The sequence below is a fragment of the Mangifera indica genome, chromosome 16 (genome assembly GCF_011075055.1).
Source record: "Mangifera indica cultivar Alphonso chromosome 16, CATAS_Mindica_2.1, whole genome shotgun sequence".
Taxonomy (NCBI): domain Eukaryota; kingdom Viridiplantae; phylum Streptophyta; class Magnoliopsida; order Sapindales; family Anacardiaceae; genus Mangifera; species Mangifera indica.
The window spans coordinates 10,894,456-10,966,544 of NC_058152.1; the positions used below are offsets into that span (position 1 = coordinate 10,894,456).

General features: G+C 30.2%; 5 protein-coding genes across 5 annotated transcripts; 4 read left to right on the forward strand and 1 right to left on the reverse strand.

Annotated features, from left to right (window-relative positions):
- Positions 1–453: 453 nt before the first annotated feature.
- LOC123199716 (alkane hydroxylase MAH1-like) lies at positions 454–2,233 on the forward strand. The gene is made up of 2 exons (XM_044614765.1): positions 454–1,021; positions 1,230–2,233. Exons 1-2 carry the CDS (start codon positions 489–491, stop codon positions 2,227–2,229), a joined length of 1,533 nt encoding a protein of 510 aa, XP_044470700.1. The 5' UTR covers positions 454–488; the 3' UTR covers positions 2,230–2,233.
- A 23,564-nt stretch (positions 2,234–25,797) lies between these two features.
- Positions 25,798–27,601, forward strand: LOC123199732 (alkane hydroxylase MAH1-like). Its single transcript, XM_044614784.1, has 2 exons — positions 25,798–26,344; positions 26,534–27,601. The coding sequence occupies exons 1-2, from the start codon at positions 25,812–25,814 to the stop codon at positions 27,531–27,533; spliced, it is 1,533 nt and encodes a 510-aa protein (XP_044470719.1). The 5' UTR covers positions 25,798–25,811; the 3' UTR covers positions 27,534–27,601.
- A 10,032-nt stretch (positions 27,602–37,633) lies between these two features.
- LOC123198943 (alkane hydroxylase MAH1-like) lies at positions 37,634–38,407 on the forward strand. Its single transcript, XM_044613748.1, has 3 exons — positions 37,634–37,702; positions 37,800–38,065; positions 38,227–38,407. Exons 1-3 carry the CDS (start codon positions 37,634–37,636, stop codon positions 38,405–38,407), a joined length of 516 nt encoding a protein of 171 aa, XP_044469683.1.
- A 14,314-nt stretch (positions 38,408–52,721) lies between these two features.
- On the forward strand, positions 52,722–54,170 carry LOC123198944 (alkane hydroxylase MAH1-like). The gene has a single exon (XM_044613750.1). It carries the CDS (start codon positions 52,722–52,724, stop codon positions 54,168–54,170), a length of 1,449 nt encoding a protein of 482 aa, XP_044469685.1.
- Positions 54,171–62,153: 7,983 nt separating this feature from the next.
- LOC123198945 (alkane hydroxylase MAH1-like) lies at positions 62,154–62,963 on the reverse strand. The gene has a single exon (XM_044613751.1). The coding sequence runs from the start codon at positions 62,961–62,963 to the stop codon at positions 62,154–62,156; it is 810 nt and encodes a 269-aa protein (XP_044469686.1).
- Positions 62,964–72,089: the final 9,126 nt, after the last annotated feature.

Consider the following 72,089-nt stretch of genomic DNA (forward strand, 5'->3'; position numbering starts at 1 on the left):
TCGAATGAAATTGGTTTATCAATTTGACATTTGTCATACATAAGGTGATTTAGTTAAACTTGGATTTGACTTCCAAATCAAGGTTTAACTTTTCCAAGATAGCCCATAGATCCATCTAGATTTTAACATAATCTAGATTATGTTTTACATTGAATATGATCAATGCTATTGTACACATTTTTGAACGTATAATTGAATATTATAGATAAAATATTATCATATGTTTGAGTGTTATTTTATCTTTAGTTAAAAAATTATATCCAATCACATTATGACATATCATCCGTATTCTCGAAATTATGTGCATATAATTTTATTGATTGAATATTAATGTTAGACCTTTTATCTGATTGTTTGTTGAGTGGGCACACATCATTTTAAATTAACCTTTATGTGAAACTTTGTCTTTGTTTTTCTATTTAAGTACTTGTTTGCATTAGCTCTCTCATTTTACTACAATTATCTCTACTACATTTCTTCACAAAACCATGATGGCACCGTTATTAGCCTACCTTCAATACACAATCTTGGCAATTTCCTTTGTTCTTCTTCTCCATCACTACACCAAAAAGAAGAAGTTCTTGTGGAACTTGCCGCTAGTTGGAATGTTACCAGAATTTCTGTTCAACATTGACCAGATTCATGAGAAAACCACTCAAATTCTAGAACAAAACAAGGGTACATTTCTCGTTAAAGGGGCCTGGCTGGGTCAAATGGACACATTGGTCACCTGTGATCCTGCAATTGTGAACTGTGTAATGAAGGAAAATTTTTCGAGCTATCACAAGGGCGTTGAGTGGAGGAAACGGTTTGAATTCTTTGGAAATCATAGTATGTTCAACACTGATTTCGACGAATGGAAGCTCCATCGAAATACCTTTCGAACCTTTATCAGTCACCAACAGAGCCAGCAAACCGTTGAAAAAACCATTGGGAGAATCTTGGATAATGGACTCATCCCAGTTCTTGAGCATGCCTCTAAACAATGTGAAGTGATAGACCTGCAGGAATTGTCCCAAAGGTATGTTCAATAAGATATATTTTTATATTATTCAATCTGATTTTAATTTAATCTAATTCTGATTGATATGATTATGATTTGTTGTATATTATGTTTCTTATTTCATAATATTATAATTTTATGTTAGATTACATTATAATATTATATATTATATAATATTTCTCGATAAAATTAATTTATTTCACAACTCAATTCACAATTCTACAAGGTATACCTTCGATTTTGCTTCCTCGATGGCCACCGGGCGTAACCCTAATTCTCTTTGCATCGGATTACCGAAAAATCCAGTTCCTCAAGCCCTAGACAGTGCATGGGAGGCCATAATCTTACGGTTTCTCCTACCAGAGAGATTGTGGAAGTTGGCGAAATGGTCAGGGTTTGGGAAAGAACGAAAAATGAGTGAAGGAAGGGAGGCCGTCGATCGGTTTTGTACCGAGCAGATATCAATTAATAAAATGAAATTACGTGAAGGAAAAACAAAAACCAGCTTTGAAAATGAAAAGGGTTTCAATTTTTTGAACTTATATTTGACAGGAAATGAAGAGAATTCCCCAAAAGCTTCTGATGAAGTTATGAGAGATAACATGCTGAATCTGATTTTTGCAACTGGTGAAACAACTAGTACAGCTCTCACTTGGTTCTTCTGGATGCTTGAGAAAAACCCTTTTGTTGAGAAGAAAATTAGGGAGGAAATAAGAACGAATTTGCCACTGAAGGCAGATGGGAAGAATAGAATTTTCCAACTAGAGGAGTTGAATAAGTTGATCTATCTTCATGCGGCTCTTTGTGAAGCCCTAAGGCTGTTCCCTCCGGCGCATATACAAATCCGAACCCCACTTAAATCAGAAACTTTACCAGGTGGGCATCGTGTTGATGATAAGGTCAACATTCTAATCTTCGCGTATGGAATGGCGAGAATGCCATCAGTTTGGGGGGACGACTGTCGTGAATACAAGCCAGAGAGATGGATCACAGAGGATGGAGGGATTAAACATGAGCCACCACATAAATTCTTCTCATTCAATGCTGGGCCAAGAATTTGTCTCGGCAAGGAGATTGCTTTTAATTTAATGAAGGCCATTGCAGCAACATTCATCCATAACTACACTTTTCAAGTACTGGAAAACCACCGTGTAACCCCTGCATTGAGTGTTATGTTTCGCATGAAGTTTGGGTTATTGGCTAAGATTAATAAGATCTGGGCTTGATTTAGAGCATTCCTATCTACACCCAGTTTTATGTATATAGTTGGGTATTCAATCGATATGTCATAATGTGATTGAATGTTGCTTAATTTATTATTAATTTAAAATTACTTAATTAATCAATCACATAATGATATATCTTCTAAATATCAAATTAAATACTGAAACGTGGGTATATATAGTTTTATTGTTTGATTTATGTTAGTATTATACTATGATAAGTTCTGTTGTTTTATTGGTTTAACATATAGATTATCGATGTTTCTGGTTGTTTTATGTTGTAATCTTATGTATGTTTGTTCAATGTTAATAATATGATTATGTACTGTCCATATAATACTATAGAAATTTATAATATAAATTAAATACACAATATTATATAATTTTGCTTGCTTGATGTTTAGATTAGATGATATTTTATGATACATGATACATTTTTTTGATATGATATGATACAAATGAAAATAATATATATCTTAAAGTATATCAAATTAATACGATATATTGAATGTATTATACAATACAATATGTATATATACATACACACATAGATTGAAACAATTTTTTTTTACAAAGTGATGACAGAGAGGTATATATTAGAAAATTTAAAATTTTATGAGAATATTCATGATGTTTTCTAAAATGATGACTTGATGTTTAAACTTTTTTTATTATTTTGTTGTTATTATTTTAAAAATATATATTTTACTATACAGTATGGTACATAATACTTGATACAATAAGTTAGTATTCTATACACGATTTGATGCGTGATTTAACTACTATATGTATGCATGATACAAATTAATGTAATGTCATATGGAAATTAAAGTACAACTTGATGATTTTAGCGAACCAACTCTCCATCTAGCCAGTCATATATAATTCTGTTTATATAAACTGATTGCAATGCTTTGATTTTATTTATATTTCCCTTTAAATTTCATTTTCAAAGCTCAAGTTCATGAAACTCGAGTGTTTTCAAATGATAAAACATACAGCAGTACATCTATACAAGTTCAGCTACAAGACTTGTTTTAGCCACTACATCTAACCAAAGTATTAGTGCTCTAATTATAAAGAAAAGGAAGGGTACTTGGGACAAGTCCTCTCATATTTAGATGAATAAAACTATTATATTTATAATGAGTATCAATTTGGGTAATCTGTCATCTAACTGTATCTAAAAAAGTTAAAAAGATTTATCCTCCAATTTTTTTAATATATGCTAAAGTTATTCTTTATTGATATAGAATACATGAAAATCACATATAGATCTCGTTGGATAATGAAGATAAAAATAATAAAGAAAAAATCATGGACCTTGATCATTGTCCTTAAAGATTTTGTACTACATAATATTTTAAAATTGGTTAGAGTTTTGACATATGTTAAGGGTTTAAGTGATTAAGTTTGAAACTGATAAGGATATATTGGTGAATTGATATTTATATTAAGTGTTAATGGCAGTTTCATAATTTTAATAAAAAGACAAAATAATTATTTTCAAAAAAACCAAATAGAATTTACTAATGGAAATAGATGGGCGGTGAAAATTTAACTTTTTAAAACTTAAAAGGTAGATATTGTCATTTAAACCTTGGGTGGGAAATAGTTCTTTACCCCTTTTTTATGAAAATAAATACACTTATAGTCACAAACACACACGTATATTGGATTATCTATATATTTTCGGTAATAAAAACAGATGGATTTAGAATTGACAATGTTCAACTTGATATGATACAAAAAATATTTGGTTAGGGTTGACTTTTATAATATGAAATTTATTTCGAATTAACCTGACACGACTTGAAATTAAATCGAGTAGTATTAGTATTTACATGAAAGTTACTCGATACAATTCGAATTGACTCAAATGTTTTACAGAAAGGTTACTTTAATAGAATTTATTAAAGATAAATTATAGGAATGTTGAAAAATAATATCAACAACAGTTGAAATATTTATATATTGCATATAGTTATATATTTATATAATTATAATTACTCATATTATTGTTTTTTTATTTAAATATTTTATTTTATTATTAAGTAATAAAAATTTGATTTAATTAGTCAAATTATATATGTGTTTTAAAGGTCTTACTCATATTATAATTATAAGTTGTATATTTATTATAAGAATTTGAAATCTTTATAGGTTACATATAATTGTATTTTTGTATAATTATAATTACTCATATTATTTTTTAATTTTTATTTAAATATTTTATTTTATTATTAAGTAGTAAGAATTTGATTTGGTTAGTAAGATTATTCATGTATTTTAAAACTCTGAGTATATAAATTTTTATACCATTTTTCAATAAGACAAAATATTGTATAGTGTGTTTTATTAAATCATAGATTGGGATAATTTGGCAAAAAATTTATAACAATAAAAACATTTTGATGAGTCAAAGCAATAGATAATTTTAGATCAATTTGGTTCAGATCGGATCAATCGAATATTAAATGGTTGGGTTACAGTTAAAAATTTTTGACACAATTCTAATTCTGGTAAGATTAGAGTTGAAGGTTTTTGACACAAAACATGAATTGACACAACACGAACACGATTTGATGACATGAACTGTCAAGTCTAGATGGATGAAATAAAAAATAAAGCTATGTACACTCAATTTTGAGTACTCATTTAGATAGCTAAATAATGTATAATCAAGTTATTAAATGATTTTAAATTAATGATAAAGTAATACTCATTCATATGATTATGCATGAGTTAGATATCTAACTGACTACTCAAAACTGAATATATATAACATTACTTTTGTGATAAAAACGATATACAAATTTGCCCTAGTCAAATATATATGTTGGAGTTGTCACATTGATGAACATCTATGTGAAATCTCTTAGAAGTTAGAATTATTGAACTGGTATTGCAAGTTAATTATTCTATCTATAAAAGTTTGCTACATGAGTTTGATTGGTTAGTTTAGATTATGTTGGGAACCACGGTCTCTGACTTATCTTTCAAACAACACACCCGACAAACAACAATTAAGTGTAAAAAGTAAAAAGAATACTATAATTTTTGTATGGTTCAAATAAGACCCTTTTTCATCTATATCAATGAGACCAAATCTGATTCAAATCAAATCACTAAACAAATATTCAACTTTCAGTTACTAAGTTGATTTCGACAAATCCTAACTGTCGGTTGCTATGCTTAGATCTAAATTACACCGAGTATCCCACTTGAATTGTTCAAGCTCTTCTTGAACTGTAAGCTGAAACCCTTTCGATTGTTGGTATCAAAACAATCCCTTCGAGTACAGGCCAAAAGACCGTGTCCCACTATGTATAGCAACGAGCAAACTTACAAGAGAAAGAGAAAAAAGCAAAGAATAGAGAGCAGTATGAGCTGCCAAAGATAATGGAAATAACAAAGGATCTGAGCTTAAGAAGCAACTAGAAATTCAGTGCCAAATGGAGTCATTGAATAAAGAGAGCTTAAATGCCTAGCAAGATTAAATCAGTTCAATACACCCGTAAGAAATCTTAACAATGCACAGACAACTAAAACTAAATTTCTGTAAAATTTACTTTGAACACTTACAAGCTCAAAGTAAAATTTATTAGATATAAATGAGACAATGACCTCAAAGTCATCTTTAAGTGGTCCTTCAGTAAAATGTCTACATCTTGATTAAAACTCATCTCTTTTAGGGCAAATTAAATTCAGTGTCCATGGTTAACTTGAAAATGGAAAATTAGAACATATCAACGTGGTATTTGTGAGAATTAAAAGAGGAGATGAATTGGTTTCCAAAAATATGCTAATGTATGGTCTTGTAGAAAGCTGATCTAACCTCAAATTAGTGGTGCCACAAAGCTTGATATGCCTCAAATGTGTCATCATGCCTCAAGTGTTGACTTGAGACTGGATCTCTAGAGGTGTATTGAGACTGTTTTAGATACAAATTGAGGTTGATCTCCTACAACCAACTCATGAGGTTGGCGGCTCCATCTCTAGAGGTGTACTGAGGTTGATCCTCAAGTGACTCTATGATGTCTTAGAGAAGCTCTATGATGATTTCAAGGCTTCTAGCGGCACTACAACTACAAGGTTAGTGTTGATGACAACTATGATCATGCATGGGTATGAAGTTGATATGGTTTAGATGAAGAACATTATTAAGAGGTTATTTTTTTATGTTAGATATTTGAAAGTTTAGTAGATTTTTTATTATGTTTTAAAAGAAGTAGGGTTTTTAGTATTTCATCCTACATTCAATAAATGACTGGTCCATTGATCTTGGTTATGAAATTAATTTTGTGGCAAAAGCTCATAAAAACATTTAACGTTGTGTCGCTGTCACATAACTTTATTCTGCATAGAATTAATTGTTAAAAGCTGTCTGTCCAGAATTTTTTCCATGGATTCAATAAGAACTCTTATTAAGGCAGGTTTTAGATGTCAAGATCTAAAACCTTTCCTTAATAAGAGTTAACTCAACTTCTAACCAATTTTTTAAAATTTGGAGTTGATTTGGATCCTAATCAAGTTTTAAATTGTTTCATTTCTTTATAGGAAAGCGAATTATATTGGGTTGCAATTCAATTGTTGGATTATGATGTCATAAAATTTTGCAAGTGCAAGTCCCAATTGCAAGGTATGCACTGAATCACAAAACCATATTCATTTTTGTGTTGAATTCATTCAAATTAACATATATATAAAATTTTAATTATATTATCGAGGCTACGTTAGTGTCACCAGTTTGATTGACGAAGATCTAGATCAAGTCTTTGATTGGAGTAACACTTGATTTGGTTTTAAAGCATTTAGAGCTAGTAATTTTTAACACAACCCATTATATGACACGACAAAAAGAAATTAGGTTAGAGTTAAATTTTTTTGACATAAAATTTATTTCGGGTCAACCCTACATGACTTGAAATTAAATTATGTAGTGTTAGAGTTCATACGACAGTAACTGGACACAACCTAACCCGATTCGCATATTTTAGAGAAATTTTACTTTAATTAAATTTGTTAAAAATAAATTATAGAAATGTTGAAAGACAATATCGATAATAGTTGAAATTTTTACTGATTGCTTATAGTTGTATCTTTATATAATTATAATTACTTGTATTATTTTGAGCAATACTATACGTACCAACTTTTCTGTACACAAACATATGTACACATAATGTGTCATCATGTGATTAAGTGTCATTTTATCTTCAATTCAAAATCACTCAATCATTTGATGATACACATCAAATGTGTATCTACTTGTGTACACAAAGTGGGTACACATAGTTTTATTGTATTATTTTTTATTTTTACTTAAATATTTTATTTTATTCTATTATTAAATAGTAAAAATATGATTTGATTAGTCAGATTATTGATGTATTTTAAAGGTCTTCTAATGTAATTTTTGATAATTTACAAATAAGAAAAAATGTTATATTATGTGCTTTATTAATAATAAGTTGGGGTAATTTGGTGATGAAATTATAATGATAAAAATATTTTGATAAGTGAAAATAATAGATAAATTTGGGTCAATTTAAGTGGGTTGGGTCAACTCAAATATTTAAATGTTAGGTTAAGGTTAAAAAATTTTGATATGAGTTTAATTCGATCAAGTTAGAGTTGACAGTCTCTGATATGAAACCCAAACTGATACGACGTAAATACAACTAGTGACATGAACTGTTAGGTTTAAAATCATTACTTTAGATCACAAAAGTTGTCGATATTATCTTTTATGAGATTTTTTTTTTCAGGTAAGATACCGAATTATAAATTAAAAAAATTGGGTAGATTCATGATACTAAACGATCTAATTAGGATCAATTAGATTATGTACATAATTTTTTTTTTTATTATTGAGTGTTACTTTATCTTTAAATTTTTTTGATATGTATTATCATATGATTGAATATTTTTTATTTTTAATTTAAAATTATTTAATCACATTATGATACACATTAAATATACACTTATTTGTGTAATTAAACTAGACACATATAATTTTATTGTTGGCTAAAAGACTTGTTCCTACAAAGGTTTAGTTCATTCCCAAACTTTCACTTGCTCAGTTTTGAAAACTCAAATACCTATCCTTCATCAAACTTCTGTTAAATTTTACTATTAATATGACGGGCAAAAATTTCATTTAATGATTTTATTTAAAGAAAAAAAATTTATCCACTTTTCCATCTTAGTTTTAAAAACTAACAATTTTTCTCTTAACTTAGTTTTAAAAGGTTATATTTTACTCTTATCATCTAGGGTTTCCATATTTAAGGGTTACAGTTGTCTCCTTAAAGTTCACAACATTGTGCTTACACTTCAAAAAATGTATTTTCTCTTTTGGGCAATCTTTTTTCTTGACCATTCACTCTGACACATTGTCAAGCTCACCATCGATATCCTCTCTCTCCTCGGTGGTTTTTAATGCAGAATAACCTAAAATCTAGCTAAAATAGTTGAATGACGTTGCACAAATTTGTGCATCAGCCAATACATAGATTAGCTAGGCGACGTCACACGGATTTGTAAACAGTAGTATGGCCATGAATGAATGTAAAATCAGCAAATAGTTTTTTAGCAGTGAAAGATTCAGAAGAGATGCAATGCATCACTAAACTAACAGTTTGATTGCTAGAGTTAAATCCCATTCAATTTAATATGTGTTGAACAAAGTATTATTATCTAACAATTCATAAATATATTAATCAAGCATCGACTTATGAAGTGCAAGTGAGTGACTGACTAATGTTGCTACGGATAATCTCTAGGGGAGCCTTTGTTCGGGTATTTAATAATTACTCTGATAATTTATTTTTTAATATTACTTTGTTTCGTTTGTTAAGTAACAAAAAATTGTAATAATATTCTATTACCAATGGTGATGTGATTTATAAAATAAAGGGTAATTTGATTACTAATGTAATCTTGATTTTATTATAATTTTATTTTTATTTATTAATTTTTATGACAAAATACATTTATTTTCAATTAATATAATAAGTAATATAAAAAATATTTTAAAATAATTATACCTAAAGAGATTTAAGTAAAATAATATCATAATATTATTTTGTTATATCTAACAAAAACACAATAATTATTTATACTTACTAATTTTTATCAAACATAGTAATAATTTATATACAGTAATTTTTTAGTTAATTTATCTTTATGATAATATTTCATATTTAGTAATAAAACATTATTTGAACCAAACACATCTTATTACTGTTCCAACAATTGATTTAGCACATATGGCCTTCCGGAGTAGTCACTAGAATTGGAAAAATAAATCCTTGGGGGGAAAATATAACTTTTAAAACTTTAAGGTGGGGAAAAATTGTTAGTTTTTTAAATTAAGGGAATAAAATGTGATATAATTATATTTATTTTAATATTATAGTAAAATAACAATTTTACCTTTATAACTAACAGAAAAATTTAAACGAAGTTGGATGATAGGTGAGTCTTTAGGTTTTTGAAACCCTTTGGGTGAGAGTTTGAAAATAGACTAAACCTTAGGTGGGAATAAGTCATTTGGTCAAAAATAATTAATCATATCATCTAATCACAAAATGTCATCTTATATTGTATGCAAAAGTTTGTATAATTTGTTTGTATAAATAGTTTTATTGCTAATAGCAATCTCGTTCTATTGAATCATGACTCTTTTAACTATATAATTTACACAATATATTAATTGTGTAAATGTATTTTTGATTCATTAGTCCAAAGACCTATACAATGCCACCTTATATATACCCTTTTCATCGAAGAACATAATTGTAGGGAGAATGAAAAGGTAGATACTAACTTTTCGAGGTTTAAAAGTTGACTCCCCTTTATTCAAGTCTAGGGTTGCAAACTCTTATCTTTTGTCCATTTGCAGTCGCCCTAACCTTTTGAAAAATTTCAATTTCACCCCCTTTTCAGCTTCAGTTTCCAAATTGCCTCTAACATCATTCTCCCTCTGTCTTTAACATCTGTCTTTGTCGAGACAAAGCCGTCAACAACCCATCCTTTATCTCTAGTGATTTCTCTCCCATCTGGCACACTTTCGACATGATGTTTCCCCTTCCAATTGTTATCGTGTGTCTCTTTCTCTTTTGGGTTTTATCATGCTCTCATTCGTGATTGAGTACCTCTGGTCTGTTCTCATCGCCAGATTTGTGTTGATGTGAATTCGATCGAAATTGAGTGAGATAAAATTTATGTATTTTATATATTGATATATGATTGAATATATACATGAGTCATATGAATGTACACGAAAGTAAATCAAAGACAATTGGAAAGTTAATCATATACAATTACAAAACTAATAATAAGAAAATATTATGAAATATTCTAAATATATTTTAACATACGCCTCAAAATCAAGTGGGCAAAGACTTTGCTAACTTGAGTTTATGATATAAGTCATGAAAATGCCCTAGATGATGACCTTTGGTAAAGACATTTGTTACTTGATCAACCAAAACTACTGAGACAAGATGAAGGGCGTCATTGACCAATTGGTGGCGAACAGAGTGACAATCAATCTCAATGTATTTAATGCACTTATGAAAAACATCATTGTAGACAATTTGAATGACACTTTAATTATCATAGCATATGCTTGTAGCTTTGGATTAAAAAACTCTCATATCTTGTAATAGCTATCAAAGCCAAAGAAGTTTGAAAGTAGTGTCTGCAAGTGTTCTATGCTCTATTTCTGTACTTAAATGAGAAACGACTATTTTCTTCTTACTACACTAAGAAATGAGAAAATCTCCTAGAAACAAGCAATAACACATGGTGGAACGTCTATATGATAGATCTCTTGCCCAATCAGTATCAGAATATGCACATAATATAAGTGAGGACTCGATAGAAAGGTAAAGACCATGAAACAAGGTATTTTTGATATATTAAAGATATGAAGCATTGCCACAAAGTGAGTAATACAAGGAGCAGTCGTGAATTAACTAATAATATGAATAACATATGTTATATCTGGTCGAGTAAAAGTTAAGTAGATAAGACTTCCAACCAGCTGTTTATAAAGAGTTGCATCATCAAGAGTGACCCCCTCTGTTGGAGAAAACTTGACATTGGCTTTAAGTGGAGTGTTGATAGTTTTATTATCTAACAAATTAGCACAAGATAAAAAATCAATAACATACTTCGCTTGAGACAAGTAATAACCAATACCATTAAAAGAAACTTCTAGCCTAAAGAAATAACTCCAATAACAAAGATCCTTCATTTCAAACTGTAAGTTGAGAAACTATTTTAACTCTTTAATAACCTGTATATCATCACTAGTAATAATCATATCATCGACATATAACAATAACAAAGTACATTCCTTTCAAATTTGTGGATTTAAAAAACATTATTATAAGAGCTAAGAGAGAATCCCAATTGGCGGATGGTAGAACTTAATTTGGCAAACCATATGCTTGGAGCTTGCTTCAGTCCATATAAGACTTTGCAAAGATGGCAAACCTTGCTAGATGGATGCTTATATCTAGGTGGAGGTTTCATATAGACTTCCTCAAAAAAGATCTCCATTAAAAAAGGCATTCATTGCATTCATTTAAAAAAGTTGTCATTTTCTAATAGTTGCAACAACTTTGAGATTGCGAATAGAGTGATATGAGCCACTGGAGCGAATGTTTTCTCATAATCAAAACCATATTCTTGAGAAAAACCCTTTGTCACTAATCAAGCTTTATAGTGTTTTACTAAGCCATCAACATAGGTTTTAATTTTGTAAACCTATTTATATCCTACCAGAGATTTACTAGGTAATAAGTCAACAAAATCCTAAGTATGAGTCTTTGTTAAGACATTTAATTATTCTTGCATTGCTTATTGCCAAATAGGGTTTACACTAGCTTTTGTATAAGAGGAAGGTTCATGCAAAGAAACAATACTAAAGTAACAGTGATAATCATGTAGATAAGAGGGTGTTTGACATACTTTAGTGGGTTTATCAATATTATGAGATGAGGAAGAACTTGGTGGAGGCTCACAATCTATAGACAAGCTAGATGCTTTGAGATTGGTGGTAGTGTGATCATCTGTATGTCTTGCATCAAAAGGGTTAGGGAAGGTAGAATAGTTTCATTTTTATCGTTAAAAGAGGATGCATCAGGAAATAACTCAATAGATGGATTGGTGAAAAAAGGTGAGTTGGTCTCAAATAAATTAAACTTTGATAGAGTAGAGAATATTTTATGTTTCCAAAAAGTAAAATGTTGAGATATACAAAGACATTTAGAAATAAAACCCCAACAACGATAACTTTTATGTTCAATGTCATAACCCAGAAAACAACATAACCTAGAGTAGAGCTTGCGTTTTACATGATCATTCATATGATTGTAGAAAAACAAAACAACCAGATCCAAAAGACTAAGAATATTGTAATCAAGAGTTTTATCATATAACTATTCATAAGGACTTTGGTTATTAGTGAGCGACACTATAACAAATATTCAATTTAGAGATGATTTTAATTTTGTCCTAGAATGCTACTTTTAGGGATGAAAATTTAATTTCATCCCAAAACATTCTTGTAGGGACAAAATTTTAACTTTGTTTTAGAACGATTATTTTGGGAGACAAAATTTTAATTTCGTTCCCTTGAACTTAGGATTTATTTTTAGAGATAATTCCCAAAATGAAAATTTTTGGGACGAAATTTTAATTTCGTTTTAGAATGTTATTTTTAAATATAAAATTTTAATTTCGTCCTAAAATAAATATTTTAGATGACAAAATTTTAATTTCATCCCCTAAAACTTAGGATTTATTTTTAGGGATGAAATTTGACTTTTGTCCCAGAATATTACTTTTTGGGATGAAATTTGAATTTCATTCCCTTAATTTTAGGATTCATTTTTAGTGACAATTTCAATTTCATCTCAAAATGATAATTTTATAGACGAAATTTTAATTTCGTCCTAGAATATTACTTTTAAGGAAGAAATTTTAATTTCATTCTAGAATCATAATTTTAGTAAACAAAGTTATAATTTTGTTCCTTAAAACTTAACATTCTTTTTTAAGGACAAAATTTGACTTTCGTCCCATAATGTTACTTAAAATTTCGTACCCTCAAACTTAATATTCATTTTTTGAGGTAATTTTAGTTTCATTTTAGAATGATGATTTTAAAGACAAAATTTTAGTTTCATCTTCTAAAACTTAGGATTCATTTTTAGGGCTCTAAAATGATAATTTTAGGGATAAAATTATAATTTCATCCCAAAATGTTACTTTATGGAAGAAATTTTAATTTTGTGCCAAAATAATTATTTTAGAGGACAAATTTCAATTTCTGCCCTAAGACTTAAGATTTGTTTTTAGAGACAAAGTTTGACTTTCGTCTTAGAATCATACTTTTAGGGATGAAACCTAAAACTTATGATTCATTTTTAGAGTCTCATAATAATAATCTTAGGGAGTAGAACGTTACTTTGGAAGAAATTTTAATTTTTTCCTAAAATAGTTGCTTTTAAAGATATTTTTAATTTTATCCCAGATGATATAATCACAAAATGATAATTTTAAGGAAAATTTTATTTTCATTTAAAATGATAATTTTGGAGGATCAAATTTTAATTTTGTCCAAAAAAATTTAAGATATATTTAAGAAACATTTTTAATTTTGTTTTAAAATAATAATGAATTCTTTTTAAAGATAAAGCCAGTCATTATTTAGTAGACATTAATTATTTTTCTGAATTATGGAACTTGTAAAATAAAATAACTCTTAGGAAACACTAAGGGGCTGTTTGGGTCTAAGGATTTAAAGATTATCTTGATAATCTATCTTTTATTACTTACATTACCTTATTTGGTTTGTTAATAACAAAAAATTACGATAATTTTCTATTACTAAAGTTGATGTGGTAGGTAATATAGATAGTAATCTGATTATCACTTTCACCTTAGATATTAAAAAATTATTAAGGTAATTTTGATTTTATTTATTAATTTTTTGAGACAAAAATAATTTTATTTTTAATTAATATAAAAAATATTTAAAAATAATTATATTCAAGATATTTAAGTAAAATAATTTATTAGTATTCTTTTATTATGTTTAACTAAACACAATAATTATTTATACTTATCAAATTTTATCAAATATAATAATATTTGTACACAATAATCTTAACTAATCTATCTTTAAGATAATCTCTCTCATCTTTCATTGGAATGCTTTGCATCTTCTACTCATTCTTTTCTCTACAGCTTGCTTTGCTTAGGTTCTGCTCTCTCTTCATTTGCTCTCCCTGTCTGCACTCCTTCAGTGTAAGTGTCGCGTCTTCGATATTTTGTTTCAACATTTTATGTTTTGTTTTATATATATCTGTCCATTAATAGTTGAAGTTCTTGATTATGGATCTTCCAAAATGTTGTTTGAGTTACTCAATTTAAAGAAGATTATTAATTGTTGATGAAAGTAAGCTTTAATTGTGAATTATTATGATCGTGCGTGAGTGCGTAGACATGCAAGAAAAGATTTCTCTCCAATCTGCTATACATAATTAATTCCTCCTATTGTTTGTTGGACCTGTTGGTACTGTTTGGATGAAAGCGTATTTTTTTTTTTTTCAAGTTATAGTAACTGCGAAAGTAGAAATTAAATTAGATTTTAATTAGGTTAATTGAAAATACGATTAATCTGCATTCTGAGAGGTGAAGGAAGCATACTAACTGTTTGGATTTTGTGGTGTGATCCTGGTAGCTTGTAAGGGGAAAAGACTTAACTGTTTGCTTAGTTTTGAACTTTGATTCTACAATGTGATACAAAACATGAATAAAACATTTAATGAGCAATTGATAATTTATATAGCAACAAAACCGTGATTATATATGTATAACCTTACACTTTCCAGTTTTGGACTGCTTTTTGCTTCAGTGTTTAGAATTGTTCATGGAATGATAGCAAAATAGAAGAAAATTTTCTTAGATGAGCACCATATACATATACAAGATGAATTAGTGTAAAAAGGGAAAGAAGTAAGAGAAAATCAAACTGAGCAGAGTAGCAATCTCATTTTTTATTCATTTCTTTGTCTCTATGTCCTCTTTCCTCATCCCTCTAGTTTTTTTCTTCATTTGTTGTTTGCTAACTTAGCACGGTGTGGTTTTATCTTTGTCACTTAATAGGTATTAATCATGGATAAAAGTTAGTTAAAAGGAAAAAGAATGGTCTAGAAGATACGTGGAAAGGAGTAAGATCTTTTATGAAATTTGTGGAAAATAATTTAGGTAGGGAATGTGATATTAGATGTCCATGCATAGATTGCTTGAATTTGTACATCCAAAGACAAAATGTTGTTTACGATCATCTACTTATTTGAGGGATAGATACCAATTACATTAGATAGATTTATCATGGCGAGCGCTTTAATTTTGATATAGGATATAGTTTTCATTCTAATAGTTGTGATATTGAAGAGGATTACCATGAAACATCTAATGATGATTAAGAGGATGATAGGATCCATGAAATGTTAAATGACTTTGAAATGTTAAGAGATAATTGTATTGGAAGTGGTTCTTGTGGCAATGTTCACAGTGAGGCATCAGGGCATTCATCTAAAAGTTTTGATAACTAAGACAGAAGTCTGCTTTTGAGACGAAGCAGTGAAGATCTGTCCTCGTCCATGAATTTTAATTCTTTAGTTTGGCTATGCCAAAACGTAGAGACACATGCTGTTGTACAAAATAAAATTTTAACATTATCTGTGTTTGATTTTAAAAAATAGTTAGTGAATGAGTTTATTATTGTCATCACTTGTAGATGTTAGGATGTTGTGTTTGGAAACATAATGTTTCTTTGTGCTTTTCTTCTTGCATCAAGATTTTGCCTAAACATGTCAGCTGGAGTTTCCAGGTAAAAATTTGGATAATTTTTTATCTGTATCTTTGCATTTGGATACTTCTCAGGTCAGCAATAGGAACCTGTTCCTGCATCATTGGTAGCATTCTTGATGTGTATAGTCATTAGTATCATTATAACTTAGCAATTGTTTTCCAATAATTCACTGGTTCAAAGACCTTCTTGCAATCCTTATTTCCAGTTGCTCCAAGATTTTTCTTGTTGCAATGATGGTATGTTTTCTAAATAGAATTAAGGTATGAATAATAGCTCATTTGTAGTCAGTATATTTAATGGCTCCTCTGTTCATGTCTTCTGCAGTCTTTTTACTTTCTAATATCCAAGTTAGAGTCTGCTTTTTGCAAATATGGAAATTCCCATCTTCTGTGATATTCATCATTGATTTGCTCGTTTTATCTTCCAATATAATCTCTTTAAAAGGTTTGAAACATAGTCCTTTTTCAGTTCATAGAAGTTGTCACTAATAGCTTATGCATGTATGTCCCTTTGCTACATCATGTCCCTTTGTTGTAAATTTCAGAGTATCCCTAATATAACTTGTATGTACTGGTGGGGGTTGGGGATGCATGAAATTTCTAAAGATAATGTTAAGGGTCGAGATTTGGCATTTTTTTCGTAAAATGGTATTTGCATTATTATGTGAACTCTTTTGAAACTAGAAAATTAATCATGGGGAATTGCAGTGCTTCACCAAGTAGGCAGCCATCCGGTAACATTTGTAATAGCAAATAAATTAAGTTTGATGGGGTAGAAGATGATACTTGTCTGAGGAGGGTATGGAAAGAATAAGTGAACAAATAAGCTGCATATTTAGTTAAGATTATCCTACATAGCTTATGAGTTTGAGATGTTGATTTTTGTAATTTGGTTTGGAGTGGGGCTTTCCCTTCACTTAAATGTATACGTGTGCCGACTAAGTGGAAGGACATGAAGCTCGAGGATTTAAAGTTTGCAGTGGATAATGTAAGTGTACTCATTCTTCATTATTTTTTAATAGGAAACTATAATTTTATTTTCATTATTATTTTCTTTTATTTGATCATTATTTATGATTGAAATTCTTGTCTTAAATTTATCACATAAACAAGAGCAAATATTTGTATACCTAATTTACCACATAATCAACGATATAAAAGATTATCTCTAATTTATCATTTAATCAAGGAAAAAAAAAAAGTTCTCAATTTATTACATAATCAACAGACAAAAAATTGTCTCCAATTTAAAGGTGACAAAATAAACAGGTTATCTGTATTAAAATGGGTACAAATTTTAGATATTTAGATTCACACCTGTGGGTAATGAATTTTTGTAGGGGGCAGGTATGCTTGTAGGTCACTCGTTATTTTTTTTTTATTCATCTTCTTGTTTCTCTTCAATATCAAACTTATAACACACTTAACAAAAATATCAAATATTTTCCGTTCTTTTGATATGAAATGAATTCCAATTCACCTAATTATGTTCTTTTTGGGACAAAATAGTGTTATTTGGGATGAAATTTAATTTGTTTATGGATAAAAAATTTCATCCCAAAATGTGTATCCTAATATAATGAAACACGATTTTGTTCTCAATAACTAATTATTAAGGACGATTTCTTTTTCATGGATATTACTTTTTGATAATGCATCTTTTTTGACAATTTGATATTTTGTTATGAATGATTTTTAGGGACAAATTTTTTGCTTTCTAGGACACAAATTTTCATCACTTTGTATGAAATTTGTTATAGTGTGAAGTGGGAAGATGGTAAATTTTTAGACAATAGTGAGAGTTGCTTGTCCCCAAAACCGATTAGGACATGACGTAGAGATTAAGAGAGTACGAATAATATAAAAAATGTGTCTGTGTTTGCGTTTTACATGACCATTTTGCTACGAAGTACTAGGATAAGACCTATGAATAATAGTGTCATAGCGGGAAAGTAGAGTAAAAAGTTTGACATCTTTATATTCCATTGCATTATCTATTCGAAGAGTTTTAACGACACAAAAAATTGAGTTTTGATAAGAGCAACAAAATTTGCATAGATTTCAGGTAGTTGAAAAGGATTTTTTATAAAATATATCCAAGTAAATTAAAACAAATCATCAACAAAAATCATAGAGTAGCTAGCACTCTTTACAGTAGTTATGGGAGAAGGTCCTCAAATATCAAAATGCGTAAGGGTAAAAATAGTAGAAGAAGTAGAATTGTTATTAATGAAGGGTAAAACATGATGCTTACCAAGTTCATAAGAAGCATAATCAAAATAATTATTTTTAACGTTTCCTAAAATGTTATTAGAACATAAAAATTTTAATTGAGAAAGAGAAACATGAGCAAGACAAAAATGCCATAAGAAGTAAGACACAATAACAACATATTTTGACACATTGGCTATAATTTGATAGGGTAATTGAAAAGATGTTAGTTCAAGCAGGTGACCAACTTTACACCCAGTCCTAAAGATCTGTCCTGTTTGCAAATTTTGCATAGAACAACCATGACAAGAAAAGTGTATGTCAAGGCCTAGATCATATAGTTGTCCAACAAAAATAAGATTTAGTTAGAATTTAGGGATAAGAAATGCATTAGTTAATGGTAAATTAGAAGTGAGATATCACCAATATGATTAACAGATAAACTAGAGTTATTAACAATACGAATAACAAGAGAATTAGACACAAAATTTGCTAATTTTAAAAGGCGAGAATTAGCAATCATATAACAGTACGAATAACAAGAGAATTAGACACAAAATTTGCTAATTTTAAAAGGAGAGAATTAGCAATCACATGGTTACAACACACAAAGTCAAAATACCAAGAGAAAGATGTACTTGGAGTGACAAATAAGATAGAGGAAGTGAAGGTATCCTTGATAGATTGAGCTAAGGCTTGTTTTAGAGTGTCGAGGTTTACCTAACTAAAAAGCTTGTTTATGGCGAAAAAATGGTTAGAAGATGAACCCTCAATGGTAGCAACAGTGGTGTTGGAAGTAGAAACCTTACTAGACTTAGACTTGGTTTGATTATTCTGTCCAATGCCTTACTTAGACATTGGACATTTAGAGATAATGTGTCTTGGTTTGTGACAGTACCAACATGTCATTTTACGGTATGATAAAGAAGCAAGAGTAGCCAATGTAGTTTTAGTGGACATAATAGATTGATGAGACTTTAGAATGGCAAGTCAAGTCTCTTCAGCACATAACTTTGTAACTATTGTGTCAAGGTTGAGAAAGGTATCCGTATGAAACAGAGAGGACTGAAATGATTCAAACTCATCATTTAGTATCATGGTAATTTGATAAACTCAAAGCATTCATATCTTATCTTTTAATTGGTTGGGGTATATTGCCAGTAACATAGTGTCATAATTTTTGCTTCTTGAGAAAACAAACATCTCTTGAACCCAAATAACATAGTTCATACCATTAAGAATGGTACTAATAAGGGGGGAGATATTTTATTTCTCCATTAAGCCAAAGAAAAAAAAATGTAAGCACACTTTATATAAACCAACAAACTTAACACACCAATTCACCCAGCCTAGTTAAATAATAACCCATGATATAAACTCCAACCAAGGATCAGTTTAACCAAACAACCAAACAACACCCAAAGATCAAACTCACAGGTTATCAAAAACTGGAAAACTTGTTTTAAAGTTGAGTTGTCAGAGATCCTAGGTTAGGAAATGAAATCGCCGGAGAGATAGATCAACAAATATTTGAGAGGTCTCATCTGTGGTAGGAAAAAACCTTAAAACTGGAGATTTGTTAGGTATATTTTGTCTCCGAAAAGGAGTGCTTCATGGTGAAAAAGAGTGTTGCACCGTCAAAAGGTGAGAAGTAGTCACTAATGCACCTTTGGATGTCTAGAATGAAGGGAACACCCTAAACAACCAAACAACTCGAGAAAACACCAATAATGTTGGAAAAAGGGAGAACGGTTGTTGGAAACTAAGGGAAGCAGTGAGAACGGCGCCATAAATGAGATACCCAAAGAAAAGAAACCCATAACCTTCTTCAAAAACTGAGCTAGCATTACCGAGAATTAAATAACATAAAATTTGTGTATTTTGTATATTGATATATGATTGAATGAGTCATAGTACACGAAAGTAAATCATATACAGTTGGAAAACTAATAAAAGGAAAATTTTATAAAATATTTAGAATATATTTAGAGCATATTCATTATATATTTAAAAAAAAACAAAATGTGAACATAAAAATTCATAATTTGCTGAACACTTACAAACTCAGAATAAAATTTATTAGGCATAAATGAGACAATGACCATATAATCATTTTTATGTGGTCCTTCACTAAAATGTCAATGTCGTAATTAAAATTCATTTTAGGGCACATGGAAAAGCATAGCATATTGACATTTAGATATTGATACAAAAAATCAACTATATAAATAAAATATGAGCACATCAAAACAATATGTGAACACAAAAATTCATAATTTACAAAACATTTACAAGTTTAAAATAAAATTTATTAAAATATAAATAAAACAATTATCTCGTAATCATTTTTAAGTGGTCTTTTACTAAAATGTCTATATCTTAATTAAAATTCATCTCTCTTAGGGCAAAATCAAGTTCAATATACAATGGTTAATCTAAAAATGGAAAACTAGAACATATCGAATTGTAGTACGTGATAAATGAAGAGAAGATGAGTTGGTCTTCAAGAATATGCTTATGTATATCATCTTAGAGAAAACTGATCTAACCTCTATTTAATGGTGCCGCGAGGCTTGATGTATCTCACACGTGTCATCATGCCTTGAGTGATGACATGAAATCAGATCTTTAGAGGCGTATTGAGACTATTCTAGATTCAAATTGAATTTGGCCTTCAATAACCAACTCATGAGGTTGGTGGCTCCATCTCTAGGGGTGTATTGAGGTTGACCCTCAAGTGGCTACATGATGTTTCAGAGAACCTCCATTATGACTTCGATCTTGTAGCGTAGACAATGATGATCATGCATGGGTATGAAGTTGAAATGGTTTAAATGAAGATCATTACTGAAATGTTATTTTTTTTAGTTAGATTTTTATTAATAATTTTTAATGAAATATGAATTAGGGTACTACTTTTTACGCCAGCTAGCGTATTTGAAAGTTTATTAGACTTTTTTAGTTACGTTTTAAATGAATTGGGGTTTTTGAAATAAGCCAAGGCTAGGTCCAGCCGGGTCTATAAGTCATAGTATTTCATGCTTGATTCAATAACGTAGTGGTTCATTAATTTAGTTATTATTAAAATTATAGTTTATTAGACTTTTTTTAGTCACGTTTTAAATGAATAGGGGTTTTTGAAATAAGCCAAGGCTAGGTCCAGCCGGGTCTATAAGTCATGGTAATTTCATGCTAGATTCAATAACGTAGTGGTTCATTAATTTAGTTATTAAAAAAATTATAGTTTATTAGATTTTTTTAGTTACGTTTTAAATGAATTGGGGTTTTTGATATAAGCCAAGGCTAGGTCCAGCCGCTGCGTAGGTCTATAAGCCATAGTATTTCATGTTAGATTCAATAACGTAGTGGTTCATTAATTTAGTTATTAATAAAATTATAGGTATAGATTTTTAATATATAATTTAAATATGTAAATAATATATTATTATTATATAATTAGATAAATTAAAATTAAAATAAAATAATATTTAAATATGTAATAATATATTATTTAAATATTTAAAATATAAATTAAAAAATATATATAATATTACCCATCGAGATATTTATGAAATTAATTCAGTGTTGGTTAGAAGCTCGTAAAACGATTTAACGTTGTGTCCCAGTCGTACAACTTCATCCTGCATAGAATTAATTGTTAAATGCTGCCTGTTCAGAATTTTTTTCCAAATGGTAACTCTTATAAAGGCTGCAGGTAACAATGTTTCAAGATCTAAAGTCTTTCCTTGATAAGAGTTAACTCGACATCTAGTGAATATTTTAAAAATTTTTAGATGATAATGGGATAAGTATAGATTGAGTGGTTTAATCTCAGTCTGTGTCTTTTGCAGGAGAAACTTTTATTTTATTTATAATTCAAATCTATTCAAATCTCCTTATGACATATTAACGTTTGTAATCTTATTTATATCCATTGTTATATCACAACAATTTGTATCTTAATATAATATGTACAAAATTGGCTTCATCAACTATTATACAGCACTGTATAAATACATATTACTACCTTTGCATTTTTACCTTTAATAAGTCTGTATCTAATTTTAAATATTCAATTAGATATTTAAATAATATATTATTATATGATTAAATAAGTTTAAATTAAAAATAAAGTAATAATCAATTATTTAAATGATACATTATTAGATATCTATTTGAGTTCTCAAAATTGGGTATATAAAATAATACTCTTTTACTTTAAGCTTAGCAGTATGAGTTTACAAATTTAAGCTTTTGTATAATAGAAATGCATGATTATGAAATTGAGTGAATCCTATATAGGTAACTAATTTTAAGTACATAATTGAGTATTAAAATAATATAATATTATATAATTGAGTATTTATTTATCTTTAATTTAAATTTTATATAATAATATATCAGTGAAAAATCTAATTTGATATTCAAAATTAGATATACATAATTTTAAATATTATCAAAAGGTAACTATTCTAATGAACGATGTTTGTATCGGAGAAGGACATCTAAGTAGCTTATTTTTCCTAATATGGTGAAAATATTGAAACAATGAATTCTGATACAATGAATTATGAACATCTTATTTAATCTCATCTGAGGTATCAGTTGCTCCTCATCAATTCTTCATGTGACATGCCATAGTTCTTGCCCTCTTTCAATATCAAATATTTAAGTGACATGCAAATTGATTGCCTCGTGAACAGTGACACCACTCTGAGAAAATCTGGCCCTGTAATGGCTCATCGGGGAGATCTAACTTAGTAACTTGTTCTTTATAAATAATCAAACTGATTGAGCTTAAAATTATATGTACAAATAAATTAAACAAATTTATTTGTACAAATTAATATAATAATTTATGATTAAATAATATTATTTGATACTTTTTCTCTTCCTTTAAAATCACTTAATAAAAAACTATTATATCAATTTATCTAAATAAATTTATATAATTTATTTATACATATAATATTACTTATGAATTTAGTTTTCATCTAATAAGATTAGCCTTTAGCTTTTAAGTGGGAAGATAACTTGACAAGGTTTTGGAGTTGAAAGATCAAAAATTTGATTTTTTTCCTTTTAATTGAATGAAACTGAAGAAACATTTGAGTTGAATGAACATGTGGTAAAGTTTAGATCAAATAAAGATCTTAATTTTCTATGGTAGGTGTTTATACTTTGAATTTCCATTAGGGTATATTCGAGCTGAAAGTTCAAGCTCAATTAGGTTATTATAAACTTAAACTAAGATTTGAAGAATTATAAATTGGATTATAAATTGAATTAATATTATTGACAAAATATTGTATATTTTATAGTATTACAATATATTTTGAAGGAGGAATTATATTTTTACGAGGAATCATAGTCTTATCAAATAGGAAAAATAATAAATAACTAAATTGAAATCTTAGTCCTATGAAATAGTAAATATAATAAATAACTAAACTAAAATTTTAATCCTATTAAATAGTAAATATAATAAATATAAAGATAATTTTGATTTTATTATAATTATATTATTATATATTATTTTTATAAGAAAAATAACTTTATTTTAAATTAATATAAAAATTCTAAAATAATTTTATTGAAAGATATTTAAATAAAATAATATTTTAATATTATTATATTATCTTTAATTAAATATAATAATTATTTATATTTATTAATTGTTATCAAATATAATAATAATTTATACTTACTAATCTTTTAAAAAATTTATTTTTAAAATAAATTTTTATTTTTAATAATAAAACATTATTTAAATCAAACACACTATTAAAATAAATTTTTATTCAAAATAAACGCTATAACAACTCAAAAATAAATATAAATGCCAATAAGAGTTTAATCATAAGATGTCTAGGACTATTTCGATATTAAGTAACATAAGAAAATGAAGGAAGAAAAATCTTTACCTCTCTTTTTTTTTTTCATCGATCAAATGAATTTTATATCATTTTTAAAATTATATATGAGCACCAATTTTGAACACTCTATTATTATCTAAGTAATGTATCATTATATTATTGAGTATTATTATATTCTTAATTTAAAATTATTTAATATATATTATTTAAATATTCACTTAAATATTCAAAGCTGAATGAATAGAATTTAATTATAAAATTATTGCTACTACTATCTAGTAGTAGAAAATTTCCCAATAACATTATGAGATAGGTAAAATCATTAAGGATCCTAAGATGTACAATCTATACTCTACTCTTTTAAAGCTCTTTAACCATATGTGTAAAAAGTAAAATTACATGATTAAGTATTTTTTATTTTTAAACATACACAAAATTTTATTGATTCGTAAATGTACTACTCACATGGAAGCAAATTGTAAACATACTATTATGATTGAAATTATATTTATGATATTTTATTATTTTTTATCTCTACTAATAAAATAAAATGATTTAGTTGAAGTCATTAATATATGTTATGATGTAAAAAAATAAAATTATGTATATAGATAATATGTCTAATTTTATATAAAAATAATAATATATTATTTTATAATTAAATATTATTTTATTTTAATTTAATATTATTTAATTATATAAAAATAAATTATTATTTATATATAAAATTATAAATATGGTTAATAATATTTTTCATTAAAATACTGTACCCAAAAAAACAGATAAAGGCCACACAGATCAATAAATTACATTTATTAAACTGCTGCTAAGGTTGTTGGGGGAATAAAGAGGCCGATAGCATACAAAACCGGCTGTCAATATCTACGGCAGATGATGCCAACCATGTCCGCTTCATAAAAATAATATTTTTCATGGTGAACTTTTATATGTTAGATCTTTTTCAGAGACTATTTATTAATTTGAAAAATAAATATTAATCTTTATGAATTTGGTTTTTCTTTATAAAGATTATCATTGACATAAATGAATAATATTATATGTATTTAATTTTAAGTATTTAATTAAATATTTATTATCATATAAATAAATATTATATTATATTTAATTTAAAATTACTCAATCACATGATAACATATTATTTAAATATCTAATTAGATATTCAAAGCTGATATATAATTCGATTGTATTATATTTTTTAGGCTAAAAGACTTATTTCCACTTGATGATTGATCTAATTTTAGAGTTTTATCTGTTAACTTTCAAAAACCTAAAATCTCACCCATAAGTTAATTTCTATTAAAATTAATATTACAATAAAACTATATTCATACACTTTTGACTTTTGAGTACATAAATAATGTATTATTATATAATTAAGTGATTTTGAATTAAAGATAAAATAATAATTAATCATATACTCTATTATTTAATTATGTACTAAAAAAATGTGTACATAATTAATCTTTATCCGAAAGTTTGTTTGAAACTTTGATAATGTTTTTCTATTTAAGCACTTGTTTGCATCGGCTCTCTCATTTTACTACAATTATCTCTACTACATTTCTTCACAAAACCATGATGGCACCGTTATTAGCCTACCTTCAATACACAATCTTAGCAATTTCCTTTGTTCTTCTTCTCCATCACTACACCAAAAAGAAGTTGTTCTTATGGAACTTGCCGCTCCTCGGAATCTTACCAGAATTTCTGCTCAACATTAACCAGATTCATGAGAAAAGCACTCAAATTCTTGAACAAAACAAGGGTACATTTCTCCTTAAAGGGGCCTGGCTGGGTCAAATGGACATATTGGTCACCTGTGATCCTGCAATTGTGAACTGTGTAATGAAGGAAAATTTTTCAAGCTATCACAAGGGCGTTGAGTGGAGGAAACGGTTTGAATTCTTCGGAAATCATAGTATGTTCAACACTGATTTCGACGAATGGAAGCTCCATCGAAATACTTTTCGAAGCTTTGTCAGTCACCAACAGAGCCAGCAAACCGTTGAAAAAACCATTGGGAGAATCTTGGAGAATGGACTCATCCCAGTTCTTGAGCATGCCTCTAAACAATGTCAAGTGATAGACTTGCAGGACTTGTTCCAAAGGTATGTTAAATAAAATATATTTTGAACTCGTTCGATTTAATTCTAATTTGATCTGGTTCTGATTAACATAATTATGATTTATTGTATATTATTTTTCTTATTTTATAAGATTATGATTTTATTTTAGATTACATAACATTTCTTTAATAATATAAATTGACTTCACAACTCAATTCACAATTTTACAAGATATGCCTTCGATTTTGCTTCCTCGATGGCCACCGGGCGTAACCCTAATTCTCTTTGCGTTGGATTACCGAAAAATCCAGTTCCTCAAGCCCTAGACGATGCATGGGAGGCCATATATTTACGATTTTTCCTACCAGAGAGATTGTGGAAGTTGGCGAAATGGTTAGGGTTTGGGAAAGAACGAAAAATGAGTGAAGGAAGGGAGGCCGTCGATCGGTTTTGTGCCGAGCAGATATTGATTAATAAAATGAAATTAAGTGAAGGAAAAACAAAAACCAGCTTGGAAAATGAAGAGGATTTCAATTTTTTGAACTTATATTTGACAGGAAATGAAGAGAATTCCCCAAAAGTTTCTGATGAAGTTATGAGAGATAACATGCTAAATCTGATTTTTGCAACTGCTGACACAAGTAGTACAGGTCTCACTTGGTTCTTCTGGATGCTTGAGAAAAACCCTTCTGTTAAGAAGAAAATTAGGGCGGAAATAAGAACAAATTTGCCACAGAAGGGAGGTTGGAAGAATAGAATTTTCCGACTAGGGGAGTTGAATAAGTTGATCTATCTTCATGCGGCTCTTTGTGAAGCCCTAAGGCTGTTCCCTCCGGCGCCTATACAAATCCGAACCCCACTTAAATCGGAAACTTTACCAGGTGGGCATCGTGTTAATGATAAGATCAACATTCTAATATTCGCGTATGGAATTGCCAGAATGCCATCAGTTTGGGGGGACGACTGTCGTGAATACAAGCCAGAGAGATGGATCACAGAGGATGGAAGGATTAAACATGAGCCACCAAATAAATTCTTCTCATTCAATGCTGGGCCAAGGATTTGTCTCGGCAGGGAGATTGCTTTTAATTTAATGAAGGCCATTGCAGCAACATTCATCCATAACTACAATTTTCAAGTACTGGAACACCACCAAGTAACCCCTACTTTGAGTGTTATTTTTCGCATGAAGTTTGGGTTGTTGGTTAAGATTAGTAAGAACTCTACTTGATTTAGAGCATTGCTATCTGCAATCAGTTTTAAGTATTTAATTCGGTATCCAGTTGATGTATTATTATATAGTTAGATTTTATTCAATTTATCCTTAATTAAAAATTACTTAATCACGTAATGATATATTATTTAGATACCGAATTAAATACTCAAAACTGGATATATATGTTTTTATTTTTTGCTTTATGTTAGTATTATACTATGATAAGTTTTGTTGGTTTAACATATAGATTATTGATGTATCGGGTTTTTTTTATGTTTTGATTTTATGTATGCCTGTTCAATGTTATGTAAAACACATATAATGTTTTAGAAATTTATAATATAAATTAAATATACAATGTTTTATAATTTTGCTAACTTGACGTTTAGATTAGATGATGTCTTATGATGTATCATATGTTTCTTTAATATGATATGATATAAATAAAAATTTATATATATATATATATATATATATATATATATATATATTACTGATACAGATCAAAATATATTTTTGAGAAAACGATGACATAATAGGGGTGTATATAAGATATTTTAAAATTTTAGGGGGTAAATAAAAAAATGTATCTTAAATATGATATGATACACGATACAAAATACAAAAAGTTAAGTTTTTTTATATATAATATAATACGCAATTCGACTACTATGTATATATATAAGAATGCACGAAAATGCATTGTACAGGGAGGTTCCATGTTTCCAAAATGGCCCAAAACCGGTATGAAACTTTTTATGTCTGTTTCGGTTATTTTGCAAAAATACGAAACGTGTTTCTTGGCATATCCCTAAGAATAGGAGACATCCCAAAGCAATATGCTTCTTCCTTGTTCCTAGTTTCATTCAATTTCTAGTAACCTAACATCTCTCCATCCCAATCGCACGTCTCGGCTCCTCTCTATCTCTGACTCCGGTGTGGCTTCTCAACTCCTCACCGTCTTTGGCGTCTCAACTTCCTTTCTGGTGGCTCAAAGTCTCAGGCGAATCTGGTACCTTATTCTTTAATCTTCATATTTTTCTTCAATCTTCATATTAGTCTTCAATATTCAATTTGACGATTAAACTATAGAGACATGAGTCAGTCTTTGGCAAAAAGAGTTTCTCAAGTAGTTATTAAAGGAACATGTGATGCGTCTTATTGTCAGAATTTTGAAGATCAGAAGAAGGATAGAAGAACAAGAGAAAAGCCTAGAGAGAAGTTTGAAATATGCAGAGGGAAAAAAGAAAGAAGAGACTGACCAGTAAAATATTTATTCAGAAATTAGTGTTTTCTGGTTTAGATTTTATTATATTAGTGTTGGATTGTAAATGCTTCCTGGAAGAATTGGAAAAAGTGTCTAATTGTTGTGTTTATTTTTTAAAATACAGAATATTGTATTTTCTTATAAAAATTTGGTATTTATAAATAATTCTAATATTTTTAATATTTATATGTTTCTCTGTATTTTTATCTCCTATATTTTTTAAAAAATATATTTCAGTGTTTCCGTTTTAATGTATCTTTGTTTCCACGTTTTCATTTCCATGCTTTTATACATAATACAAATTAATGTAATGTCATATAGAAATTAAAGTAGAACTTGATGATGCTAGCGAACCAAGTCTCGCTCTAGCCAGTGATCATTTATAATTATGTTGATATAAACTGTTTGCAACGCTTTGATTTTATTTATATTTCCCTTTAAATTTTCAATTTCAAAGCTCAAGTTCATGAAATTCGAGAGTGTTTTTAAACAATAAAACTATGTCTATATATTTTTAGTATACAAATAATGTGTCATCATATGATTGGATAATTTTGAATTAAAGATAAAATAACACTAAATCATATAATAACATATCATTTTTATACTCAAATTATATATAAAAAATATGAATATATAATATTATTTATTTTCAAATAATAAAACATATAGCAAGTAAATGTATACAAATTCAGCTAGAAGAGTTGTTATAGCTACTACATCTAACCAAAGTATTAGTGCTCTAATTATGAAGAAAAAGGAAGAGTACTCGAGACAGATCCTCTCATATAAAATTGTTACATTTATAATAAATATTAATTTGGATATAATAATGATGTTTCACCAAACTGTTCCAAAAAAGTTAGAAGGATTCATCCTCCATTTTGTATACATGCTAAAGTTATTCTTTATTAATATAGAATAAATGTGAATCACAAATAGATCTTGTTGGATAATGGAGACCAAAATAGTAAAGAAAAAAATTTGAACAGTGATAACTGTTCTTAAAGATTTTTTATCTTGTAAGAATAGCCACAACAGTGGGCTATGTCAGGTCAGGCTTAGTCGACTTTGACATAACCCACCATGCTTGCGGATTGTGTTAGGCCTAAGGTTCATATAGTCACAGGCTTTTATGTTAGGTTGACCTGCAAAACTATATAAGCCCATGACATGACTTATGCTACAATGGGCCATCCGTGCAGGGCCTCAATGGATTGGTTCGCAAGCTTTTGGTGAGTCGACCTGTTAATATTATATATATATATATATATATATATATATATATATATATATATATATATATATATATATATTAGTTTTTTCAAATTTTTTATTTTTTTGTTTTTTGTTTTGGATTTCTCATATGAATTTTTAGTTTTCCTCGTAAGAATAATGACAAATAATTAATAAATTTAGAATTTCCACGTCATATTTTGGTTTTCCTATAAAATTAATAATAAATTATATTATTTTTAATTTTCCATATTAGATTACTCATGTAAATTATTTGGATTCCTGATGTGATAATAATAGATAATAAATAATAAAATTTTAAAATAATTAATAAATTTTTTAAAAATTGTGCATAATATTGTGTCGGGTTGGCTTCAACACAACCTATCGTGCCTATAGGCCGTACTAGGCCTAAGGCCCACACAATCACGGGCCATCATGTTGGGCCAACTCACAAAAATGTATAGGCCCACAATATGACCCATGCTACAACGGGCCATGTCATGGCAAACCCTTAACAGGCTGACTGCAAGCTTTTAGCAGGTTGGCTCTTTAATTATATATGTTTTTTAAATTTTGATTTTTTGTTATATCTTTTAAATTTCTCATACTAATCTTTTAGGTTTTCTTATAAGAATAATAACAAATAATTAATAAATTTAGATTCCCCACATTACTATTTAGTTTTCCTATAAAATTAATAATAATTTTATTATTATTTTTTAAGTTTCCATAACATTAATGAATACTTTTGAATTCCCCATGTAGCTTATTTGGATTCCTTATGTAATAATAAATAAATAATAAATTTTTAAAAAAATTGTGCATAGCGTCATGTCAGGTTGGCTCACATGCCGAACTTCACAGCCCACAACATGGTCTGAATGGCTTGCGACCATCCCACAGGCTGCTACAATGTGTGTCGGGCCTCCGCAAGTTGTGCCAAAACAAAGGGGGCTTGGGTTGGCTTAACCCTTGACGTGCCTATGTAAGAGAGAATAATCCTTTAAGATTCAACAAGTTCTTTTGAAAATATTCCAAAAACAGTGGATCAATTTGAACTTAACTTGATTTATTAAAACAAGCTCAATCTTTGACTCAAAATCATCTCATTCGATTTAAGGTTAAATTCAACCCCAAGATGTTCGAATCAAATGTAACCCTAAATGCAATCATTTTAATTTTTTTTATTGATATAGATAATATGATACAACTGTATTAGTTAAAACTTTGTTAATGACCATTAAGATAATTAATCAAATGTTACCCACATTTATAGATTATTTTACTCCATACCTTAGGTATCGTTAAAATTAATTAATGTGCAATAATATTTATTAAAGTGGTATTACCAGTACAAATTATATAAATATATAAACTATATATGAGATTTCTCATCTCCAACTAGTGCCCCTAATTAAAAATTTTGTGCAAGATAGAGCATAATAATGACATTGAGGATTTGATAACAAATCTTGATATTCATTATGATGTAAGATTTATAAGTATAAAAACAAATAGAGCAAAAAGAATTTTGTGTAGTTTGGCCCGATCGTTGAAAACCTACATACACGATGTGTTATTAATAATCTTTAATACAATAAGATATAACCTGAGAAGGATATTGCTTTGAATAAGGTTCTTTAAGGTAGTTGGATTTCTACTTTCAAGGGTTCTCTACTCTAATTTTTACTTTTCTCATACTATGTCACTTTACTTACTTTCCCCTCCTCTATCTCAATGCTTTATATTTATAAGATATAGAAAAAAAAAAAAGTTACATTCAAATAATCAAATCTGAATATTTTTAATTCAAATATAATTCTTATTATCCATTCCGGTTCTAACTTGATCAAAACTATATAATTAAATAAATAACAAAATTCTGATTTAATAAGTAGAAGACAGCGTTTCTTGTAGGTACAAAGAAGAATAAGATAATCATCTAATCGGGGTTGAGTAAATGTTTCATTTTTGCTATTTCTGAGTATAAAACTTATTCACGTTGCAAGATGATTGATGGGTAGGAAATGTGCTTGGCTGCTGCTATTGTTGCCAATCGCTTTGCATGTAGGAAAATATTGTACAACATAAACTATACAGTAGAACTTATCTATTGTCATATCATTCAGTTTTATTAATTGAATTGATTTTCATATACATACCAACTATTCACTCTTTGCCTGTTAAAATATTGATGCAGATTAAGGACACATAAACTAATCTTCAAGTTACATGGCCACATGTCAAGTGAAGAGATAGCCAAAAGTTAAGCCAATAGAGTTGCGAACTGCCTAGGAGGAATTACTTCTTTAATCGTTAGCAACCGCCCAGCAACAATATAAATAGGCTTGCTTGTTTCACTTGTTCTTCATCCATCAATAAAAAAATTCCTTCTATAAAAAATTTTCACTTATAAATGTGGGAGTGCTCGAAGAGTAATCAAGCTTTCGTGCTCTATTTGAGTTAATAGAAATTTCCATTTCTATAAACTCGCTAATTAAAATTTTTTATGCTATTTATTTTCCTAACAGTGGTATCAAAACCCAGTTTAGGACAGTGAGTGGTTTTGTGTGATTATGTGCACGTTTAAGAGTTCTATTTAAGAAGGTTAGTTTTTAAGGAGACTTTGTCCCTAGCAGTCTTTCTTGGGAACTTTCTTTGTGCATATTAAATTACACATATGCTTACTACTTTTGCAGGTTCGGTCACTCTTAGGTATCTATTTTTATGATTGATATGAGTCATTCATCTGTCCTAGTCCCAATGCTAATATTCATTGGTGACAAATATGATTATTGGTGCATCAAGATGAGGGCATTTTTTCAATCCCAAAATTTATGGGATATAGTCAAATTTGGGTTCAGTCTTCCAGAAGAGACATCCATCTATTCAAAAGATTAACTAAAGGTGTTAGAGGACAACTAGATGAAGGATTCAAGGGCTCTCTTCATTCTGCAACAAGCACTATCAAATGATCTATTCCTTAGAATCAGTGGAGCTTCAAGTGCCAAAAAAGCTTGGGGATGTCTTGCAAGAAGAGTTTCATGGTAGTGAGAAGATACGCTCTTCTAAATTACAAACTCTTAAAACAGATTTTGAAAATATTAGGATGAATGAGTTTGAAAGTGAGAATGTTTACTATTCTAGATTGAAAGAATTAGTGAATCAATTGACATTCTATGGAGAAAATATTTTTGATGGTAAAATTGTAGAGAAAATTTTGATAAGTGTCATTGAAAAATATGATTCTATAGTAAATGTAACTGAAAAGTCAAAAGATATATCTAAATTATCAGTAACAAAATTGATAGGTTCATTAGAGAGTGCTTTTCAGTCAAAGTTTAACATACACTCTCAAAAGTCAAAACTTAGATGGAAGGAAACAAGTCAAAATTCTTCAAGAAAAGATAGTTCTAACAATACAGATAATAAAAAATATCCATCTTGTGGAATTTGTAAAAGAATGAGTCATTTGGAGAAAGATTGTTAGTTTCCTAATAAGCTGAAATGTCTGAATTATCAAAAATTTGGACATGAAGAAAAGGATTGTCACTTTAGAGTAAAGCATCAAGCAAACTACTTTAAAGATAAAGACGAAGACGAAGTGCTTTTCTATGCTGATCCATTAGTATCTAAAGCAAAGAAAGATAAAAAGGCTTATTGATAATGGTTGTAGTAATCACAAGACTAGAGATAACAATATTTTCTGTGATATTGTTGCATCAATCAAATCACAAGTCAAATTGGGCGATGAAGCATTGGTGGAAGCAAAAGGGAAAGGCACAATTGTCATAGAAATAAAGAAAGGCACAAGATTCATCCATAATGTCCTTCTAGTTCCCAACTTAAAGCATAAGCTACTCATTATGGGTCAGATGATTCAAAATGACGACTCCTTCCACTTTGAAGGATATACTTGTTCCATCTATGACAAAAATAATAAAAGTTTGGTTATTGCAGTTGTAAAGATAGAGTAACAAAACTTTCTAATCTAATAAAGGTATGCACATGAAATAGCTATGATGGCACAACATGATAACTCATGGTTGTGGCATCGGAGGTTCGGTCATTTCCATTTGCATAGATTGAAGATTCTCCATTAGAAAAATATGATGATGAATTTGCTTGATATTCAAGAAAATGATGATATATGTGAAAGATGCTTACTTGGAAAACAACAACGTCAACCATTTCCATATGGAAAGGCATGGAGAGCTAACAACTTATTAGAGTTAGTACATATAGATGTATGCGATCCAATGAGAACTCCCACAGATAATGGAAGCAGGTATTTCATTTTGTTCATTAATGATTACTTTATAATGACATGAGTCTACTGTGAAAGATCATAGGTTTTTAAAGTATTTAAGAAATTCAAAAACCATGCTGAGAAACAAAACAGTCACTACATAAAGACACTAAGGAGTGATCATGGCAAAGAATGCACCTTTAGAAAATTTGACAAGTTTTGTAAGGATAAAGAAGTTGAGCATCAACTGATTGTAGGATATGCTCTAGAATAGAATGATGTATTCGAGAGGAACAATACAGTGATGGAGATGGCTAAAGCAATGCTTAAAAAGAAAGGTCTTCCTAACTCATTTTGGGTTAAAGCTGTATACAACGTAGTCTATTTGTTAAAAGATGTCTCACAAAAGTTGGTCAAAATAAGACACTAGTTGAAGCATGGTGTGGACATAAACCATCAGCGTAACATCTCAAAGTTTTTAACTGTATATGTTACATTCATGTACTAGAAGAAAAGAGAAGTAAGATGGATAAGGAAACAGAAAAAGGAATTTTCTTGGGTTACAACACTTAATCAAAAAGGTTTAGAGTCTACAACTCAAAACCCAAGAAGTTGATTATCAGTCGAGATGTGAAGTTTGATGAAAATGTTGCATGGAACTGGGATAAAAAATAGGTTGAGAAAAGAAATATTACTGTCTTGACTCAACCAATGGCTTCAACTCAAGAACAAGAGCTAGAGGAAAAACTAGAATCTAAACCAAAGACTTCAACTAGCATTCATGCAAGTCAACATGAAGAATCTTCTCCTGAAACACCATCATGGAAAGTCAAATCTCTTGTTGACATATATGAGTCTTACAACTTCATAACTATAGAACCAAAAAATTTTGAGACAACCTTATAGTGAGAAGTATGGGTGAAGGCCATGCAAAAAGAAGTGAAGATGATTGAGAAATATAATATTTGGAAGCTAATAGACCATCCTAAAGATAATGAGATCATCTGAGTGAAGTGGGTCTACAAGACAAAGTTCAATTTTGATGGCACAATTTAGAAGCACAAAGCCAATTTATTTGTAAAAGGCTATGCACAACAATTTGAAGTCAACTACAATGAGACATTTGCTCTGGTTGCACGATTAGACACCATCCAAACTCTTATTGCACACAAGGCATAGAAGAAATGGAAGATTTATCAGCTTGATGCGAAGTTAGCCTTTCTCAATGGATACCTTGAAGAAGAAATATAAGTAGAGCAACCTTAAGGGTTCGTGATTTTAGAAAAGGAAGATAAAATACTTAAACTGAAGAAAACATTATATGACCTAAAGTAAGCTTAGAGAGTCTAGCACAACATGATTGATGAATACTTCACTGATCAAAGATTCAAGAAGAGTAAAAGCGAATTGACTCTGCACATCAAGTCTCATGATGACAACATTCTTATCATCTCTTTTTATATAGATGATTTTATCTACACAGGTAACAACAAGAAGATGATGAAAGAGTTTAAAGAAGATATGATGCTGGCATTCAAGATGATAGATTTGAACTTGATGCATTGTTTTCTTGGTATTGAAATTATCCAAGAAGTGTCTAAGATATTCATCTCACAAAAAAAGTATATTGAGAATCTATTCAAAAGATTTTAAGATGAACAAGTGCAAGCTAGTAACAATTCCATTGTTTACTAATGAAAAATTCAGAAAAGAAGATGGTTTTGAGAAAGTAGATGCTTCACACTACGTAAGTCTCATTGGGTGTCTATTTTACTTGACTACCACTCAACCGAATATGATGCATGCTATTAGCCTACTATCGAGTTCATGAAGAATCCTAGTCAAATTCACTACAAAGCTGTAGAGAGAATTTTATGACACTTATAAGGTACAAAAGACTATGACATTTGGTTTAGTCTTGTAAGTAACTCGAATCTAATTGGCTACATTGATAGTGATTGGACAAGATTTACAAATGACATAAAAAGTACTTTCGGCTATGCATTTACACTAGGCTTATGAATATTCTCATAGGCGTCTAAGAAACAAGAAAGTGTCGCACAATCATCTGTAGAAGTAGAATACATAGTAGCTGCAAATACAACAAATCAAGCTATTTGGCTTTGAAGGATACTCAAAGAGATGGCAGAAGCTCAACAACAAGTAACAAAGATTCTATGCAATAGTAAATAAGCAATCGCAATGGCCAAGAATCCTATATTTCTTAATCGCATGAAGCACATAGTGATCAAGTATCATTTTCTTAGGGAAGTTGAAGCTAATAAAGAGATAGTGTTTCAATACTGCATAACAAAAGAGCAATTGGCAAACATCTTCATCAAAGCGCTACTGTGAGATAATTTGAAAATTTCAGAATTTCGATTGGAGTTACTGGAATTTGCATCAAGGAGGAGTGTTAAAATACTGATGCAAATTAAGGACACATAAGCTAATCTTCAAGTTACATGGCCACATGTCAAGTGAAGAGATAGCCAAAAGTTAAGCCAATATAGTTGCAAACCGCCTAAGAGGAATTGCTTCTTTAATCGTTAGCAACCGCCCAGCAACAATATAAATAGGCTTGCATGTTTCACTTGTAATTCATCCATCAATCAAACAATTCCTTCTATAAAAAATTTTCTCTTATAAATTTGTGAGTGCTCGAAGAGTAATCAAGCTCTTGTGTTCCATTTAAGTTAATAGAAATTTCCATTTCTATAAACTTTCTAGTTAAAAAAATTTATTCTATTTGTTTTCCTAACATTGCCAATTAATTTGTTCAAATAATTTATATATCTAATTTTATCCAAATAGGGTGCCATAGATCACCTCCAAATCAAGTAACATTAATTGTTTGGCATAGTCGTATGCCTCCAACAATTTTCACATTAAAATAAAAATAAAATATCTACTTGCATTATAAAAAGATTAAGAGAAGATGGAATTTTAGGAATAAATTAGAATACATCAATTTGTATGAATAAATTAATTAAAAAAATTAATAAATATAATATTATTTTTTAAATAAATATAATTTTAATAAAATATATTCATGTCATATCAAGATGGTTTAAAATCATTCTTTGTTACATTTTTTATTTTGTAATGATCATAATATGATCTATTAAAATTATCGCAGTCACAAGATTATATTTCAATTTGCATTAGATAAATAAAATAAGAAGAAGTTGCTTAAAATTAATAATAATTAATTCTAACTAATTATGGCCCCCTTTGTCTAATTTTAGGTCCTCTCATAGTACACTTGGACCTATCAATAAAATAAAGGGGTTCAATTTAATAATTAGGGTTTGGTAAATATACCTGTATTCATGTATTACTTCTTATGAATTAACAGTTATGCGAGAAATTCTTAAGAAATCAACGAAAGCGATGGAAGAAGCAGACGAAGCAGAAGAGAGTTTTAAGGTTTTGAATCTTGAGTTAAGTGGGCATGAGATCTGTGGACCAACTCTTATAGATGAGAAAACTATTAAAGAAAACTTGATTGCTCTCATTTATGCAGGTTGAAGAAACAACAAGAACAGCTCTCACTTGGTTCTTCTGGTGTCTCTCGAAAAACCCATCAGTTGAGGGGAAAATCAAAGAAGAATTAAGACGAAATCCTGCAGGAAAAGAAGTCGAAAAAGGGCAAATCCTCTTCAACTTGGATGAGCTGAGTAAGCTTGTTTATCTCCATGCAGCTTTATCTGAAACCCTGAGGCTATTCCCTCCAGTCCCACATGAAACCAGGATTCCAGTTGAACCAGATTGCTTCCAAGCGGCCATAAGGTGAATCCAAATACGTCGATCATAGTCTCTTCGTATGCAATGGGGAGAATGACGTCGATTTGGGGCGAGGATTGCGAAGAATTCAGGCCAGAGAGATAGATTACTGAAGATGGAGGGATTAAACATTATCCACTGCACAAATTCTTTGCCTTCGATGCGAGGCCAAGAATTTTCCCGGGCAAGGACGTTGGATTCTTCTTGATGAAGGCCATTGTGGCAACGATTCTTCCTAACTACGATGTTCAAGTAGTGGAAAATCACCCTGTGGTTCAAAATCTTAGCATTGCGTTATCTATGAAGTATGGATTACTGGCTAGGTTTAAGAGTATATCATCAGCTTGATGATCATTTAAGCTTTCCAAGCTTTAATTTTAGATGTTATATTTGCTGTTTAATTTACAAGTTATTTTAAAGAAGTATACATGACATGTTAGTTCTAAGTTGGCTAAGCCGAATAATTTACATGCAATTGCTCAACTTGAATATGACACAACAAGTCCTGTTGTAAGGACTTCAATATCTATATAGTTATAAGTAATGCTATGTGTACTCAATTTTAAGTATCTAATTGGATACTTAAATAATATGTCATTATATAATTGTGTGTTTTTTAATTTTTAATTTAAAATCACTTGATCATGTGATGATATATCATTTAAATATCTAATTGAATATTTAAAATAAAATATATATAATTCTATTATATAGTTATATAAACTTTGGGATAAGTAGTATTTCTCAATATTCTAAGGATTCTTTTACTATATCTTAGTCTCCATTGCTACAACCAATTTGGCTGTGGCCATGTTAAGAAGTATAAGGATAAATAAGTGAAATTGTGTGTTTTTGTCTTTATCGAAAACGTAGCATTTTGCTTTGAATGGAAATAAAGAGAAGAGGTCAAGATAATTCTTGACACATTTTTTGTTTTTTTTTTTATTATCAAAATTGAAAAGTTATCTTGAAAATCGATTATTTAGAAAATTATTGAGTATACAAATGATTATATATATATAAATAATTATTATGTTTAGTTAGAGATACAAATTAGTCTATCATTATTGATAAATATGTATCTAATTTACTAGAGTTTACTCAGCCCTTTCTCTCATGTCTATCCCTAAAGAACCTAAAACTATGACAGAGGCTTTGGTAAGTCTGTATTGGTTTCACACTATGTCTAATGAATATTCTGCTTTATTAAATAATCAGACTTGGGAATTAGTTCCTAATACATCAGAAATGCATGTAGTTGTCACAAATGGGTCTATAAGACCAAAATGAATTCTGATGGGTCACTACATAAGTCTAAAGCTAGGTTGGTAGGAAAAGATTTCCAACAGACCCCTGAAGTAGATAATTTTGAAACCTTTAGTTTTATTGTGAAGCCCATTACTATCAGAATCATGATCACATTGGCAGTGTCTTATCAGTGGCCTGTTTTCTAAATTGACGTTGATAATGCATCCTTCAATGGAAAATTAAAAGAAGTTGTTTATATGAGTTAGCCTCAAGGATTTATAGATCCGATAAGGCACAATCATGTCTCCAAGCTGGTGAAGGCTTTATATGGGCTTAAACAGGCTCCCAAGCCTAGTATGAGAAGTTAAAAAAGGCACTATTAGCCAAGGGGTTTTCAAATGCTATTTCAGAAAACAGTTTTTTTTTGCAAATTGAGAAGTTGAGAATTTTTGTCCTGGTGTATGCAGATGATATCCTCTTAATAGGAACCGATGCACAGTATATTGATGAATTAGTTTTAGATTTGAATTCTCAATTTTCCTTAAAAGATTGGGTAAATTAAGCTATTATTTTGGGGTTTGAGGCTGAGAGAACTAAAGCTGGTTTGCTTCGGAAGCAGTCCAAATTTATTAATAAAAATTAGAATGAGTGAAGCCAATGCAGTGAGTACACCCTTATCAAGGGGGGTTAAACTACTTGTAGGAGGTCCTACGTTGTATAGAAGTACTATAACGACTTTACAATACCTAACAATGACTAGCCTTGACTTAGCTTTATCAGTTAAAAAGTTGAGTCAATTTTTAAAAGCTCCTACACATTTACAATGACATGCCTGCAAGACGGTATTGATGTACATTAAGGGCACCTTTTGTTGTGGAATTTTCTTCAAACTAGTGACCTATGTAGCATGGAAATTGAAACAGGAAAATGTGGAAACGCGGAAACGAAAATATAGAAACATATTTTTTACAAAATATAAGAAACTGAAACGTAGGAAAACTTATATATATGATAAAATAAGGGTTTTTTTATAAATACCAAATTTTTTATAACAAAAATATATAAACTTGTATAGTATAAAAATAAATAATAAAAAAAGAATGAAGAAAAAAAATATTATAAAATGGAATCATAGTTACTATTGTAAATTATTCTTGAGCAAGTACATGTAGATATTTAAAAAAAAAAATAATGCATACTAATCTATATTACATGTTAAGGAGCAGATGAGTGACACATCGAAAAGTAGAGAGAAGATGAATTCAATATGAGATTTAAAGACATTTCAGGTTAAAAAATACAAAAGATATGTATTTAATCGATTTCACGATTTTCTTTTAAAGAAAACATGTTTCAAAAATTTTGAAATGATCCGAAACGTTTCGTACAAGTTTCTAGGAGTTTCAGAAAGAGAAACGTTTCTGAAACATGGAAACGCACTCTATTATGAGTTTCCGTGCTACTTTACTAGTGACTTATTTTAAGGTAGAAGCCTATGCTAATGCAAGTTGAGCTGGAATTGTGGGAGATAAAATGGCCTACAAATGGCTTATATGTGTTCTTTGGGCAAAATATAGAGCAATGGTGTTCTAGGAAACAAAAGTTGGTAGCCTTATCTTTAACAGAGTCCAAATATAAGGCCTTAAGTTATGTATCTACTGAGGTAGCATGGCTGAGAACCTTATTAGGGGAGATACATATTTCATACACAAGTCCAGTAATCATATGGTGTGGTAATCTGAGTACAAGTGCATTAGCTCCAAATTTTGCGTTTCAGAGCCAAACAAAACACGTAGAAATTGATGTTCACTTCATAAGAGAGCAAGTATCATCTAAAATTTTGGAGGTACTATATGTACTTACTTAATTTCAAGTAGTTGATATTCTTCCTAAGCCACAACCTACGACTGGATTTTTTGTGTTAAGGGCCAGACTGATTGAAGGTTTGAACTGTGACAAAGAAGTAACTAGTGGGTGTAAGGAAAATGGTGGAACAGGGAAGTAGTTGAAGGGAAGAAATGGCAACTCAGGAAGGAGTTGTGTGTATTATTGTTTCTGTTCTGTCTTTCAGGGAGGAGTTTTGTTTGCATTTGGTCAACAGGAAAGTTGTGATGTAGGGAGGTGTTTCTCAAGTGTGGTGTTTCTTTTTTCAGCAGAGGAAGTTGTAGTGCAGGGAGGAGTCATGTTCTTAGCTGTGATGAAAATTATTGTTGTTCGCTTCAATCTGATTGTTTTATTTTTTATTACTACTGATTACTGCAGCTAGTTGTTACTGAGAAATGGCTTAGCTATTTGTGTTCTTGTGTGGTTATATTGTAATGTTGTTGAGACTCTACTATACTTCTTTTGCAAGTCATACATTGACTTTTTGACTTGAGGGAGGATGTTAATTGAGAAGTATAGGGTTAAATAAGTGAAACGGTGTGCTTTCATCTTTACCAAAAACGCAATGTTTTGTTTGAACAGAAAAAAAGAGAAGAGGTTCAGATACATCTGGCCACATTTTGGGGTTTCTGGTATACAGCTAGTTCTGGTGTAGAGTTTTAGGCCACGACCCATTAAATGGGCTATATATATGTATATTTACAAATCTATCCCTAATTTATTTCTTCTTTCTCCCACTTTATTTATATGAACAAGGCATTACATACTTTGGTTTTGTTTCTCTATAAATCATGTAACCGTTCTCACACATTTACATAATAAGGACAACAAACTTGAAGATAGAGTAGGTACTCTTTCTGTACTTTTGTTTAATATATAAATATTATTTTTTAATATTTTTCATTCATATCAACAATACAACTTAGTCATTGTTTTACAAATATTTTTGTATATGCAATCCGGCACAAAAATATCATTGAAACTCTTGGCAATTCAACAGAGGTAGAATGAGAAAAGAATCAATATACCTTTTCATGTCATAATCCACATCATGGTGAAAACCACCTTCACCAAGTTCATTTAATAAAGCTTGAATAATATAATGTCAAATAAATAATAAAAAAATAGGTTAGAAAGACTTATTCTCACTTAAGGTATAGTAAAATTTCAAACTCTTATCTCCAAACTTTCAAAAACTCAAATACTTACTCATAATCAAATTTTTGTTAAAGATTTTAGTTAGAGTTAAGGGTAAAATTGTTATTTATTAAAAAAATTTTAAGTTTTATCATATTTTCCTATTTAAGTTTAAAAAACTTACAATTCCCCCAATCCAAAGTTTAAAAACTGCAAATACCCCCTAGGGATCTTCTCTCCAACATCGATTCATTGTCTTCGACCATCGGCCGTCCTCCCTCTCGTCTTATCTCTCCCTCTGATCACTCTCTTTTTCCTCTTTGACTGTCTTCGGGTGAGAGAAAGACAAAATTGTCTTCATCTGAAACAAAGATGATTTCGTCTTCATCTTGGTTGAAGACTGTTAGAGAGGGAAGGAAGAGTGATTAGAGCGAGAGATAAGGTGGGAGGGAGGACAACTAGAGATGCGAATCGGTGTCGGAGATGAGAGGAGCAAACCCTAGGGGGTTATTGTCCATTTTCAAACTTTAGGTTGGGGGGAATTATAAGATTTCTAAATCTGAGATAGAAAAATGTGATAAAACTTTAATTTTTAAATTTTTTTAAGTAAATAACGGTTTTACTGTTAACCCTAATTGAAATTTGGTTATAGGTGGGTATTTATGTTTTTGAAAATTAGAGGGTGAGAATTTGAGATTTCATTATACATTGGGTGGGAACAAGTCTTTGGGCCTAAAAAATAAATTAAAATAACTTAGCTTTGTTGGAACTAAATTATATTAGTCTCCACTCTAAAAATTATATGGATACAACTAAGAAAATATGTGTTGCTGAAATTGTTCAAGAATATAAAAGTTATTTGACCATTATTGACTCACCTCAAAACTCCTAACCAGATAATCCAACTCCAAAATCTAGTATTTTTCTTCAATTTCTTAGTCAACCTCTGAAATGAGTTACAAAGTTATTATTAATTGATTTATTCGATTTTTTTAACTTTTAAAATGACTATTTTCAATTTTGTTTAGAGCATCCAATTATAATAATCAATGTCATGATTTTCTTAAATGAGGCGATTTTTTTGCGGTAAAACGTGAGATTAGAGTTAGACTCGAATCGAGTCCATTCGAGCTTGAGCTCATACTCAGTTTGAACGAGTTCGAAATGAGTCAGCCCTATACGAGCTCAGTCGAGTTCGAATTCGAGCTCAAGTTATTCACCAAATTTTTCAATTAAAAATTTTGATACGAAACGATGTCGTTTTGACTAATATATATTAAAACCGAGTTCGAGCTTGGATTTCATAAGTTTGACGAGCTCGAGCTTGAACTCAAGCTCAGCTATATGTAAACCAAACTGAACTCGAGCTTGACTCGGCTCGAATCAACCCTACGTGAGATGGCATCTACTTATTGTATATCACACCTAATCACTGTTTATAAAATGAATAGTCGTGTGACAAATATCTATATGCCCCCAAGTAGGCACCCCACCTAGACCTGGCCATGGGCCGGTTTGGCCCGTGAACCTGACTGAAACCGGCCCGGATGAAACCGAAACTGGAACCGGTAAACTCGGAACCAGACTGAACCGGAACGAAAACCGAATTTTGATGGTTCGGTTTCAGTTTACCTAAATTGGAACTGTGAAACCACCAGTTCACACCGGTTTATGAACCGATATATAAACTGGCGGTTTACTGTGCTAAACCGAAAATTTTAGAATTTTTAGAATTTTTTTAAAATTTATTTAAATAGCCAACGGTTCCCTGCGCAGGGAACCGTTGGCTTGCAGCAGAAGAAGAAATTGCAGGGGACCTGGTCCCCTGCAAATGTTTCTAGAAAGTCCCCTGCAATTTTTTAAATTACAATTTACCCCCCTATTTTTTAATTTTTTCAAAAATTTTTTTTTCTATATATATACCAATTCAAATTTCATTCTCTCAAATTTCAATCTCTCTACTACTCTCACTCTCAATCGTTCAAACTCTCATTCTCATTATTTCAACTCTTAATACTCTCTCAATCTTTCAATTCAATCAAATTCTCTTAAATTTAATTAAATTCTTTCTTAATTTTTCATTAATTCTAATTTCTATTTTTATTATACAATTCATAATTAATTATAGAATTTATTTCTATAATTAATTTTATTTATTATTTTTGTATTATCTTTCCTAATTAATTATATAATTTATTTATATAATTAATTTTATTTACTTTTTATTATCTTTTATAATTAATCAAATAATTTATTTATATAATTAATTTTATTTATTATCAAAAAATGGCAAGTAGTCGAAATTCTTCTGGTAATAGGAGATTTGGTCAATATTCACATATATCAAATGTGAATGAAAATCAACTTATAGACCCCAAGAAGATACGTAGGAAGCTTAATTGAAAAATTAAGTCTAAGTCTTTCTTTTAATTTTCAATTATTGTAATTAATAATTTAAAAATTAAATCAAGATCATGTATTAGAATTGACGGTTCAATATCGGTTTCGAACCAAAACCGTCGGTTCCGAACCGGGGCCATGAACCGGAACAGTCGGTTCCGAACCATGGACGAACCGTCCTATTACGGTTTCGTTCAGGGTCCTTATGTTTTTGAACCGTGAACCGGTGGTTTCGAACCAAAACCGACGGTTCACGAACCGTGGCCAGGTCTAACCCCACCTATCATTTCACCTTGATTTCATTGAACAATAAATAGTATTTGGGCATGTGTAAATATCAATTTGTGCCCTTGTAGGCATCCCACCTATGCGGTAGCTCCCATTTTTTTAAAATTAATAGTGACTGTGCATGATAAACAGTGAACAGACGCGATAGTGCCTATTGGGGTTTTTATGCCCAGCGAAAGAAAAATCGTCCCATTTCTAGCCAAATCAATTGTTTCACTCAACCAATTAATTAATAAAAAATTATTTTTCATCATTTAACAATCAGTTTTTGTTAAAGATATCATTCGATATACTAGTATTCAAAATTCAAAAATTCTACCCTAAACCCTAAACTTTTTACCAAGAAAATATCTATCATTTTCTAGCAAAATAAACAATTTCTACACACATCACACTCCAGAAAGCTTTTAAGCAATTTCTATCTTTTAACTCAATTTTAAATGAAATTTTTAATGAAAAAGTGTTTGAGATAATGGGCTCTTAAGATTCGAAATGAGGGTAAAATAGGTATTAATTTGGGTCTTACTTATATCCATATAATCCGTAACGTGTTGATTAATATCATTAGTTCCAAGAAAATTAGGTTATTTTAATTAATTTTTCATAAATAAATTATTGTATTATTCATGTCAAAATTTTAAAGAAATAAAGTTACCACGGTAGTCGCCACCACAGGCATTCGGTAAATATTATAGACAATATAAAATAGTGTCATTGATAAGATAAACAATATTGTTGGCGAAAGATTCAAATTGAACACAAACTGAATTATTAAACTGAAGCTCAAATTTGAATTTGGTTCGAATTGAGCAAACTATCAAGTCTAGTTAAACTGGCAAGGTTTGGATCTAACCCTATTGAAATGGCTCTTAATTACTGTGTTCACATACACCAAACTTTGTTGTACCATTGATTTCTCACCTTGATATTTGGCCATTAGGAATTCCTGATAGTCAATTTTTTGGAAAACAAGCATCAGACCATTTTGATGAAAATATTTAGATGGAATAGACACAAGCGTAAACCAAATGTATGAAAATATTTAGATGGAATAGACACAAGCATCATTCCATAAATGTATGACCTTCTTCTATCCGCATTACCGACATTTTATTGACTAATAATGACTATTCCATCTAATTTTTAATGTATGGAATAGACACAAGCCCATTTTAATGTATGAAAATATGCAACACTGACTGTTATCTATAATGAAAATTGTTTAACCATTTAGGTGATGTTCTATTGAAAGTATTTAAAGATTACTTTAATAATTTATTTTTTATTATTTATATTATTTTATTTAGTTTGTCGGTAATAAAATATTTTAATAATTTTTTATTATTAATAGTGATATGAAAAGTAATATAAGAGATAATCTGATTAATATAATTTTGGTTTTATTATTATTATATTTTTATTTATTAATTTTTTAAGATAAAAATACTATCATTTTTTATTAATATAATAAAAATATAAAAAATATTTTAAAATAATTATATAAAAAATATTTAAGAAAAATCTTAGTATTCTTTTGTTGCATCCAACCACATATAATAATTATTTATATTTACAATGTTTTATCAAATATAATAATAATTTATATACAATAATCTTTTAAATAATAAATATTTATAGTAATCTTTTATTTTTTTGTAGTAAAATATTATCCAAAACAAACGTATCTTTAAGAGAATACAATCTTCATTCATGTAACACAAATATACATTTATACATTATAAGCCCAATGTTGTATTTTCACTTGTAATATTAAGTAGATATATAAGCTTTGGATCAATTTTTTTTTGCATCTTAAATTGATGGGTTATCAAAATTAAAAAAAAAAAAAAATGGCATGTGATAATCTCTTTGTGAACTTCATGCCTCCCCACCACAACCTCCCTAATCTTTCTGCTTTATACCAACAAATCCAGTTTTTCATGCTCGTACAAAGCATATTAAGATTTACTATCACTTTATCTGCGAATAATTGGTTAAAGGTCAATTATTTATTCACATTATTTTTTTGGTTGACCAACCGGCTGATATATTTACAAAGAGACTGTCCTCTGCACATTTTTGTCTCTTACGATCCAAGCTGATGGTCCAATCTGCTCCATTAGCTTGCAAGGATGTTAGATAAGACCAAGTCTCCCTCATCAACATATGCACTCAAAATGAGTTTAAAATTTGTAGATTAAATTAAGTTTGAATTTAAACTTTAAGATTGTATTTAATTTAAAGTTTAAGTTTTGAAATTAGATTTATTTTGAGTTCAAATTTTGCTATTAGATTAAATTTATCCATACAATGTATATAAATATGTACACACAAGAAATTATACACAGTTTATTTGGCCATTCTTCCTCATTTATCTTAATCAATTTTTTTTTTAACTGCTAGCTTTTGGGGAGAGGCCCAATAGCATTTTTTGAGGTCATGCCATTGATATCAAGACTGAGATTTAAACAATTTTATCCAAATGTCCTTAATAAGGTACTATTCTATTACTAAGAGCCAATAGCATTTTTGATGGATTAATGTGTGGCGGAGAGGATTGTTGAAAACTCCACAATGGTTAAAAAATAAGTTGAGTGTGGATATATAAGTGTAGGAGAAAATTTCACCCAGTAACACTTATAAAGACCGAACACATTAACTAGGCAAACCATGTCATGGACCAGAATTTAAGGGCTCTAGCACGGCTCGTTGTGTTGTGCAACGAGTTGATTCAAATATTCAATTCAGTTGCCTCTACATGTAATAATACATAGTCAATTCAATTCAATTGCCTCTCTACATGTAACAATTCATTTCAACAAGCAATAACTTGGTAATGATATTATTGCCTCTAACAAACAACTCAATTGAAAGAGATATCTTTTCGCATGGCACATGTCATGTCATATGTCATATCAACAAATTAGGAACAGACGGTGGACACCATTTTCTGTAATTATAAATCCTATATATAGTTATAAATCAGTTATTAGATGAGGATTAATAAATGCACCATTAACACCGAAAATGGCCGCTCAATCACAAGCATAATGACACATATTCAGACTTAATACTACTTTCAATATGGCATTAATTGGTCTTTCTAACACCCAACTAAGAATTTAATTAAATACATAAATAATACGTTATTATATAATTAGGTATTATTTTATCTTAACACATTATCGGATTGTCTAATTAAATATTTAAAATTAAGTATGTACAGTTTTATTGTTTTAAAATTTTACATAATAATATATTATCTAAATAATAATTATATACTTAAAACTAGATAAACATAATTTTATTGTTTGAAAATCTTTCTATCAATCATTTGCTTCTTCCTTCTTCTCTACTTCACCAACAAAAAAATTTTATGTATTTAATTAAATACTTTAAATTGGGTGTTGGAACGACCAACTAATGCCATATTGAAAGTTGTATTAAGTCTGAATTTGTGTCAATATGCTTGAGATTGAGTGGCCATTTTCGGTGTTAATGGTGCATTTATTAATACGCGTCTGATAACTGATTCATAACTATACATGGAATTTATAATTGCAGAAAATGGTGTCCACTGCGCTGAAAATCTTTGACTTTATGAGGCTTTTTTTGGGTCCTATTACTAAGTTTTTTGTTTCGAAATCACTGTTGATTTTCTTAAATGAGGTGATTTTTTTGTTGCAAGACGTGAGATTGTGTTTACTTACTGTTTATCACACCCAATCACTGTTCATAAAAATGAATAGTCCGGACCTGTGATAAATACCTATATGCCCCCAAGTGGGCACCCCGCCAATCATTTTACCCTGATTTCATTGAACAATGAATAGTAATTGGGCGTGTGTAAATATCAATTTGTGCCCTCGTAGGCATCCCACCTATTAGTTAGCCCCCACTTTTTTTTAGTAATAGTGATCGTGCATGATGAACCATAAATAGAAGTAATTGTGCCTATTGGGTTTTTTATGCTCGACAAAAGAAAAATTGTCTCATTTCCAGCCAAAACAATTGTTTCATTCAACCAATTATTTAATAAACCAAACATGCAGAGATGTACATCTATACATCCTTTAGGTAGAAGAAGAGTTACCTATGACTTGATGTATGCTCAAGAAAATTGAGGATTAGGGGCATGCATTGTCGTACATTATGGGGTGTACACTTGTATGTTGCCTTAGACGAGTGCATGAGCATGAGCATGAGGCAAAGAAGTGCACGCCTGTGACAAAACTTATATATGATGTACAATCGCGACACTAAAGGGTGTATGCTTATACATCATCCAATTGAAGTACGTGTGTGCATAGTTTAAGTCATGTTGGTACATACTCCAATATAGAGGTACGAAGAATAAGGTTTTAGTCACACCCATACAAGTATTTGAGAAATGAAAATTCCACCCCTTATGTTGTGTGTTGAAATGGGGACAAGGTTAGAGAAACCTTTTTAAAAGCAAAGGAAGATAGATAGATAACCAAATGTACCTAAAGTGAATGATGACATGAACCCTGACCAAAGCAAATTTAGGTCAAATTCAGAAGAGTGAAAAATGAAATGTACATCATTATAGCCACTAGTTGTGTCAATGTGGCATAACAAATGTGAAAGCAACAAGGTTAAGAAAGAGATAGATGCCCAAAAGATGCATCATGCACTTGGCACTGAGACACCTTAGTAGATCATTTTAGTTTAAGGGTACATGATAAGGGAGAGTTGCACTACTTAGTTCCTCATGTTGTCAACAAGATGTATCACATGCGTGCTTATGGTAGAGGCCATTTAAGGATGGTTATTAGTTAGCAATCTCGTAGCTTTGCGTACATGGCAAGGGAGGAATTGTGATCACATTCCTCATATGACCAAGGTATTAGTATTAGATAACTCAAAGCTCGATCGACATTGTGATATGTGCATTATTAGCAGTAGACATCTAGGATGTCGTATGCTTTCACAAGGCATTTGGGATTTCTAGATCAGTTTAGGCATTGATGAGTGCGTATTTTTGTATATGTATTTCCCTTGTATTTGACCTTTTGGGAGTATTTTATGTCCTATTGTGTTAGTTTATGTTTATTTTTGTGGTTAAGGCATGGTTGGATAAGTTAGAATGAATTGAGTTTTTAATTTGAAAATTTCAACATTTTAGTAATTTCAACCTTTTGTGTTTCTTCTAGGTGTTTAACTAATTTAGAGTTTCAAAATAAGGAGGAGATCTTCATAGTTTTTGTAAAAGACGTTCTAAGCTTTCTAAAATGGTATTATGGCCAAAATCTGAGTTCATTTGGATTAGCAAACGTTGCTTCAAAGGTAGATCTGGAAAGTTGGTTTGTATCCTAATCGGAGTAGGATTTATGTCTGAATACTAAATGTTTAAAAGGGTGTATCTGAGGCTTTTGATATCCAATTGAGGTGATTAAAAAGACCAAATTCATTTGCACATCCTAAGTTACAATTCTTATGAAGGAGTCAAAGTCTAGAAAAATAGTTTTCCCATCTAAAACTGGACTGAAAGTTATTACTGAAATCTAGAAGCCCTAATCCTTAGTTGAATTGGATTATTTCTACATTGCCTACATAAAGACTTAGTCCAACATCAAGAGGGAGTCAAACATAGGTCTGAAAATTTGCCCTAATTTTAGGAATTGGTTGGGCAACCCTTGTACATTTCTTTTGGCTTATAAATATAACTTTCAGACTACTAAGTTAAAAGAGAGGGGAGAGAATATGATTTTTATTTTTTTCTTTCGTGCTCTTCATTCCACAATGTCAAGTTAAGTTCTTTAGTTCAATTCAAGAGAACTTCATTCCGGTTGTCAAAATTGTGAGACTCTATTTGTAATATTATGTACTTTTTCTACTCAAATATCTATGTTTCTTTATTTTACATGTTAATGATAGCATGATTTATTTAATTAAGAGGCCTATTAATTGATTAAATTATGTGATCTATAACTAAACTGAATTCATAATCCATAATTGTTATGTTGTTCAGTTGTAGTGGCAATTAAACAAGAACAATTATGATCCAAGTTTTTTGTGCTTGTTTAGAAGAGACATAAAATGAATTAAATAATCTTACGCTTGTTCGATTTTATTCATCAATAACTCTGTAACACCCCTCCTTGGGTACACACCTTTGATGAAAATATACCAGAAGAGAGGTGTTATATTTATGGTATCAGAGATTTTCATATACTTTGTATTTACAAGTTTTTAATTAATAAATAAGTTATTTTTATTACATTATCTTTTTGCACGTTTTATGATTATGATCATGTATAATATTTTTAAATAGTTAGTCATGCACATCTCTTTTGGTATATTTCCATCAGGGGTATGTATTTAAAGAAAAGTGTTACAAACTCCTTCCTGGTTCGTAATGCTATCAGTAAATTCATGAGGATTACTTAACACCAATTGGTTTATTGATAAGAATTAATTTGTGTGTTGGGCTTAGATTAACAAAATTAGAGAAGGTACAAATTGTCTGGCTTTTGGTAATTTATGGTTAAATATTTAAATAAAGTATAAAATGTATATATTAGAGGTCAATGATCAGTTTGCAATCATGATAATCTTTCTTGAATCGAGATTGTCTTTGATTAAATTTTTATTATTCAATTCAACTTTTAAAAATTTTTTCTTGTCTATCAACTTACAAAAGTAAACTCTCTTTCTTTTTCGTTAATTTTTTCTAATATTAATTAGATAATTTGATTAATTAGTCTCTGTGGATTGACTTATACTTTTTGTTACTACTAAATGTAAGTAGAGAAATTTAATTTTTGGTTGCACTCGACACGTATCAGGCATTAGTCATCTAAGATGGCACCGCTAATGGATATAGGGCATGAACTTGTCATAGTTGGTTGGATGGGAATTTGGGATGTCGGATAACATCCAAGAGTAACCACATTATGAGTTATAGATGGAACACTAGATTTGAGATATTATGTGCAAGATGTCAAAATGTCACATATTTATTGATTATTTTATCACTCTCATGTTCCTTCTTGTGGTATTGCACTTAAACAAGGTAAGTAGCAAGGCATGCAAGGGAGTTAGTAATCTAGCTTGTAGAGTTGCATGAGGAGGGGCATTTTGGTCATTATAGATTATTTTGAGTGTGTTGTGCTTTCATTAGACGGTTTGAGATTACATAATACTTATGCACTCATTGGTTATTTGTTTTGAAAGACTTCAAACACCTATGATGTGATTTTTTGGATAATATTACTATTTATGGATGATGTTTTTAGGTTGAAATGCTTTTACACCTTTTTACATCTTGGTATGTTAACTACGGAATATCATGCTTATAACTCCGCTGTAATTGAGTAGACATTTTAACGAAATATGTCTCTTTAGGTCTATATCCCTCTTAGGGAAGTGATGTTATAAAATAATAGTTAATGATACTTTTATTATAATATTTTTATCTAAACTGTTGAAACAAATGACTGATTGTCACATATAAGTGGAAAAATGGTTTTTTTCAAATTTAAAGAGTGGGGATTTGTCATTTTATCAACCCTTGGGTGGGAAATTGTCATTTGGCCTACTACTAACAGCCAAATTCTAACCATAAAAGTAGTGCTTCACTAGAGAATTTGTTCCACATTAAGCTCTTACAAATTTGGCCCTTTCTACAATATTTCGTATTGGTTTTTTATCTCCTTCTCTTTCTCTACCATTACCTGAAATGTTATTACAAAGCTTGCAAGTCTTTGGAAATTTGGTGGAAGCGGTTGTCAGCCTGTTTTTGGACCACGAGAAAATTACTAAAGCACTAGACAAAAGCAAGGGCACAATTCGTATCAAAACCTACTTCTCTCAAGAAGCCTTGATAGTCACTTGTGACCCAGAAAATGTGCACTACATCATGACATCAAACTTTTCAAGATATCACAAAGGGCCGGAATGGAGAAAGAGATTAGATATTTTTGGAGATCATGGTGTTTTCAATTCTGATTTTGAAGAATGGAAGTCCCAGATCAAAACGATTCGTGATTTTTTAAGCCACAAGAAGTTTCATCAACTCACAGAAAAAACGATTCCTGGTATAATAAAGAACCAGCTAGTTCCAGTTCTTGAGCATATCTCAAAACAAAATGCAGCGGTGGATTTGCAGGATTTGTTCAAAAGGTATACGTTTGACTTTGCTAGCATCATCTCCACTGGTTTCAACCCCAAGACTCTCTGTATTGAATTCCCAGAAATTCCTTTTTCAAATGCAATGGATGATGCCTGCGAAGCAATATTTTATCGGCATATTATGCCGGAAAGCTGGTGGAAACTTCAAAGGTGGCTTGGAATTGGGAAAGAAAGAAAGTATAGTAATAGTATTAAAACAGTAGATGAGTTTGCGATGAAGCAAATTTCGATTCGACGAGCAATACTTAGCAAATCAATGAAAATAATGGAGGTAGAGGAAGAAGAAAGTTTCAATCTTTTGAATCTCTACTTTAGTGGGCATGAGATCTCTGGAGCAGCACTTACTGATGAGAAAATTATTAAAGACAACTTGATTGGATTTATTTTTGCAACTGAAGATACAAGTAGGACAGCTCTCTCTTGGTTCTTCTGGTTGATCTCGCAAAATCCATCAGTTGAGATGAAGATCAGAGAAGAACTGAGAAGAAACTTGCCACAGGAAGAAGACAAAGAAGGGAGAGTATTCTGGCACTTGGATGAGTTAAATAGGCTTGTTTATCTGCACGCAGCTTTATGTGAAAGCCTAAGGCTATTCCCACCTGCTCCTTTTGAAATCAGGACCCCAATGCATGAAGATAGCCTTCCTAGCGGCCAAAATGTGAATCCAAACACACCGGTTATAGTGTGTTCGTATGCTATGGGGAGAATGGCATGGATTTGGGGAGATGATTGTGAAGAATTCAAGCCAGAAAGATGGATCACTGAAGATGGAGGGATTAAACATTACCCGCAACACAAGTTTTTAGCATTCAATGCAAGGCCAAGGGTATGCCTTGGCAAGACTGTTGCATTTGCTCTAATGAAGGCCGTTGCAGCCACCGTAATCCATAACTTTGAAGTTCAAGTGCTGAAAAACCACCGCATGAAACCTAAGCTTAGTATCAGTTTAGGGATGAAGAATGGATTATTTGCTAAGGTTAAGAGTAGATTAAAATGACAAGTTATACATGTAGGTTATCTGTGACAATAAAAATATGTTTTTCTAATATTGAATACCCAATTAGGTAATCACATGATCTACTATTATATGATTAAATGATCTGATATCATATAATTTGATGATTATGAATAAAGGATAAAGTAATATCCAAACATATGATGTTATATCATCAAAGTATCTAATTTAGTACTCAAAACTGAGTACACACAACATTGTTCTATTTGCGAAGATCATGTGTCAAATAAATAGAGGAAACTTTTCCTTCATTAACAAATGCTTATTAACACTAATAATTTTTAGTGCGACAGAATTTGAATTGAAATGTTTTTGGCTTTGCGTTATATAGCACCGATAAACCAATCACCCACATTCTCTTTAATTGAAAATCAAATTGCATCACATAATATCCTTAATTTCAGTTGGGATAACAACAACTAAATATATCAAATTATCACATTTTTTCTATTGAAGGGATTGAACTTTTAAATTTTTCTATTAAAGAAATCAAAATTTTGGATTTTCCTATTAATGGACTAAAATTTCACTATTTTATATTGAACATACCAGAGCAATCACCTTATAGCTTCCAAAGAAAAACAAAACATGATTGTGTTTGTTCAGTACTTTCAATAGGAAATAATAAAAATTTAATTTGTTATATAAAAAAATTTGAAAGTTTGATTATTTCATTAGTAAATATGGGTTCAATCCCTTCAAACGTGAGAAACAAAGTTTGGTATTTCATTAGAAAAAATGCAATAATTTAATACCTTTCACTGTTGTTATTTCAATCTATGTTTTATTTAATACCTCTTTGGTGTTAAATTAGTATATAATTTATAAATTTTAGCTAGTTTGGTAGATTAGGTGTCTCTTTTATATAGTCTATTTAATTTAGATTATTGGTGTAAATATTTTTTCTTATATATCTAAATGTTTTTATGATACATATATTTATATGTAGCTTAAATCTTATGTAAGAAAACAAATCAAATCAAAAGCGTATGTTTGGAATATGTTCAAACACTCGCCCTCAAAGTCAAGTAGACAAATAATTTACTAAATTGAGATCGTAAAGTCATGAAATCGTACAGCCAAAGGATGAACCTTAGTGAAGACATTGGTATCTTATCAATAAAAGGCATGAAAGTAGAAACATATAGGAATGAAAGGGCATTACATCTCTGCCAAGTTAAGGATGCTGGTAAATTGTTAGTGAAAACTTAGATGAATGATTCGAAGCCCTATAAAATCCCTATGGTTGTTGGTGTTAAATTGTGTATAAGAGACAATGAGCCTTATGCAAATCCACTACATTATAGGAGCACAATTGGGCATTGCAGTATCTAACAATGATTAGGCTTGATATAGCGTTTGTAATGAATAAGTTGTGTCAAATTTTTAGGGAACCTTCATTGTTACAATGGCAAGCCTGCAAAAGGGTTATAAGGTTCAATAAAGACACTCAACATTATATCATGCTCATCAAACTAGCATTTAATAACTGTGAAAGTCTTTGCCGATGTTAATTAGGTTAGAAGTCTAGAGGATATAAGGTCATCTAGTGGATGTTAATTAGGTTAGAAGTCTAGAGGATAAAATATAGGGCAATGAATCAAGTTGTAGTAGAAATAGATTGGGTTAAAAATTTGTTAACTAAGATAAAACAACCTGTTTTTCTACTCTTGTAATGTGGTATGACAATATTTGTGCAGGATCCCTAGCCTCAAATGTTTACTTTTCACAATAGGACTAAACATATAGAAATTGATATGCACAAAATGAAAGAAATTATGAATTGGGTTATAAACTGAATGAATATTATTGATGAAATGTTGTACAATTTATAGTATTACAATATAGTCTAAAAAGGAATTCTAATCCTCCGAAATAGGAAATATACTATACACCAAATCAGAATCATATCGAATCAAAATCAAATTAAATCAAAATCAGATTGAATCAAATCAATTGGAATCGAGTCAAATAAAAATCAGATCAAATGGGAACACTGCCCTGCAACTGCATTGGGAGCTCATTGAGCCGCAATTAAAGACACAATGAGAGAAAGCAATCATAAGATAATTTCTTGGTAAATATATTAGTATGCTGAGAGATGGTAAGGACATGTCAAAATCAAATAGCCCCACAAGCAACTAACTTATGAACGAAGTGTAGATTGATGTTGATACGTCACATGTGAGCATGAAACATGGGATTGGTAGTCATGTGCAAAACAGACTAATTATGACAAAGCATAAGTGGAGATAAGTGTGGTGGAATACTAAGCTCCAGTAGAAGATAACAAAACCATTGAGCCTCACTAATCACATGTGCAAGTGTCTGGTACACGGACTCTACACTAGAGCGAGGCATAACACCTATTTCTTGGCAGTCTAATAAATAGGGTTGTGACCTTGGAAAACACAGCTACCAATGATAAAGTGCCATGTTAAAACATTAACAGCCCAATCAACATTTGAATAGGCAAGAAGATGAAAACTAGAGTCACCATGAAATAAAGTACCGTTAATTTAGCAAAAAATGTGATTGACTACACTCAGGTCTTTATGAGTAGGAGTAGATAGTTATTGAGTAACTTGATTTACAACAAAGGCGATATCAGGTCGAGTGAGAGTAAAATACTAAAGACCACCAACCATGCTACGATATAGTATAACAGTTGGAAATTGGACATATTTAATAGATAGTGATGTCTTGGAACTAACAAAAAAGATAGTACAAGGAGTGCATTAGTCAAGTTAAAAATGTCGAAATAGATCTACCATGAGTGATGTTGAGACAAATGTAAGGTGGTAGGCTATCAAAGTATTTTCATACCAAGAAAGAAACTGAAGGTACCCAAGTCTAGATAAGCAAAGTCAAAGCATAAGGATAAGACAGTCTATAATAGTTGATATATCAGAACCAAACCAAATCATCTACATAAATAAGTAGAATCACAAATGAGGTAGATATACAACGAATGAACAATAAAAGATTAGACTAGCTATTGACAAACCCATAGTCAAAGAGAAATGAGTATAATTGATGATAACATGCTCGAGATACCTGTTTAAGGCCATATATAGCCTTAATAAGATGACAAACATTAGATAGGTGGTCAAGGTCTATAAAACTAGGAGGTTGCTCCATGAATACTTTTTCAATGAGATACCTCTAAAGAAATGCATTCTTGACATCAAGTTGACATAGTGACTAGTCATAAATGGTGGCGAAAGAAAGAATCATATGGATTGTAGTTAGCTTGACAACAAGATTGAATGTTTCTGTAAAATTCACACTAACCTGTTAGTGAAAACCCTTGGTAATCAAACAAGCCTTATATGTAACATCCCTCCCCAGAAGTACTACCCTCCGAAGGAGAAATGTTACGAATTAATATTTGAAGCAATTATTTTAAAACAATTTTTTTAAAAATGAACTCGTCACTGAAAGTGTTCAGAAATTATTATAAGAAAACTAAAAATCTGGAAGCAAACAAAAGATATATATATCACATATGAAAACTCATTTGGAAAGTATTTGAAAACATTGAGTAATCATATACAACTATATAACCATCTAAAAAAGGTCAAAAGTCAATAATAACATACGGTTGTACACATGTAACATAAATTAGAGATAACCTGCTCTAGCCCAGATCTATCTTTGCTAACCTAACCCTGTCTTACAGCTATCTCAATCACCTGTAACTGTAATCATAAAAGAAAAGGAAGTGAGAGATAAAAACACTCAATAAGGAGAAAGAATTAAGTAAACTATATCTTTTCTTGTTCTAAACAACTCTTAGGACTTAATTTCACATCGTAACCTCCTCAAGGAATCAAAGAGATAATCTAGTTCATCCTTTACTATTTGGGTCATACTATGTCCCATCTGGTGTCCATTTGATACTTTATGAAAGTTGACTATAGGGATTTGACACTTTTCTAAGCTCGAGCTCTCTTCTTTTCTCTCACTACACCCTTTCTAAATCTAGATTGTGTTCTACTATGAGCATACTCTACTACATGCAGACTCTACTACTGGTCTATGTCCTACTATAGAAATGTCCTATTACGGACGTGCCCTACTGTAGGCAGTGTAACGTAAAATGCCCCCTCATAGTTCGTAACATGCATGTTTGTTTTATCTCTTACTAATCTTGCTTCCATCTAAAACTATCCATAACCCATCAAACCATACTCTTGAGATGATTCCTGAATCCTGAGCCCCAAATTCCTTTTCTTGTTTTTCTTCCTTTTCTTTTCCTTTTCTTTTTCTCTCATTTCTTTCCTTTTCTTCCTATTCTTTTTCTCCCCCTTTTATTTCTTCCTTCCTTTCCAAAAACTGTAAATTTTTGTTTATTAGACTGTTTATTTGATAAAACAGTCTTATTGTTCATGCAATTTAATAGTCCAAATGGTCTCTAATTTATACAAACTATATATAATTAAAAAGAGGATTCAAAGCACTTTCCAACAAGCTATGACAGCACTCATGATTCATCAAATAAGGTAGTCAAAACATGGGATGAAGTCAATGGCAAAAAACTGTATTCACTATTTATTTGGTAAGATAGTTTTTTTTTGTTTATGTAATTTAGCAGTATAAACGGTATCTAATTCATACAAACTATATATCATTGAAAAGAGGATTCAAAGAGCTTTCCAACAAGCTATAATAGTACTCATGATTCAGCAGATAAGATAATTAAAACGTGGGACGAAATCAATGGCAAAAAACTATATTCACTATTTATTTGGTAAGACAGTCTTTTTGTTCATATAATTTAATAATCTAAATGGTCTATAATTCATACAAGTTATATATCATTGAAAAGAAGATTCAAAGAGCTTTCCAACAAGCTATAATAGCATTCATGATTCAGCAGATAAGATAGTCAAAACGTGGGACAAAATCAGTGGTAAAATTGTAAATATTATCCAATTTTCTGTCATGAACAAAATCGCACACATAGATATCTCAAATGGCAAAACAACATTTTTCAACTTCAAAATTATCATTTATAACATAGAGCCAAGAAATCAAAAGAATAAAACATGAAATATATCAAAAATAATACCACTTACCTTGTTTCAAGCTAATCTTTATCGAGTTGGCTCCCTCCTCTTTGTCTTGCTTTTTTGATCACTAAACCACCTTAAATCAACACCAAAACAAACTAACATATTCATATAATATGCATCTAACACACACATATATTTAAAATTGAAAATATCTCAAAATAGGGTTAAAAGACATAAATACCCCTAAAATGTACTTGAGGGTATTATATTATACCTCTCAACAAACCCATCAGCATGACGTTTGACCTTGTAAACCCACAACAACTAAAGAAATTCTGTTAAGGAGATGACAACATAAGAACCCAAGTGTTATTTCTCATAAAGGTATCATATTCCTCACTTATTGTCTGATGCCAATATGGAAAAGACTGAGTTTGCTTAAATGTGATAGGCTCATAGAGTGTAGGATTAAGTGTTTCAATAATAAAAGGAGTGTATGATTAAGTGTTTCAACAATAAAAGGAGTGTAGGATTAAGTGTTTCAATAATAAAAGCCCAAGGAATCATATGAGGAGAGGAAGTCATGATATAATTGATATTTTGAAACTTAGGCCTAAGCGGTAGTGTTTGAAATCTATTAGACATAAAGGTAAGGGCAACTGAGGGTGAACCAAGGGAACCAGTAAACTATAGTAATGGTTTAGAATTGTTATTAGACTACAACGACTTAGATGGCATAATAAGCAGACTAAAGAAATATGGGTCCATCACATTGGAGATTTAAAGAGTGGTAGAAAGAACTAATAACAAGCGAAATCCTAAGAGAGGCTTTGAAGGGGAAGAATCAATAACTTATCTAGAAAAACAATCTCATGAAACAACACATAGCGGGAGATGTAGACACAACCAATGGGCATATGGAGACATCGACACCCACTATGCGAAGCATCATACCTTAAGACTAAATAACAGTGGTGTGGGCAACCTATTAATCATAAACACAATAGTAGAAAAAGGCTCCATCCAAAAGGCAAGGGGCAGGTTAGCTTGTACTAAAAGGCAATGTCCTTTTTCCATTATGTCATGATGTTTCCTCTCAACAACACCATTTTAGGCAGAAGTGTAAAGACAACATAGTTGATGTGTAATGTTGTATGACTTAAGAAAAGAATGAAACAATTTATTATCAAATTCACTACCACCATTAGAACGAATAAAATAAGTACAACAAAAAATAAGTTTTCTATCATTAACTTAAATTTAATAAACAGTGGCAATGTTAGATTTTCTTAACATAAGGTATAACTATGTATACTGACTAAAATCATCAACAATAGACAAATAATATCTAAAAGACAACAATGACAGAACAATGACAGAACAAGCTTGAGAGGGTGGTCAGCAATGTAACTCTATTTGTAAAAGGAAGTCGATGTTTTTTACTAAGAGAACATACTTGACAAATAGATGAAAAATCCTACAAATGATGAACTAGACTAGATACGAGGCAAGTACAGTTTTGAGCACTACTAAAAATGTATAACCAAGACAATGATACCAAACATGAGACGAGACATAAACAGATGAATAAGCTATAATGACAGGAGGAGTCAATTGATAAAAGACTATTATCACTACAACTAGAGAGAAGAATTTGTCTTATTTATTTGTCCTTAATCAAAAAACTAGACAAGTCAAGAAGACAAACAAAATTAATATTAAAGGTAAACTTATTAATAGACAACAAATTTTTATGTAATGATGGAACACACAAGACATCAGATAAGATAGTCGAAGAATGAAGAGACTTGTATAGACAAACCCCTAATGTGTTATTGACAATGAATGACTATTACCAATAATAACAGAAGACATACCAGTGTGAGGTTGAGGACAAGACAAAAGCATTAGATGCCATATGATATGCAACACCAAAGTCCAAAACCCAATTCAAGGTAGATGGATCACACACAAACATAGTAGTAAAAAGGAGCAGTCACTAAATCTATTGTGTGAGTAAAATTTTCTCGTTGTTAACAAACATGAATGAAGTGCCCATGTTTATTACAAATTCGACAAGCGCCTTGAGGAAGAACACCAACCAGGTTTCGTATGCTAGATGTTATGGAGGATGTTCTTTATAGCTTAGGTCCTAAGTACTAATCTTTCATCACTCCCTTGGGGGTTTCCCCCGACAGGTGTGAATGCGGGGGTGTTTGGGCAAGGGCGAGAATTTTAGTTTTGAAACCTGAAAAAAAAATGAGGCTAGAGGGTAAAAAGGAAAATTTCAAAATTGAAAGATATAGAAGGATATTAACCGTTTTGATACCATAAAATAATTATAAATTGGGTTATAAACTGAATAAATATTATTAATGAAATGTTATACAATTTATTGTATTATAGTGTAGTTTAAAAAGGAATTTTATTCCTACAAAATAGGAAAAAAAATATACATCAAATCAAAATTAAATTAAATCGAATCAATCAAAATCAAATCAAATCAAAATCAGATTAAATGAGAAAATATATGTTATTTAACACAAAACAATGTGACAATATGTACCTACCCAATTTCAAATTGCTGATATTTTGACAAAGCCTTTGCCTATGTTTGTGTTTGAGGAATTAAGATGTAAGCTGAATACTGTTGAATGGCTTACTTTTACAAAACAATGTGAAGAGGAAGATAAATTAGTAAGTGCCCTTAGACGCTAATGTGTGTTGCTAAATGTCGGTGTGTGCGCTCTAAATATTGATGAGTTAACAAAGGAAAATTTTCCTGACGCATGATCTTCACTACCTATATAACTTATTAACCGGTCATTTTAATCTACTCTGTTAACCTTAGCTAATAATCCATTGTCAATCCCTAAACAGATACTAAGATTAGGGATCACGTGGTGGCTTTTCAGCACTTGAACTTCATCCCTTCTTTGTCTTCTTCTTATGGCAAGTTTCTTCTCAGTTCTTCTCTGATCTTCATCTCAACTAAGGGATTTTTCGAGATCAACCAAAAGAACCGAGAGAGAGTTATCCTATTTGTGTCTTCAGCTACAAAAAAAAGTGCAATCAAGTTGTCTCTTATAATTTTCTCATCAGTAAGTGCTGCTCCATAGATCTCATGTTCACTCAAGTAGAGATTCAAAAGATTGAAACTTTCTTCTTCCTCCACGTCCATTCTTTTCATTGATTTGCTATGTATTTCTCGTCGAATCGAAATTTCCTTCATTGCAAACTCATCTACTGTTTTAATACTATTACTATACTTTCTTTCTTTCATAATTCTAAGCCACCTTTGAAGCTTCCACAAGCTTTCCGGCATAATATGCAGAGAAAATATTCCTTCCCAGGCATCATCAATTGCATTTGAAAATGGAATTTCTGGGAATTCAATACAGAGAGTCTTGGGATTGAAACCAGTGGAGATGATGCTACCAAAGTCAAAAGCTGGAAAAGGCTGGTTCTTTAAAATATCAGAAATGGTTTTTGCTGTGAGTTGATAAAACTTCCTGTGGCTTAAAACATCCTGTGATTTCCATTCTTCAAAATCAGAATTGAAAAAACTATGATTTCCAACTATGTCCAATCTCTTTCTCCGTTCGGGCCCTTTGAGATATCTTGAAAAGTTTGATGTCATGATGTGGTGCACATTTTCTGGATCACAAGTGCCTGTCAAACAAAGCTTGTTGAGAGAAGCTGGTTTTGACACAAAATGTGCCCTTTGCTTTTCTCCAGTACATAGTAATTTTGTCATAGAACAAAACCGAGTTGAGAACCACTTCCACCGATATTCCAAAGACTGGCAAGCTTTGTAAAAAGTCAAATTTTTTCAGGTAATGATAGAGAAGGAGAAAGAAAAAAAAAAACCAATAACAAGATTATAGAAAGTGTCATATTTGCATGAGGTTTCGATAGAACAAATTCTCTAATGGGGTCTTATTATTTTTATAGTTGTTAGAAACAATTAAACATGTCAGGGTCCAAATTCTGTGAAATCTGTAAATAGAATTTGCGTACCCGTTTATGTGTTCGATGAAGCGTCTTCGAATTCTATGCGAGGTGTTGACGTTAGTCTGTTTTCACGACGCCATTTGCCCACATACTGATTTCCATTTGGGAGACTCATTTACTGTGCATTATTGGTTTTTGGCAAGAGAGAAGAGTTCTCTGTAACATGGTGTTCTCTCCTCTCATTCTCATCACATTCTTATACTTCTATCTTTGGGAGGCAGTTAAAACTTTTTATATAAAAGTCCAACCGTCAATAACTGCTAATCGGGTCGGGTCGACCCATCATGGGTGGACCCGGATCCAATATCTCCCACTCACACATGATGGAAGACCCGAACCAAATGCTTAGCCACAGAAATCTCATATAGCAGTACGTTTCATACTTGCAAATGTGTCGTACGACCTCGCGAGCAACCTGCACTTGGGAGCTAATTACTATGCATCTGTTAGGAATAGCATAGCCGCTTCAACCCGAATAAAACAAAAATAAAGCGTTAGGCTCGCAGCACCCCAGACTTACTCGATAACACCAGCTCCCTTTAATCCCTTATTTTTCATTGTGTTATTTTTCTATGTATCCATGATCAAGTCCAATATCCATATGAGTGAAATGATCGGTTAGCCAATGGACACACGTAATATATATAAGTCTTCCTCTTCTACTCGAAATTCTCAATTTAAACTTAGTTGCTTTTCTAGTCATGTTCCATAAACCGAATCATACATGGCCATAGGTTCTAAGCTAAGATAGCAACACTAAGAGTAAATATCAAACAACAGTAAAGAGTCAAAGGGTACTAACATGAGTTAATCCTCATAAAGTCTCACACAGTGAAGGAGCAGGGATTCATCCTTCCACTACTTTAACTGGTCGTCTTACTTATGCCCACATGGTATGAATCATGTGCTACAGTGTGTATTTTCTCAAATGTCATTCACAACACTGTACATATCTTAGTTCAGTCGCTACCCCGAGCGCCTAACCTGAGTTTTTAATCATCTTCACACTTGCAGGTATTTATTTATATTAAAAACTCACATCTGGCATTCACAAGTTATTTGGACGTGGGGAATCTAAATCGATCATTTTCAAATATATCTATTCATGACCTCATCTTGATCAATCATCAAGGCGACATTTTTATTTCAATAAATCTTTTCTTGAGAAATTTGTCTTTCATTGGTATGTTCTCTCAGCATCACAATTCTCAAGAATAATGTCTCATCTTTGCTCGCTCTCTCAACGCCAAAGGCGATTGCTCGTGTGAGTGAGCCAATCTCTAACTTGTGTGACATTACAATCTTGTTGAGCTAAAAAACGATGTGTATGCAGTGAAAACCCAAGAATTTCAGGACATAAGTTCAAAACATAAAATGAACTTAAATTCATAGTTTTCGACGTTGTGTCATTAGTACAATATATAAGCTCAAAAACTCATCAATCATTGTCTACGCAATCCAAGAAATTTAACATGTGCAAGATATACTTTTCTTGGAAGAATCTCAGTCAAAGGATCAGTGACTATACAATGCGTAGAATTATATTGTACGTTCATTTCCCTCTTGGAAATTGAGTCTCTTATTACGTTGTGTCTAGTGTCGATACATTTGGTTATCTTATAAAAAATTAAGATCTTTCATTTCAACAGACAACCATTGCTCTAATAATATTGTCATGTTTCCTCAGATTCACAAAAAATCTTCTTAACCAAACAGTTTCTTGCACATTTACTGAATAGGCTATATACTAGGCTTCCATTGCGGATACGGCTACGCATCTCTGTTTCTTATCGCTCCAAGATATGGGTCCTTTTGGAGTAAGAAAAACTTAGCCGTTATCTAATTTGCGTTAGTTTAAAAACACTTCCCCAATTTGCATCTCAATGGCCAATCAAACACAAGTTTGATCCTTAATCACATAATCAATCATCCACAGAGCCTTAAAAATATCAAAAATTCTACAAACAGCCTTTCAGTGCTCTTTTCAACATTTACTTATATCGACTAACCAGCCCAATAACAAAATAAATATCTGGGTATGTACGCATCATAGCATACATAATACATCTGATGGCATCTGAATAGGTAACCTTTGACATTTCTCTGCTTCTATCTTAAGTTTTGGGACATATCTCTTTTGGCTCAATAATTCGTCATTTGTCACAGGGATATCAACGGATTCACAATATACCATATTGGATTGTTCTAGAACCTTTTGAATATTACGCTCTTATGACAGAGTCAAAAGTTTCTTTGAACAATTCCTCTAAATGTAAATTCGCAATATATGTTCTGTTTACCCACATCCTGCAAGTCACAGATATGGACAACCATCCTTTGATGATTATCACTTACTTCAAATCATTTCTAGTTATTTATACATCATCACACACATTGATAGAATTACAAATTTGTCATCAGACTTTCTCACATAGACATGACGGTCTTGATTAATCATTTTAAAGTTCAAGTACCAGTATCTAGATGACAGTTTTAGGTCATTCAATGTCTTTGAAGCTTGCACACTCTCCTCTCATTCTCATCACATTCTCATACTTCTATCTTTGGGAGGCAGTTAAGACTTTTTATATAAAAGTCCAACCGCCAATAACTGCTAATCGGGTCGGGTCGGGTCGGGTCGACCCGTCATGGGTGGACCCAGATCCAATAGTTAGTATTCAATTGTTAGTAGAAATGATCACAAGCATTAATTTTATTGTTATGTGCATCAAGTTTTGAGTATTTAATTAAATACTCAAATAATGTGTCATTATATGATTAAGTATTATTTTTTTTAATATTATATAATCACATGATAATATATTATGAGGTTAATGTTTGTGATCGTTATGTCTATTCCATTTAAGGTTTTTTTTTTAAATCAAAATGAGTTAATGCTTGTGAGTGATCAATGTTACAATACAATAAAGTTTGGTGTATATGGTCAGTGTAATTAAGAGCCAGGTCAAGATTGTTAAGAATAAACATGAAGCATTTTTCATATAAGTAAACAAGAAGAAAACATGAAGCATTTTTTGTGTTTGTTTGCTGTAATAATCCAATGTAGAGATTATATATGGTTGACGAAGATTGCTACTTTGTCAAATCTTCTTCACTATATTAGCAAATGTAATAGCTCTTGTAATTTTTTATTTTGTTTTAGCTCATATACCGAAATCGTTGATTCTAAATGAATTTTGTATATTTTACGTGGCTTTAGACCTAAGTTTGATGCAATAGTTGTGAATATGACCTCATTAGTGCCTCCTCTAGAAAAAGCACAATTTGAATTTAAAAAATAATAAAATTATATGTATAATTTTATATATAATTTTATACAAAAATAATGATTAAGTATCGATTTATTTTTAATTTTTAATTTTTAATTATTTAATATAATGATACGTTATTATTTATATATAAAATTATATATAATAACGCTTTTGAAAAATACAGCATGTTGAGAATTCTACATTGGTTTGGAAACAAGTTAGGAGTAGACAAGGCGAAACTAAGCCCTTTCAAGATAGGCCCTGACCGACCTTTATTTGTTTTATTGGATCTACCTTTAATTCCGATTCTTTTTAAAGTTTAAATAGACCCAAAACCTTAATTTCCAAATCCCTAACATGTCAGCCTAAATTGGATTCACCACTCCCCTTTGATTTTTCTTCACTCATTCTCCCTCGTTACTCATTCTCAACAAAATTTGATAAGTTGCTCTATTACTTCCAGTTTTCCGAGTAAAATTTCTTTTTCTGTGATAATTACTTCCAGTTTTCCAGTTTTTAGGTTTGAGCTGATGAATCCCTGGAGAGGAAGAAAACATCAAAGTTATTAAAAAATTAAGCGTGTACAAATAGCTAGGTAAATATATACAAAAATATTTAATAATATCACTTTATACTTGGTCAAAAGGGTAGGTAGCTTAACTAAGATTTGATCCAAATCAGGTTTATTCAAACTCAAAAGCAAGTTTGGTTTAAGCAAACTCAAGTTCGGGTTCAAGCTTAACAGTTAAATATTGCAAGTTCAAATTTACATGGTGTTCGGTTTACTAAGTTTGTGAGTCTGGAAAATTTAATACGAATCAACAAAAACAGTGTCATTTTGATCAATACACATCAAAATAATATCATTTTAACCAATATACATCAAAATAATGTTATTTTAGTTATTTTTTACTTGATTACAGTATCGAACCAAATTCAAATATCAGTTTAATTTGAATCTAACCCTAAAAACAACTTTGATTTATGGCACGATTCTATAGTGAGGAACTGGACATAAAATCATTATAGTTCACGGGTGGAACATATTCTATTTGGATTGAATCAAACTAAAAAGTGCTACAATTACTAGTATACATAAAACTCTAAAATAAAATTGAAGCATTATCATTATTATTTGAACTTTAATTAACTATGATAGCATGTTAAATTTAAATTGTTATCACTGTTATTATGTAACTAAGACTTTGCTTTAACTTAGTGAATTCGGTATGTGATGTTTTTTTGACAACAAATATAAACTCTAAAGTTTATATTTTTTTTCATTTCTATTTATTTGAGTTTATACAATGGTTTATATAAGTTTGTATTTACCATATGAATTTGCTAGCGTTATGCATTGCAATTAGAATATCATTATTTTTTTATGTAGATTTAATATTTAATCGATTGTTAAAGAAGAAATATATGTTAATTAGTGAACAATTATAGAGCCATAGAGGCTCCCCCTTAGCAAGAATCTTGGTTCCATCCCAGTTGGTAAACAATGATGGAGGCATGGAGGCCCACCCTTTAACAAAAATCCTCATTCCGCTTGTGAGTGTAGATATATGAGGGAAAGTTTTACCTTTTTAACTAACTTTTAGGATGAGAGAGACCGAATAGAATTTTTAGAGGCTTTACAATTGGTATCATGACTAAGATTTAAACAATTTCGTCCAAAAAATCCACAAAGAGATACAAGTCTATTTTGAAGCCCCAATTTAATAAAGTTTATCTTTGGAGGCTCAAATATATAAGAGGTTTCATTCTTTTACCCTGATTGATCTGATTGAAAGAGAGGTTATTAAGTTTGACAATGAGAGATATTAAATTGATAGACTAATGTGTGAAGGAGAGGACTGTTAAAAATTCCACATTGGTTAGAAAATAAGTTAGGCGGAGGTATATAAATGTGTAGGAGAAAATCTTACCCTTTAAACTAGCTTTTGGAGTTGGAGAGGTTCAATAAAACTTGTAGAGACCCTACACATTAACTAGGCAAACATGTTGTGTCTTATGGATATGCAGAATAATAACTCCTCAACTTTCTATGTTAGATGCACATTGTAATATAGTGCTTGCATACATGGCTCACTTAGAAGCGTGTTACAAACTTATATAAACCATTATATAAACTCAAACTTGTATTAATTGAAGCAACTGGGATGGAATATTTTTGCTAAAGGATGGGCCTCCATGCCTCCATCATTGTTTACCAACTAGGATGGAACTAAGATTCTCGCTAAGGGGGAGCCTCTACGGCTCTATAATTGTTCACCAATTAACATATATTTCTTCTTTAACAATCGATTAAATATTAAATCTACATAAAAAAATAATGATTTTCTAATTGCAATGCATAACGCTAGCAAATTCATATGGTAAATACAAACTTATATAAACCATTATATAAACTCAAATAAATAGAAATGAAAAAAAATATAAACTTTATGTACATCAAACTTGACAATTTGTTGTCAACAAAACATCATATACCGAATTCACTAAGTTAAAGCAAAGTCTTAGTCACATAATAACAATGATGACAATTTAAATTTAACATGCTATCATAGTTAATTAAAGTTCAAATAATAATAATAATGCTTCAATTTTATTTTAGAGTTTTATGTGTACTAGTAATTGTAGCACCTTTTAGTTTAATTCAATCCAAATAGAATATGTTCCACCCGTGAACTATAATGATTTTATGCCCATTTCCTCACTATAGAATCGTGCCATGAATCAAAGTTGCTTTTAGAGTTAGATTCAAATTAAACTAATTTTTGAATTTGGTTCGGTATTGTAGTCGACTAAAAAATAACTAAAATAATATTATTTTGATGCATATTAGTCAAAATGATGTTGTTTTGATGTGTATTAATCAAAATGATATCGTTTTAGTTTATTCGTATCAAATTTTTCAGACTCACAAACTTAGTAAACAGAACACCATGCAAATTTGAATTTGCAATATTTAACTGTCAAGCTTAAACCCAAACTTGAGTTTGCTTAAACCAAACTTGTTTTTGAGTTTTGAATCAAATTTTAGTCAAGCTATCTACCCATTTCGACCAAGTATAAAGTCATATTATTTAATATTTTTGTATATATTTACCTAGCTATTTGTACACACTTAATTTTTTTAATAACTTTGATGTTTTCTTCTTCTCCAGGGAATCATCAGCTCAAACCTAAAAACTGGAAAACTGGAAGTAATTATCATAGGAAAAGAAATTTTACCCGGAAAACTGGAAGTAATAGAGCAACTTTTCAAATTTTTGAGAGAATGAGTAACGAGGGAGAATGAGTGAAGAAAAATCCAAGGGGAGTGGTGAATCCAATTTAGGCTGACATGTTAGGGATTTGGAAATTAAGGTTGGTAAACAATGATGGAGGCATATGTCTTTGGTTCCATCCTAATTGCTTTAACATATAATCTCGTGAAAGATAAGACATCCAAAGACATTCTTCAACAAAGCTAACTTAAGGAAGGGTTCTGTTCATCTAGTTTATCCACAAAGAGTTGTTTATTCTGATCTACTGTCATGCAAGTATAATGTTGAGAGTAATAAAATTTTTGAGTCTCAAATGCTAAACAAAACTAATAAAGAATCAGGAATGTATAGTAGAGATTGTGTGAATAAATCAGTGGACATATGGCTGGAAAGATTAGGTCATTTGTGTCTTTCTATACTAGACCATGGTTTGACAAGCATTAATGTCGAAAGATTAGTACAAATTGGAAAATATCTATATAGGGATTTTTACAAGAATGACCTAATCTCTTACGTCAAATTAAAAAAAAATCTAAACTATTTGATTGAAAATTTTCAATTATTTGTCTGAAAAACAATATTTTGCATCTTATAAAAATCTATAACTTCCTTCATTTGTGAAGGTTTAGACATATGAAAATGACTAGATAAAATAGTTAAACATAGAGTAGATGTAGAGAGTTGATACAGTTCATCTTTATAGATTCTAAGAAAAGAATTGTATTGATTTTTTTTGTCCTAATAAGAGAATAACCAAGAAAGAAGTTAACCAAATAAATGTCAATGATTCAATTAAACTGGAGTTTGTATATTCATTCAACTCAAATAAGTTAAGTTTAAATTAAAGAATTTTTCTCTCTTTGACCTTGAGATCAACGTTTTATTAGTATTATTATATCAAAGTTATCATATTAATATTTCTTTTTTCTTTTTTAATGACTTTTTTAATTCTTTTTAGGTATTACTATTTATTAATCAAACTTAATTTCAAACTAACAGTTTTATTTTTGAGTTAATTGGGTTCGAATCTATTCATATTCGTAATCATTATATATATTATTTTTCTAAATTCTTTTTCAGCGAAAAGTTTTAACATATCTGTTAATCTTATTTTCAATTAGGTTATAATTTTATTGAGGAAAATATATGTGTGTGTATATATATAAATCACATACATTGCATTGCAATATATAGACAATAATTTTATTTAGAAAAATTAATGTTATATATACTTATTTTTTTATTATTTAATTAAATATTTAAATAATTTATTATAATTAAATATTATTTTATTTTTAATTTAAATTTTGTTCCCGTAGTATTGATTCAACAGAAAGAGATAGTGTAAGTGGAAATAACACAAATCTAAGAGCATAAAAAAAATACCTAGTTTAAAAATCTGAAACTTTAATAATGATTGATGATATAATACACTTCTGTCAGAATCGATAATATATTTTATTTGATTTACTTTCTTATTTTCTATAAAAATTTCTTTTAGATAAAGAGAGTATTAGAGAAAAAATATTTTGTGATTTTGAGCATAAAAATTAATATCTCAATAAAAATTATATTCATTTATATTAAAAAATAATAATTAATTTTAATAACTGTCAAAAATAAAAAAGATAATATATATATATATATATATGAGAGTTGATTTTATCCTTTAATAAATTAAGACGCCCAATTATGATGGATCATCCACTAGATAGGTTCCCATCAATGAACAATGATAGATACCTGTCCGATTAATAAACGCCATCAATGTCTATGTCATGTCATATATCATATTAACAGGGCTAAAAAATGCCGAGCGCGGTGGACAAAATTTTCTGCAATCACATATTTTGATGGACCGTTTATCTGTCCGATTAATAAATGCACTGACACAAAGTCCACACAACTTTCAATACAGCTTTAGCTGTTTACTCTTTTGGAAATGGCTGATGCCCGTGCACAAATCTAATTCCATATATATAAAAAAATGTATTATTATAGTATTAATTTGGTTTTAAATATAAAATCATATAATTACAAAATAATATATGGTTTAGATTTTTAATTAAACAGTTAAATTATATATATATAATTTTATTATCCTCAATTTTACAACAATAATTCGTAGAAATCATGATACTTTGATAGATTATCCTCAATTTTCATTGAAGACAAAAGAGAAAATTATAAATATTGTAAATTATCCAAAAGAATTTTTTACTTTTAGTCTCAAAATAAGTTTGTCATTGTACAGAGCAATATAAAAATCTAAGTCATTGTCAATCTTGACATAGACAGCTAGTAAGCTGTCGTGGCAACGTG

Excerpts from the sequence above, each read along its gene's own strand:
- LOC123199716 (XM_044614765.1), top strand. The coding sequence starts at position 489 with ATGATGGCACCGTTATTAGCCTACCTTCAATACACAATCTTGGCAATT. Across the intron at positions 1,022-1,229 it reads CTGCAGGAATTGTCCCAAAG|GTATACCTTCGATTTTGCTT; the intron begins GTATGTTCAATA and ends CAATTCTACAAG.
- LOC123198943 (XM_044613748.1), top strand. The coding sequence starts at position 37,634 with ATGCGAGAAATTCTTAAGAAATCAACGAAAGCGATGGAAGAAGCAGAC. Across the intron at positions 37,703-37,799 it reads AAGCAGAAGAGAGTTTTAAG|GTTGAAGAAACAACAAGAAC; the intron begins GTTTTGAATCTT and ends TCATTTATGCAG. Across the intron at positions 38,066-38,226 it reads TGCTTCCAAGCGGCCATAAG|GCCAAGAATTTTCCCGGGCA; the intron begins GTGAATCCAAAT and ends CTTCGATGCGAG.
- LOC123199732 (XM_044614784.1), top strand. The coding sequence starts at position 25,812 with ATGATGGCACCGTTATTAGCCTACCTTCAATACACAATCTTAGCAATT. Across the intron at positions 26,345-26,533 it reads TTGCAGGACTTGTTCCAAAG|ATATGCCTTCGATTTTGCTT; the intron begins GTATGTTAAATA and ends CAATTTTACAAG.
- LOC123198945 (XM_044613751.1), bottom strand. The coding sequence starts at position 62,963 with ATGACAAAATTACTATGTACTGGAGAAAAGCAAAGGGCACATTTTGTG.
- LOC123198944 (XM_044613750.1), top strand. The coding sequence starts at position 52,722 with ATGTTATTACAAAGCTTGCAAGTCTTTGGAAATTTGGTGGAAGCGGTT.